Source organism: Pezoporus flaviventris, unplaced genomic scaffold (genome assembly GCF_033815535.1).
Source record: "Pezoporus flaviventris isolate CSIRO_AGI_PZ_B2104156 unplaced genomic scaffold, CSIRO_AGI_Pfla_v1 ptg000003l, whole genome shotgun sequence".
Lineage (NCBI taxonomy): Eukaryota > Metazoa > Chordata > Aves > Psittaciformes > Psittacidae > Pezoporus > Pezoporus flaviventris.
Window position 1 is genome coordinate 4620 of NW_026892551.1, and position 71524 is coordinate 76143.

The 71524-nt window shown below is 41.2% G+C and overlaps 2 protein-coding genes and 1 non-coding gene across 7 annotated transcripts; 2 read left to right on the forward strand and 1 right to left on the reverse strand.

Annotated features, from left to right (window-relative positions):
* Nucleotides 1-15237: 15237 nt before the first annotated feature.
* On the reverse strand, nt 15238-41425 carry GPR180 (G protein-coupled receptor 180). Of its 2 annotated transcripts, XM_061445205.1 has the most exons (9): nt 41250-41425; nt 38448-38606; nt 35026-35220; nt 31279-31459; nt 31026-31075; nt 27635-27792; nt 21389-21580; nt 20956-21033; nt 15238-19276 (listed from the first exon to the last, which is right to left on the reverse strand). In XM_061445205.1, the coding sequence occupies exons 1-9, from the start codon at nt 41386-41388 to the stop codon at nt 19118-19120; spliced, it is 1311 nt and encodes a 436-aa protein (XP_061301189.1). In that variant the 5' UTR covers nt 41389-41425; the 3' UTR covers nt 15238-19117. The 2 variants fall into 2 exon arrangements, with proteins under 2 accessions (XP_061301189.1, XP_061301190.1); XM_061445206.1 differs by lacking the exon at nt 35026-35220.
* Nucleotides 41426-41824: 399 nt separating this feature from the next.
* On the forward strand, nt 41825-58315 carry TGDS (TDP-glucose 4,6-dehydratase). 4 transcript variants are annotated; one of them, XM_061445207.1, is made up of 12 exons: nt 42060-42246; nt 43030-43096; nt 43498-43566; nt 45787-45877; nt 46881-47023; nt 48682-48780; nt 52795-52854; nt 54505-54548; nt 54801-54966; nt 55470-55528; nt 57295-57392; nt 57795-58315. In XM_061445207.1, exons 1-12 carry the CDS (start codon nt 42227-42229, stop codon nt 57893-57895), a joined length of 1017 nt encoding a protein of 338 aa, XP_061301191.1. In that variant the 5' UTR covers nt 42060-42226; the 3' UTR covers nt 57896-58315. The 4 variants fall into 4 exon arrangements, with proteins under 4 accessions (XP_061301194.1, XP_061301193.1, XP_061301192.1 ...); XM_061445209.1 differs by lacking the exons at nt 42060-42246; nt 57295-57392 and adding an exon at nt 41826-41963 and having other exon boundaries at nt 57795-57898; XM_061445208.1 differs by lacking the exon at nt 42060-42246 and adding an exon at nt 41826-41963 and having other exon boundaries at nt 57295-57892.
* Nucleotides 58316-63624: 5309 nt separating this feature from the next.
* TRNAF-GAA (transfer RNA phenylalanine (anticodon GAA)) lies at nt 63625-63697 on the forward strand. Its single transcript has one exon. It is a non-coding gene; the product is annotated as a tRNA-Phe (tRNA).
* Nucleotides 63698-71524: the final 7827 nt, after the last annotated feature.

The window sequence follows — 71524 nt, forward strand, 5'->3', positions numbered from 1 at the left end:
CCGGCTGAAAGCCTCCAGGCCGGGGTCCCGCCCGGACGGGGCTGGCAGCCGGTTCCCCCCCACCCCAGCATTCCCCGGTTCTGGAAGAGAGGCTTCCCTGGCTGCTGCGGCAGAAGAGCGTGTGTGTTCTTCCACGCCGCTGTACCCTCTCACGACGCCCCCGCCGGCGCAGCAGGCAGTAGCGCGGCCGGCCGTGCAGCACCCACCGACGGGGCGCGATGCTGTGCCAGCCCCCCGGTGCGACTCATGTGTCCGCAATGCTTCTCCGGGGCCTCCCGTTGCCTCCGCGCCGTACACGGCGCCTCCAAAACCACTCCGGGGACAGACCGTGCAGACACGGGAATTGAGGGGGACGTCGGGGAAAGCGGAGGACAGAGCTCTGTGGGTCTTTGCCTTGTTTCACCCGTCCCCAGAAGGGACGGATGGGGGTGTCTAGGGGATGCGTTCAGCATCGTGGGGTCCCGCCTTCGCAGTGCTGTGCCGTGCCGGGGTGCCTACCCCCGGGTACAGCGTTGCAGCCGATAAACCCCCTCTCCTTCGGGGGCTGCATCCAGGAACGGTTTGATTTATTTTCTTCTGGAAAAAAAAACAACAACCCCAAATAAAACCCCAGCTCTGGAAAGGAGGACACGCACCTGTGGGCTGGCTTCCCCTGAGGACCCGGTGACGATTTTAATAGCTGAAGTCATCGCGGCAGCCTAAAACTGGGGGAGTGGGTCAGGAAAACCCCTCTACGCAGCCTGGCTGCAGCTCCTCCGACCTGCTGGGGGTCCCCGCAGACTTGAGCCCTGAATCGCCAGCCTCTCGCTTGCCTACAGGCACCTGGGACCCCAAATCAGGCAACCCCGAGCTCACCCCATAGCCCGTGTGCTTCCTGCCTGGCAGGGAACCCTCGCCCAGTACATGGGTCTCCAGCTCCTGGGTGTGCCTCTCCAATGGGGGATTTCCAGCTCCTGCTTCCTGTCTGACCTACCTGGCCATGGGGATGTGGAGGTGAGGGATCTGCTCTCACCGGGGAACTTTGCCTGCTGGAGGCTGAGATAGCTAGAGACCCAAGACAGAAAAGCTTAAAGGCTAAGGAGATTTAAGGCATTCCTAAGGAGGGGTATCCCGTCCCGAGGTTCTGCTCATTCTGCTCCTGTGGGTGCTTTGCTTACCATATTTCATATTAAATACTTGTGGAATAAAATGCAGGCGTTTTTCAGCATGTAGAACTCCAGTGGGAACCTCAGATCTGGGTGAAACAAGTGATTTCAGGCTCTGACGCCCAGCTTCAAAAAGATGTCGAGGGACAACTACAGGAGATGGACATTAGACACATCTGGTTTTGGGGATTCAATTTCTTGAATGGTTGGTCTCGGGTGTCACTGGACAATGAGACTTCATTATAATCCTCCTTTAATTGCCCAAGTCCGGCTGGTGGCTGGGCTATGGTCCTTTCTTCACCAGCCTTTCTTGACCTTGTTACTGTAATTACCGAAGAATAAAGGTATGTTTGAAATTTGTTTTTATGGCCTGAATATTCTGCATACAGAATAAATACTAGTTGCTCTTGCATCTCATCAGCTAAATTTGACAATTAGCAAGCCAGCATTCAAATAGTCCAGGAACCGGTATTGCTGGCCACTATTTACCAAAACATGTTGTATAAACAGTCCATTCATACATATCCACACAAATCAAATTGTATTGTCACATCCAGATTATTTAATTTAAAATAGGTAAGATCAATACTGGTATTTTACTGTATTCAGAACGTAATCTCAGCAATTTCAATAGAAAATTTCCCAAATGTAAAAGTAGTCAGAAAGCAACTGCATCAGTTTTATATTGGTCACAGATGAAAGACACTGGGGAAAATCCAGACCACACTCAGGAGAATGACATCTCTACCATGTATTTCGCTACACCAGGACCAGGCTTTTACCCAAATGTGGTTTTTTGGTTGTTTTGTTTTTTTTTTTCACCTCGTTGATACTTTGCAATATATTAATTAGTTTCTGGGCTCCAAACTCTTCAGAGGGTCATAAATCCTGATGAAAAACATGCTCCCTCTTGAAGTTGCACCTGGATCACTTATATGAACATTTTTTTAAATGAATGCAAAAGTTCCTTTCTGCTTAATAAAGTGAAAAGTTGAAGAGGATAGAGAGTTACATGAAAATTCAGTCCTCCATTTATATCTCATAAATATTCCTGAGCTCTGTTTCTGGCATGAGCTAATGACTAACTTAGCTCCTAGATGACCAGCTAGGACACATTATTCAAGATTACTAACCAAAACAATTGCTGAAGACAGTTCACAGTTTGGGGTTGTTTTTTTTTGTTTGCTTGGTTGGCTTTTTTTTCTCATTTATTTGCTCTGAAATCCTCAATAACAATTTTTATTACATCAGATTAGATATATGCAAGGCAAGTTCCCTCTAAACAAGCAGCATATTTTACCTTTAGCTCGTAATGAAGAAAAAGATCTCTCACTTTTGAAGGATTCGGGTATAAGGTGTATAGGATAAGGGGAAATGTTTTTTAATTGAAAGGGAGTAGATTTAGATTAGACATGAGAAAAAAGTTCTTCCCTGTGAGGGTGGTGAGGCACTGGCACAGGTTGCCCAGAGAAGCTGTGGCTGCCCCATCCCTGGCAGTGTTCAAGGCCAGGCTGGATGGGGTTTTGAGCAACCTGGTCTAGTGGAAGGTGTCCCTGCCCATGGCAGGGGTTGGAACTGGATGATCTTTAATGTCCCTTCCAACCCAAACCATTCTGTGATTCTATGATTGTGAGGATTTAGGGAGAGTGTACCGCTTATGAGGCACTGGTTTTCTAAGTACTGCTTCCATATGACTTGAAGTTTCTGTCAGTCTCCAAAACCCACACACTTAAAAGAAAACATCAGTTCTCTCCTGTGGTATCTTTCTATAAACTGGGGGAAGGGGGAGCTAAGTCACCTACTAAAATACTTGTGCAGAAGTAATAATAACCTCAGAGCAAGTCCGCATTAGCCTATTACTACAATACTCCTGAAAAATACACCTGTCACCTGGGAGCACACCACAAAGCTCCAATAGAGCTGAATATCTAGCAACAAACTAGTATGACTTGCAGCTGCAAGATGTACCCATATCCCACCTCTCTTAACACCTCCTATTGATATTCCAGCCAACCTCATCCCTTGGACATGCCACCTGTGCTTGCTGTCTCATGGTTTTCCATCCAGCTTTTCCAAGTTCTGGCCTATGTTTGGTTCTCATCTTCAAACTCCCAGGCACCCTTGACACCTGCAGCCATGCTCTTCAGCCTTCATTTCTTTGGGACTTCTTTTTTTTGAGGCCATCTATATTGTCCAGCTCAGGGATGTGACAACTCCCTCATGCAGCTCACTTTTAGCTCAGTCCCAAAGACTTGCCTCTCTCACCCTTTTTTTCCCTTACCTCTCCCTTTGCTGGTGATTTTAAGAGAAGAAGATGGCTTCATCTATCACGTTCACTGTGACAGCACAGAGTATGCCTCTTTGTTCAGTGTCTGTTGCTTTCAAAATATCTTACCTTCATGTTTTTTAACATATCACCATCAATTCAGCATGACTCAGAGTAAATCCCTAATTTCTCAGGCTTTGAGTGTTTCTTCCACTCTCCTCTCTTGCTTAATATTCCTACCAACATCTCTGAGCCTTGACCTTCTCTTAGTGTTCTTCCCACCAGTCAAGTCTTACATAATTTAGATTAATGCAAATTCATTTGACAAACACAATTTGTCCATCTTCCCTCTACTCTTTTATATCATTGCATGGGTCTCCTGCTATGCTTTCCTCTTCTGCACCTCTTTTCTCCATGCAGTTGTTTCAACACAACTGTTAAGCTAGCACTGACAACTGCATGTCTTACCCCATCTTATTCCTGAACTATGGTGTTGCTGTATGTACTTCTGACTTTCATGTGCTTTTGATACCATCCTCATGGCCTATTGATTCAGCTTCTCTCCCAGGCATCTCCAGATTTGGCCAGTTCTGCGTGTAAGGTTAGGTGTGTAGTGTACTCCTCCTATTCTTACCTTAAAGTTGACGTCTGCAATCGCACCAGTGAAACTCTCAACAAAATCAAGGCAGTTGGTGGGCTGTATGGCTGCTTATTCTGATATGAGTGACGATTCTAGCTTTTCCTCATCCTGTTTCCATGTTGGATTATCAGTTTTCTGCTATCATATACTAGGCTTGTTCTCTCTCCAGTCCCAGAAAGGTATCTCAGGCTGCATGCACAGCAGAGATGGCTGAAAAGCAGTTTTAATTTGTCAGGACTTAAACATGCCCTCACACATGCACACAATTTATTTTACATATAACTTTCATTTCAGTAAAAATGTTTTTCACAGCCTGGACACTTTTAGAGAAAGAAATTCCTATTAGAACACCAAAATACAACATTTCCAAATAAAATGCATGCCTGTGTGCTGCAGTTGTCGAAGTAACCTTTGTTCTTTACTGTCATCAGGCGACTGTGGAAGCTCTCTGAACATGTAAGGCATTTCCAGCACCCAGGCTGGCCCAGGACTATGACATTGCCCTAAGACATCACCCTAGAGCTTGGGATCTGAATTCCAGCCTTGCAGCAGGCAGTGGGGAAGCTCATAAAGACCATTTTTAGGAAGGCTGGGTTCAGGGCAATGTTTGCAGGGCTTAATTAAAGGGAGAAATGTCTTCCAGGATTCCACACTGAGGACAAGTCTTTTCCAGGACATCACATAAGTTCTGTGCCACATCTGTGAGACAAATGTTCATTTTTGTATGAAGATACAATTTGAAACATGCTTGTATTGTATTTGGACAAGTGCACCACAAACGAGGTTCTGAGATGCAGTGTGGCCACAGACCATGAAATGTCCATTCCCATGTCCAAGGGTAAAAGGTGACAACTCCTTCCCAACTTAAGTCAAGATTATTTTGAGTGGTTTCAAGGAATTCTGACCATGGACCTAAGTGCCAGATCAAGTCCAAGATTATTCTGCATCCAACTGTTTGGATATAAAAGCTGGATCAAGCACAGGCATTAGGCAAACTCAAAAAAGCAGTGAGACAGAATCAGTAAGATTCTTCTGATGGACCAGTACAAGAGAGAAATAGATCCAGCTCTGATCTGAATGAGAGGCCGTGTAATCACACAACTGTGATCCTATCACAGTTTGGGAATATGTACAGTGTCGATGGATGCTGGAGGGGAAGGGAAGATAAAGCTCCCTTCAACCCTTTCAGAAATCCACACTGATATATGCAAATATTCCATTGCTTTGACCCTGCTGTTTTTTACTTGCTCCCCCTGATTTATCACAATTTACACTAGGTTGTTGCAGAATATACCCATTTTCTACCTGTAGATTTTTAAGAAATCCAAATGAAGACTTTCTCAATGGTAAAGGTGACAGTAGTGAGCTCTTATTGTCATGCCGTTACTCAAAAGAGCCACATTCTAGTGGAAGACAGAGACCTCCAAGGCAATACATGCACCATATATGAAATTTGGACATAAATATGTAAATAGTTACATATGCAAATTGTTTTCATTAATATGTTGGTGTAAATAACAATATCCAACTTGTATATTAATCTCATGGATATTTCTAGGTGATGTTTGAATATAACAGTGATACAAAACAAAATACAATGGCATTGACATCACCTAAATATTGTGTTTGAGGACTGAGCAAAATGTGCTATTTTTACTTTGTATTCTTTACTTGTATTCATTTACTTGTCATTACTTGTGTCCCCTTATTCATACTGCTATTATTTCTAGCAATCACAATCATAATTGGTATACAGGGAGGCTCAGGTTAGATATAAAGAAGTTCTTTACTGTGAGGGTGGTGAGGCCCTGGAGCAGGTTGCCCAGAGAAGTTGTGGCTGCGCCATTCCTGGCAGTGTTCAAGGCCAGGCTGGACAGGACTTCGAGCAAGCTGGTTTTGTGGAAGGCTTCCCTTCCTATGGCAAGGGGGTCGGAACTAGATGAGCTTAATGTTCTTTCCAACCTAAACCAGTCTATCATTCTATTATATGATTCTATTAACACAAACTTTAAAGGTATAAACAGTTGAAATGCACAGCGCTCCTCTTGGGACCCTGCACAAGTGACAGTGTCCATGTGCTGTAGCTCTCCAGGTAAAGCAAGCCTACATTTGCATGGAGTTGTGGTTTAGGGCTGGAAATAGTCCCAATTTTTTTAATTATATTCCAGATCTACCTGAAACCTTTCCTTGGGTTGGGGCACTCATCATCTCTATGTCTGATTCATCAGTTTGAGCTTGTGTTGGAGTCTGTCCCCCTGGAATCACCAGACTGGAGTTTCCTCCTATACCCAGCCGCTCATTTCCATAATAAAAGGCTGCCGGACCATCTTCCTTCAGCCGGATTTGACTGAATTTGGCCAAAGAGACAAGCAGTTTTCAGGAGGGGACCACCAGAGAGCCCTACTGCCTGGTAATGCAACCTTTTTGCCGTTAGGAAAACAGCCTGGAAATCACCGTGAAAGTCCATGGGATGAAAAATCTGCTAGGGATGGAAGAAGCAGTGCTCTGGCTATCAAGCGGTGATCTGGTTGAGCATGACATTCCTTTGTAGTGAATTGTTTCAGGACATTTTGCCAGAACTATGCTGGGGATGAGGTTTTCACGAGTTTCAGGAGGAAGCACATGGGGCTGTTGCCCCTGTGGGATGGCTGGTAGCATCAGGGCAGTGTGAGAGCAAGGCCTTACAGCCTGCACTACTAAACTGTGTCTGCTCGCACCCCAGACCCGGATGTCCTGATTTCACAGAAGTGCTACCAGGAGCACACTGGCTTCCCAGGAAGCAGGCTGTGCCTGGTAGAGCATGGGCAGAGACAGTGCTAGGGGCTCAGCCCCACGGGTGGAGGGCTCAGCCCCACTGCCCATGGCTCAGGCCTGTGGCTCAGAGATTCAGACCCCCGGCAGCTTGGGGAAGATGCTGGGACGGAGGAGACGTGTACTAGACACCCCGGGGACTCGCCCAGGAGCCACTGCCGACAGCCGCGGGTCCAGCCCGGCCCCAGGTGCCCATGGCAGGCAAGCAGGGGACTGCGGGGGCTCTCAGCCACCGGGTTTGTGCTTAAACATCGCACTGTCTCCGCGCTGGGGCAGAATACCGCACACGGCATCTTGGTGCGGATGGAGACGTGATTTGAGATTGTGCCTGTGTTTCCCCCCTCTTCCTCCGCCCCGAAGAACTAAAGCGGATCTGCCAAAAGGCTTTTTGATACACCACCTCTTTCCACCTCCCTCCCCCCCATGCCCTGCGTAGGAAGCGCAGCAGAGCAGCTGGCGATGGGCTGATAAGGCCCTGCGAGGCTGCTTGCGCGGGTGCTGCGCGAGTGGGTCGGGCCGGGGATGCTGCAGTCACCGCTGCCGGAGAGCGACTGACTTCCACGGGCAGGGAGAGAGGTTTGCAGCGTAATGAACAGGCTTATCGTCACTGGTATCTTTACAACTGCTTAGATGACTTTTTAATTGTGGCTTAATGCGTTTAATTATGACAACTCTTCCCCGTTTTCAAGTATGATGTATTAATATTACAGATCATTAACATGGCTAAATTACTGTAATGACACAGAGTCCTCAGTGTCCCAGTTAGAAGGGAAAAAAAGAAAAAAGACCCACTCTTCTTATTTGGCTTTTTTCTTGTTATTTGCCTTACAAGAACCTCAAGCAGGATTCCAGAGTCTTTAAAGCACGTAGGAGAGAGACGGCTGCTACTGCACCCTCCTTATTAAATTATTGATAGAGAAAATCTCCCCCCCCCCCCCCGTAAAACTTCCAGAGACGGCACATACTGTCTTCCTAATATCCACTTCACCGTTGTAGAAGTTAGCAAGCTTCGGCTCTTGAGCTGGTCCCCCCCCCCCTCCCCTCGCTGATAATTAGAGCAGACCGTATTTAACATCTGCAAAATAGTCATGCTTATAAGGGATGAGAAATGCGAGATGTTCCATTCTGTTTGCAATGGTTAGAGCGTTTTAATCTCTTAACTTCAATATATGTCCTCTAGCAGGCTATACTTCTTGGATTTCATTTTTAGATCCTTAAGGCTGCATATATCTGTCAAACAGACATAATGAATTTAAAGTGCTAATGCCTAGAAGACCAGGAAAAAAAAAAAAAAAAGAAACAACCAACATTGAAATATATCCTCGGTTGATTAAATTACCACCTCCAGCTACTTTACCTCCTTATGTCCAAACAGATTTCCCTTTTTACTTACCAAGTACCGGGGCTGGGAGATGTGGAAGATGTAATTTCATGGTTAAAATACAAATAAACCAAAACACAACAAACAAACGAACAAAAAGAACCCCAACCCAAAATAACCCACGGACGGGTCTTTAGACAAGTACGTTTTTGCTTTAAACACCTTTCTAGATGGGACTCGCCACTGGCTGGAGGTGTTTCCCAATCACACCCAACCCAGGGAACCCCCGGGGGGAGGGGGGGGGGGGGGGGGGGAGTGGAGATCGGGACCCTCCGGTTTTCCCCCTCACCGAAAGACTCGGGGATACCGGGGTGGGGGGGGGGACATGAAGCGAAGGCGAGTCCGACGGCAGCGGCGGGAGCGAAGAGTCTCGCTGCCCCCGACCCGCCCTTCCCCTGGGTCTCCCCCGCGGCCCCGGAGGGACGGCCCAGGGGGGTCGGCGGCACTTAGAGGGGGGCAGTTGGGGTGTGATCCCGGCCCCGAGGGTGCCGGGGATGTGCGAAGGACTGGGGAGAGCGGGGACGGAGGGAGGCGAGCAGATTTGTCGCGCTTTGAAATGAAACGTTATAATCCCTCCAACAATCCTGTTGACTGTGAGCTCCAGCGCCCGGAGTACAACACGGGGATGGGGGGGGGGGGGGGGGGAATGGGGAATAAAAAAGGAAAAAAAAAGGGGGAAAAAAAGATACATTGTTGGATAAACAGCTCCTTATAGGTAAAAACTGAATGGGGCAAATAGATGAATAAGGCGACACAATGGGAGGGGGGGTGGTGGTGAAAGGAAACGAGTCGGTGGCAGTGGAAGCAAAAGGTAAAAGTGAACAGAGGAGACAAAAGAAAAAAATGTAGATGAGTGAGACAAAAAAGCAAAGAGAAAAAGAAAAGAGAACAAGAGGGGGAAAGAAGTAATATTTTCCTTGATAAAAATGCACAAAAAGGAAGATGAACTTTGTTCTTTTTCTCTTTCTACTCTCCTCTCTCTTTCTGCTTTTCGCCTCGCAGCACGCCAGCCTAAGCTGAGAGCTGTAATGTCATTAAATTGCAAATGCTTTTTCATTTCCGACACACACTGTTTACTTATCTGGCAAAAACATATGTTGGAAGGAATCCGTTAAATTCTGCCCATTGCCTTGGGTAAAAGTGCAATGGAAACGGACCCACTGAGCTTCTTCTTTCTTCTTCTTTTAGCACTTCCCTTATCTACAAGACTGCTTCGCAGAAAACTGGCTAGTTCAATGAAAAATGAAGATACAGCAGGAGATTAGAGAAGAACACTGAGCAAAAAATTCCTGGAGAGAGGGTCACTCCATTGCAAATGATTTCACTCCTCTAGATCTGCATAAATTACTATTTTTAAGGCATCTCCAAAGTCTGTATATTTTTCTCACTCTGTCAAACATTTAATTTCACGCCCCGTGTTCTGAATATGCTAAAATGCATATCTCTGATGCACCTTTAAGCCAGAAAAACGAATGCAAAATTGAAGATAAAATGATGTGATTTGCACTACAAGCCTATTACTTGAGGTATTTACATATAGTTTACCTCTGCAGTTCTGAGAATGATTTATTAAAAAAAAAAAAAAAAGAAAAAATCTGGATTAAGCGCGTATAAATATGTATAAATCTTTGTTTAGAAAATAGATTTTGCAGCTGTTGTGTCAAAAAGTTCTTTAAGGTTCTGTGAAGAATTTTCCTTTTAGGCTGCTTTTAAAGAAGAGGGGAAAAAGGACAGTATTTGACATTCTGCTTTGGCAGGAAGGGAAACACGCGCGCACTTTCAGACATTCAGGGTTTTTCTAAAGACTCCTGTTTATTTACCAATTTATTTATTTATTTTATTTCACACTTTTTCTCCTAAACTTCGCCGGCTTCTTCTTCCTCCCTCCCCTCATCCGCTGCTGGGACTCGGTATCAGCCGCGCCATGGGTTTGCCCGAGCGTGTGAAATAGCGGGTCAGGTGTGTTAAAATAATCATGGGGGGGGGGGGGGGGGGGGAGTATAAAGGAGGGCGAAAGACCCCCCGAACTCCAAACTGGTCCCATTCACCAAGGAGAAGGAGCCCGGAGAGGCGGCCTTGCACCCAGCCCGGCCGTGCCCGGCTCCCTGCCCAACCGGTCCGGCTCGGGGAGCCGTGCGAGGCTCTCCCTTTCCTTGCGGGCTCATCCCCCGCCGACTGCCGCTGCCGGAGGAGCTGCCGAGGCGGCTGTGGCCCCTGCGGACCCTCTCCTTGTCGGCACACCGAGCAGTGCGAGGGAAAATGGACCCCCACCACCCGGCTCCCCGCCGGTGGGTAGGGAGGCCAGGAGGCGGCGGGACGCGGGCTCTGCCAAGGGCGGGGCGCACTCCCCTCTTGGCCTGCCTGCCCGCTTCGGCAGCCCCCGCTTGGGCAGGCGGGCACCGGGCAGAGCGCTGCCTCTGCGGCGGCTTCGCTGCGCGCCGAGCCGGGGCAGCACGCTCCGGTGCGGTCCGGTCCGCGGCTTCCCCCCTCAGGCTTTGCTCGCCGGAGCGCGGCCCCCTGTAGCCGCCAAGCCGGGGCGGCCTGGAGCGGCCCAAGGGCCCCCCCTGGCGGCGGCGCCCCGCTCCGCCCGCTCTTGGCAGCCTCCGGCGCCCCGGCCTCCTCGCCATGGGGAAGGGGAGCATCCCCCTCCATGAGGCTCGTCCCCGGCAGAGAAACTTCCAGCCCATGGAAAGAAAGAGTTGCTGCCGAAAGGGCCCGCACGGGCCTGGGCGCCGCGGTCCAGCACACATCTCTCCGCACAGCTATCACCCAACGATTGAGAGAGGTGCAGCTCCTCCGGAGCCCTGCACTGTCACAGTCGTACTTCATGGAATTAACTCGAATGAACGCCTGAACCACCTCTTAAGACACTGCTTGTGTTTCCTTTCTCTAGCACGTGTAACAGCCATGACCGTGGGGTGAGATGCGCAAGTGGTAAGGGCACTGGCTTGGGACAACCACATACACGATAGTGAAGATGAGACTTTTCAGATAACTTCAAGGTTAATTAAAGACTTGGCCGCAAAATCTAGACTTGAATAATACATGAATTGCAACGATTCCACCGGCATACAGTGCCTGGGAAGTGATTTCTCCCCATCCCAGTCCTATCATCCTATTTTCATCTCCAGAACAGAAGCCCTGGATTTGTTGCTTCCCCTGACAAAGAAACGTGTTGTTGCATGACGTGACAAAGTCACTTACAATGGCACCATCCCTATATACACACCGCTGCGTGTTCCAGTCTCTGGCAACAGACCTCAGAGATAAGAAATTAAAACTCACAGTCTGCACATCACAGACTCAGTGGCAGAAAACTCTCCTGTTTCCCCCCTTCCCTTTGAAGGTGGTCAACGATTCTGCTAAGTGCATGGCAATTTGCCCCCTTGCAGAAATACATCAGGCTGATGGCAGCTGTCAGCTCCTCTCCTGGCATTGAAAGGCTAATCCTAGAGTGACTCAGGCTGTTGACAGTGTCAGCACAGGTTTCTTCTTGCAGTGGTGAAGACTAGGGTCTAAGCTTGTCCCCTGTCCCCACAAAGGTAGGAAAGAAGGAAGTGAAGGAAGGGAATAACGTAAGGAAGAAAAGGAAGAATGTAGGGGATGAAGGCAGGAATATGCCCAGGAGTTGTTAGAAAATAATAAATGCCTTTTGAAACAGTGACATGGAATGGAGATGGCAGATGGGATTTCACTTGATTACTGAGCCTCTGGAGCTTCAGCAAACCATTCCTGTCTGAAGAAGGGTCACTGCCAAGATGTCCCTCACACAGTGCTTGCTGCGGAGAGGTGAGTGTTCTGCTGTTGCAGCAGGGAGATCCTACTCCTCAAACTGTCTTAAGAGTTATGTAGCACATGAGACTTGGTTGTATCTGCACCTCTTGGTTTCATCCTGCTGCTTCTAACAAGTATCTGGTTTTGGCTACTACACAACCGATACTTGGCAGATCTGGTTCTGAGAAGTCTGTGAGATGAACCTTTGCTGTCCAAAATAAAGCTCCTCTCAAGACCATCTTAATTTCTTTCATGTCTTCACTTTTCTCCTCTTCAAATGCAAAGTGATGGCCTTCAGAAATGTCCATATCCACGGACATGCCATTGCCACTGACAGCACAAGCACATGAGGATCATTGCTGCTTCTCCTCGAGAATTACTATGTTTAATTTTTATCATAGCATGTTTTAGGTGGGAAGGGACCTTGAAGATCATCCAGTTCCAACCCCCTGCCACTGGCAAGGACACCTTCCACTAGACCAGTTGCCAAAAGCCCCATTCAATCTGGCCTTGAACACTGCCAGGGATGGGGCAGCCACAGCCTCTCTTGGCAACCTGTGCCAGTGCCTCACCACCCTCACAGGGAAGAATTTCTTCCTAATATCAAATCTGTATCTACCCTCTTTACAGTTTAAGGCCATTATCCCTTGTCCTATCACGCAGTAAAATGTCACTCTCCAGATTTCTTGTAGTCACCCTTAGGTAGTGGAAGCCTGCTAGAAGGTCTCCCTGGAGCTTTCTCAAGGCTGAGCAAGCCCAACTCTCTCAGCCTGTCTTCATAGGAGAGGTGCTCCAGCCCTCTGAGCATCTTGATGGCTTCCTCTGGACTCTCTCAAGCAGGTCCACTTCCTTCCTATGTTGGGGGTCCCAGAGCTGAACACAATAGTCCAGGTGGGGTCTCATGAGGGCAAAGTAGAGGTATGCCTACATGGGAATCAAAGGTAATGAGGAAGGCACAGAGAAATATCCACAGTTCTAGATGTTGAAATACCTGTTGATGCTGCCCACCTTTATATCTTGCACAACATAAATCGCATATAAATTGTATCCCTTCCCCAAATCCTTCCTAACTTTTTGACCTGGCAGTAGTTCCAATGAATTTTAGTTCCTTTCTATGAAAAAGAAGCAATGCAGCCCTGTCACTCTGAACTTCCTGTGCTTTACACACCAAACTCATTACCATGCGTCGCTTCAATACAGGATTACCTGAAGATATACATTAAAATCCCTGACCTGACTGGATCCTGCACAGTCCATCGCAGTAATACAGATCTGAGCCCTGGGCAACATTGCCATCCGCAGTGTAGGGAAACTTCCATACGGTTTCTGAAAAGTGGTTATAGCACACGTGCACCAGGCACTTTTCAAAGTAAAACAGATCTGTTCATTTTTATTTTCAAAATACCAAAGCAGTAAAATCATGTAATTGAGTAATCACTTGCCAAATTTCCTTTTTTAATCTAATCTATTTTGAGTTACATCAGAGCCAAAATGCAAATTAAACTGGTAAGGTTCCAAGATTTTCTTTTCTTTCTCTTTTAGAAAGCACAGTTTAAGGAGCTCATAAGTAAGGAAATTTTAGAAACCATTTGTTTTGTATGCTCTAAACTTTGGAAAACACGTTTCAGCCTGAAGTGCATTTTCATAGGTAATAGGTTAAATAGAAGTCTTATGTAAATTGTAATCTCTTCTTCACAACTCCGATGTTCACTTCATAAAATTTGATTTGAAAACAATGCCATTGTTTTAGAAGAGGCTCAAAAGGCCAGAAATGAGGATAAAAAAAAGTTTCCACCTAACAAGGCACATGTATGGGTCTCTCAGCTTTAAGTACGGGATCACAAAAGGGGAGAATCCTGAGATTGCTCATTTGCAGTCTCCATGAATAAGTTTTTTTTGGATTTGTGTTGCAGCAGCACTGAACACCAAACACAGTCGCCAGCCTGGGCAAACTCATCAGGCCTTGACCACAAGGCCAGAAGGATCCTGACCATCCTACCACAGCCTCACCAAGTCAGATGTCTCGGCCCATTAACCAACTGGTAGGTATCAGCCTTACAGAGCACCCGCTGCTGGAAAACTCTGCTCTTTGTGTTGTGGTTGTTCAGATTAAGTCCCTCACTAGCCGCAAGCAGACCCCTGTGAGGAGCTGTGTGGCATTGCTGGTTGCCTTCCACCATTGTGATGACATTTGTCAAAAAAACTGGCACCCACTCTAGTCATGGAGCTTTTTATGGTGGTTGGCTTTTCTCCCCTCAAAACTCTTTCTCAAATAAGGCACTGCTTCTTACACCTCCGCTGCCCCTTCTGTAAGGCTGCAAAGGCACAACTGACCCTGTTAAATCTGAAATACTTTAAAGCAGCCAATCTTCCTCTTGCTGGAAACCCCCCCATCCCCAGTAAAGAGCTGTTCAGGGAAGGGACAGGCCAATCCTTAGCACTCAAAATGCAGCAGAAGACATACAGGAGAGTGAGATGGAGGAGTTTCAAGGCTGATAGTTTGAAGAGACTGACTGACCTTGCAGCTGCTCTCCTAAAGGGGATCTTGCCACTCTTTAATGTGCCCTTCCTACCCTGTCCCCAAGCAGCTGTACCGGTACTCACCAAATCCTGATGACCTGGTTAGGTGAGCTAAACTCACCAAGAACGTTTTTCTTCTTCTGCTGCTAATGGCTGAGTTTTCTACTCATTTAACTCCTCAGCTCTATCTCACTTAAACTGCTAGGTGACAGCCAGTGTCAGTTCAAGGGGAAGCCAGGGCAGTGTGTGGCCAGAGAAACAGGGATACTCTTTTTAGGCAGCTAGCAGCCCAAATTAGCTGCAATGTCAACCCACACACTCAGGTCTGATGGCTAGGGAGACTAAAGACATGATAGAGAGGGTGAAGGAGAGGCAGGAAAAGTGCGAAATCAAAACAGACCAAGGATAAAGAGAGTACGCATACTAGATGCAAAGTAGGGGCTGGACTGTGAGTGTTGATCGTGGGAACAGATGGAGAGATAGAGAGAGAAATGACACCCATTACACTCAAAGTCGTATGTATGAGAGAGGGGAGGGCAGAAACAGAGCTCAGTGGGAGAGATGGAATTCACACAACAGGAAAAAGATTTGCAGAAAATAATGGTTTAAGAAAAACTGGAATTAGGACTTACTGTTCACTGAAAAATCACAGCCTAGTTTATCAGCGCGCTTAGAAAAGAACCATTCTTTGAAAACCAGCTCAATACTTTCTCTTTTAATGTTTGACATTTGCAAGGATCACCTGCTCTTTGTACATTGCATAGTCACACAAGAAGAATTAAAAGGTACAGCATCACCTTTGGCCAGCCCAATAAACATCGGATTAACTAGAGACGTAACATTGCACGGAATAAACTAGAGCCAAATAAAATAAAATATTCTTCCAGTTCTGTAGAGGATCAAGATGCAAACAAAAAGATTTTGATACTTCCATGGCTCTCCACTGGCACATGAACCAGAGAGGAATATTCATCAGACCTGACTATAAATGTTTATCTTGTGTGGGAGGTCTTAGTATAGCAATATGTATTAGAAACTTGATATTTTTCCAATCAAACCTTCCCACTTCCATCTACATATATTTAAGTATTAATTTTCCTACCTGAAGCACTTTAAATAAATGTACAATAACCACATTCTACACAGAAGATGAGTGAATAGCTTAAGGAGACTTGCGATGAGCCCTAGAACTGCTCCATCCTCCACACAGCTGGTCCAGAGCAATGCAAGATGATCCCTCCTGCCAGCTTGTGGGGGGTCTCATAGACCAAGTCGATGATCTCACCCTCATTTCTCCTGAACTGGGATACTTCCCCCCAGACCAATCAATCACAGTTGACATAAACTGGCATCTATACCAGTGGAAAGGTGACGGCTGGTAAGAAGATGCCCTTTCACACACAGAAGTGGGTTTCTTCAGAACACAACCAACTTCAGTTTACGCTTTTCTGAGCACTGAAATATATGGGCAATAGAATTAATATAACTGCAGCTTCAGAACAGAACTGCAGAATGCACAGAAACTCTCAAGTGAGGTGTTGTCATCTGACCTCAACTGAACAGTGCTGTTCAGTGCTGCCTTAGGGGAGAACACACTTCAGTCCCTTGCAGTGGTGAGGTGGCAGGAGCCCAGAGCTGCCCTAGCCCTCTGTGAGAATTCCCTGAATACATGGCACCTTTCAGCAGGCACAAATCCACACCACTTATGCACTGCGGCTACGGGCATACTGCGGAAGTGTTTTTGACCACTGCTGTCACCTAACGCACAGTTGACACAGGGTGCATCACGAGGTCCTCAGATGTATGCGAAAGCCCCAGTTCATGACAGGAAACATACTTTTTTTCTTCATGACGAAAAGCACATTTTAGAAAAAGAGAAAGTTTTCCAGGCAAGATGCACTGATTGAAGACAACTGAAAAAAGGCTGGAAGCTATTCTTTCAAGATGAGGTTATGAAATCAAATTGATAAAATGGGTAACTGTGAATAAGCATGAAAAAAGCAATGTCTTATCAGCTGGTTTCACAGAAGGTGTAAGTTGGGAAGAAGAGACAGGCTTTCACATACTCAAACCCACTCTTCAGGCATGATCCAAAGGCAGTTAAGCTTCAAGCTAGAGACCAGGTGAGGATGAAGCTTTGTAAATTAGTCATACTTGAAGCCTCCCCCCAAGATATCCTGTACTGAATCAACTAACATCTTGAATACTATTGCAGTCATACTGACCCACTACTACGCATTAATGATTTAGTAACATAAAATTGAGGAGTGCTGGTATTGAAAGAACACTATCAGACCCTGGGCAGAAAAACCATGTCCTTTGTACTGCTTACCATGAGGAAGCCATATTTAATTGCTACAGTTACATTAATAGCAAAATTAAAATTTTATTTTCAATGTCAAAACTAAGAGGATAATGTCACCAGATGACTTATGAGGCAATCTGGAAAAGATTAAGAGACAACATCTTGTGCTTTGTACTTACAATCAGACTAACTATGAATTCATTTTATGAGTTGTTGTAGGGTGTATTTATAAGGTGAAATTAAGGTATCATTTACCGTAACACTGACCGACTGAAGTGAGGGACTACAGGAAGTAAAAAAAAAAAAAATACTTCTGGAGAATAAAACAAATAGAGCGTCTCTTCAGAAAGTTACATACTTTTTTTTTCCTGCATAGGTTAAAATTTTTATCATAACGGATCGTAAACTGTAAAGCAGTTCTTGTGTCTATCAGAAAATTCTATTTTATGTGTGAATTTCATGTCTTACACATAAGGACAGCTAGAACTCTTCTACTGCATTATTGGAGACTTATCAAAAAACAGGATGCTTTTTTCTTGCGAAGATGAAAAGTACAGAGATAAGCAGGGAAATAAAGACTGCAGTTTAACCAATAATATTTTTGTGTGGTTATCAGAGGAATGTAATAATTAATCTTTTAATCATTCTGAAGATTGTGTGAAATCATAATATCTCATCTTTTCCAGCCTCAACCTGCCATTCTTGATCTGAATTACAAACAATAAGAAAGGAGATGATTTAATGAGCAACTTTGTCATGTTGCCATTTTGCCTTAGTCAAAGGCAAATGTCTAGTTTTGCCTCTAAACTAAAATGGAATAGACTTGAACTATGCTTACAACTGAAGCAAACATGAACAGAAAAGTTAGGGCTATTTTAAATCTAGAAACCCCGTGTCTTCACGTTCTCATAGAGACATAACTAAATACACACTGTTAAGAAGAAACAAACATTCATTTACTAGAAAATAAAACCGATTTTGTGAAGAAACATATGTATGAAAAGAAGTCTAACATTTGACAAATACTAAAGTAAACTCATAAAGAAAGATTTCACTCACAGTGGTAACAGGTATGTTCTTATTACGAAGGAAATAAAATGTCAGCATGATTTAATCATAATAAATAGGCACTTCAATAAAGTATACATTTACACTGGCTTTCTGAATGCTAGGGCATCACAAAGTAGTATGGCTTTATTACAATGGATGGAAGATGGCAACTACTTAGAACCCAGTGCCAACATGGATTATAACAAATCCAGTGAGTATTTTGTTTTTCAATTATTCATAGAAAATTTAATCCTGATTAAGTATCCTTGGGCAGGAATTCATGGGTAGTTGATGACTGAAACCAACATTTATTTGAAATGCTTCTGTTAATTTAATCTGTGTATATGGCTTAATTATGATTGAATCCTCAATGTAACAGAAATGAATTATATCAGGATTAAAATTCTAGTACCACATCACCCATTCCATTTTCTTTGCATTTTTTTTTTATTTAAAAGATGCAAGCCTGCTGTTTTAACTACCTTCATGTTGCTATGTCTTCTAAGTGTCAAATACTGTTGAGACCTTCATTACTGGATTAAATTTGTAGTTACATTTATTAAAAAAAACACAACAAAATGCAGATAAACCCTATTTTCCTTCCCCTTAAAATTTTAACCAGTATGAACACTAGTTGCAAAATAGTCTTTTCTTTTACGCCGATAATAAAGCAAAGTTTCTCACAGGCAGTTTGGAACATTTTACATGTGTTTTCTAGAGGACTCCCCTTCTTTTGTTTGCCCTTCTTTTATACTTATACATAAACCACATTTTCTCTAAAGCATGAAAATAAAGGAACTTTTACTCATCGTTACACATCACACCAGTTTCACAACCGGCCAATTTCAGACTTGTTTGAGCCTGTACGTGTTTTAAGAACTGCATTTTGTAAGACCTTCAAACCTTGTATCGATACAAAACAAAGACATTTTTTTTGTGTCTGTGAATGGGAGAGAAAAGATTCATTGTTCTTCTCCGTGATACAGCTCAACACCACATGCTGCATATACTATTTATAAAATTATTCAAATTATGTTTTTTTTCTACTCCACAATACTTTTAACAGATCAATCTAGGGAACTTGTCAGACCAAAGGTCTGTGAAGTGCTCTTATATTATTACTCTTTTCCAGCGAAACCAATGTATGACACACCTGTGACAAAAATACCTGTATATTCAAGTCATTATTGCACATTTATTACAGAAGGTACTCTTCCTAAACATCTCAGAAGTGATGTCGATTTTTATGTCCAGAGGATACTGTTAGTGGCAATGTCACTGATGACAGTGAAGATACTTCCCAATATAGACTATGAGAGAGAAAAAGTCTGTAGAGGATAACCATGGAGATGCACTGACAGAGGATAATACCCATGGTAATAATCTAGACAAAAAAAAAAAAAAAAGTGAAAAAAAAAAACCCAAGCCAACCAAACCCCAACCCAACCTCCACCAAATAACCCACAATAAATTTCTACAGCATACTGTGTAAGTGCTTGAGGTCTAACTTTAAACCTTTTAATACTGCTGCAGTTACAAAAGATTTGAACATGAGTCTCAAGTCCAGGATTCAGACTCTCACACCTGGGTGTTTTTAACTTGGTAGGTAGCCCTTGGCAAGTCACATAACCCTTCTGGCAGTCTCTGTTCTGGGGAATTTCAGACTTGCAATTCACCACCCATGCAGTTTCACAAGCAGAGGTGATGTTTAGATATTCTATTCTTACAACAAACAGAGTTGGGGAGGGGGAGGGAGGAAAAGCCTGGAAACACTTTGCACTAACATAGTCATGGAGCTGCGAGGATAGTGATTTATAAGTCTCACTTAGCCAGACCTCTTTTCAGCGTGAACCTCTTCAGGTGTAGAAGATATCTAAGGTGGTATTTATCAAACATATAAAGGTAACTACTGTTTCTGAGACAGCAAAAGTCTAAGTTTATACATAAAGAGTCTTTTAAAACACGTTTTCCTTACGTAAACATGATATTTACTGATTGTGAATTTCTTTATTGTATTGAAGTGCATTTAAAGAAGGAAATACAGCTAAATTATCATAGTTCATGCAGGAACTGCAGCTGCACACAATGGTTAAACTCGCTTAAATGCATGAGCAGAGCAACTGCACTCTCTCTTCAGCAAGCTTAAAATCTCAAAACTGCAAAAGTCTCCTTTACTGATCTCTCAGGTTCTGTTGCCCTGATGATAATTTAATCAAACAACAACTAAAAGGCTTATTTGTAGCTTTAGAGGAGCCTTTTCCTCCTTCAATGTCTTTTTTTTTTTTTAAATCAAAGTATTTAATTTACTATATATTTTTAGTGGAACCTTTTTCTTTCCCTTACGTATCCTCTATACAAACAAAAGCTCAATTTCTGAACATATTTGCATACAAATGCACAGATGGTTATAACCATAAAGAAGCAAACTCTACCCTGGAATGAGGCAGTCAATCACCTGAGAATAGTAGTGCTTTTTATCTGAACGTGGCAGGCTCCACACTAGTTCTCTAGCTCCCAATATATTTAAGCAACCAAGAAACCCAGTGAGTCCACCTTTATTTTTAACTGTTTAGCGCTTAAAAAACAAACTACACAGTTGGACAGATTTCTTAAGCTAAAGAATACAGTTCAGCTACAGTTTCCCTGACCTATTTAGCCACATAAAGTTTTTAAAGGATGAAGACTAAAAAGCAAACAACAGAAAAAATCCACTGATTTATCTTTCTACTAGCTTTGTTAAAAGAAACCCCAAGGTGTTTTTAATTAAAAATAAACAAGCAAACAATAAAACAAAACACCCCTCCACATTTTCCTTTGACTTAACAATCTCCCCCCTCTCCCTCCCTTAACCTAGAAATTACTACTCTTAGATGATTCAAACCCTGCATGCCTTTGTAAAATATGACTCACATTAGCATCAATGAGAGCTGTGTGACTAAGACTTTTCAAGTTGCTTTGGGGTCATAAGATTAACCGCCTAAGAGCATGAGTTTGCTAACAAACACCGAACATGAAGAACAACTACTATTCAAATTCCATCTCTTTTATCTTGCCTGTACATACCTTTTCTCTTTGATATTCTCTGAATATTACAGCAATGGTTGCAAGACATGGGTGGCACAAAAACCAGAGAATGCAGGCCTGAAAGAGAAGATGAGTTTAAGTTATAAAATGACTACATGCCAGCTTAAGAAAGAAATGACAGTTAGAGGAACTGCATTTACATTTCTGTCTATTTTATGAACCCATTGTTTAATTTTCAATCAACAGAACAAAAACCACACAATGAAAGGTGGGATTTCTGTTTAAAAAAGCTCTATACTCCTTGTCAAATTAAAACGACTACTCAGAGTTTGATGACAGAGTGCAATTTAATCAAATCAGACACTTAAACATTAACTTTCTTATGGAAGAAAAGAGTTTAGTGCTTCCGTCAACTCCATGCCACAATTATATTTACAGCAGAAAGGATCAGTTTCCCTGATGCAACCCATACTTTGGCAAAGGTGATATAGAACTCCCTTTTCAGCGTGCTTCTCTCCACTGTGATGATCTGGTAAAGACCAGCAGCCAGTGATAAAGCTAGGCAAACTCTGAGGCAAATAAGCAGACTGCTTGCTAAGCCGTGGTGTGAATGGTAGCTGTGGTGATTCGTATCTTCAAACTGCTCCCAGATTAGTAAAAAGCTCTGGAAAAGAACAGCAGCAAAGCACATTTAGAGTAAACAACGTTACACTAAACCTCAATTAATCTTCCCATCACAGATTATTCGCACAACTGGTCCCTAGCCTAAACTGCTTTTAGTTTGCCACTTATCTATTATTACTCCAAGTGCAACTGGCAGGAACAGCCTCACTTCCTGAACTTTGTAACTTTCTAAAAGTTTGACAAGATAAAGTTTCCTTTAATTTGAACAGAAGGAATGTGGCATCTTAGCATAAGATACCAAATAATCTAGTTAAACATAACCTAGTTAAAAATAATCTAGTTAAGGAGTAGGCCTACTCAGCAGGAAGCCCACTGAAATGATTCCACAGGGCTACAGGGAGGTGCCTCCTTCCACTTCAGATCCACAACCTGTAAAGCTTGTTTCAAAGGCAGGCGACTACGCCTTTTCTTTCAAAATCCTAACAGGATTCACTTTTCTTTTCAAAGATGGGGAAGTAAGAGGGTGGTGCTGCTGCCCCTTTTATACAATAGCCTCAAGGCTCAAGCATTCACCCAGGTTGAACTTGGATCTCCCACAATTCCCTTCTTTGCCTAAAGGATATCCAGCTCACATCTCCCACCTTCTTGGAGAGTGCCGCAACTGCCAGGCTATAGGTTGTTCTTGGGTGGGCCACTCTCCACCCCTTCTATTGAAGCTGTGCCATTGTGGAGAAAAGAATTCAACATCAGCTAGGTCAGGAAGGCGAGTGAGCCTGACTCTGCAAGCCAGCAGCTCAGAAACCTCTGAGGGTCCAGGATAGGGAGCAGCACAGGTTCCAAATACTGTTCCAAAATCTGGACAAATGCTCTAGCCAACAGATAACTACACAAAAGAAAGTAATCCTTCTTAACTTTCAGCACTGTATCCATCTCCTGCAGAATCCAATTTTGTAGGAGCACTGTGAGAAAGAATATTATTGATAGATCCTCTAATGAAAACCAGACGAAGAAGTGCCTAAGCTTATGAATCTTACTTGGGTAGGAGGCAGGCGCCTACTTGTTGCATAAAAAATGGGTCTTGCTGAAGAATACCTTTTTAAGACTTTGGGAGTGTTAACATTATAAATTAGAATACCCATAAAGTTTAGACTCTCCCAGCATCATGTAGCAGCTGAATGGCATTTTACGACTTGAATATACACTGGAATCCAGTCTACCTACTACACACATCTAACCTGCACTTAGGTTTCAGGTGCCTAATGAAGCAGGCTTTCTGAAGAAAGGTAGGCAAATTTGATTTATGAGTGAGGTAGCTCTGAAGGCCTTCAGAAGCAGACACTGTGTGCCTCAATTTAGAAATCTAAATTAGTCAAATTCCTTTCTGAACACATTCAAAGGTGCTCTCACTATATTAACTACATAAAGACAAAAAGGTTACTGATATTAACTTAAAAAAAAAAAATATCCACCTGTGCCTTCCAAAGGTGGGTGGCCTTGGGTCTCATCAGTCAAAACAGGATCATTTTTGCTTACAATATCCTCAGAGAGTACTCACACTTTTCCCTTCCCTTACCTAGGCCATGACATGGGCAAGCATGACTGCTGTTATTTCAGTCATTCCTCAACCACCTGGATGGAAAATGAAAGGATGGGAAAAGGACAGACGTGAAGCATGCATGTCTTGAACATCACTGATCACTAGTAAACAATCTGACCAAGAGGCTTCAAATGTCCCCACCATAGCTCTCTATTTCTGAGGAACTCCAAGCAAACATCTTCAAATGATCACATTACTTGACTGAGAAATCTGTCAGGGGGTAAAACTGAAGTAAGACTAAATGGCTCCTGAAACCCTGAAATACAGTGAGTGTAGTGTTTGGTAAAATTGTGTCTGCAGCACAAAATTGATGTATTCCTGTCACAGAATTTATTTCAGTCTGGGTAGACCAGGCTTAGGCAACAAGAGTTCTACCAGTTACACAAAAGAACTTCGTAAGCTGTGTTACACTGCACTCTTGTACAGAGCATTTTCCCTTTTGATGTTTACACTTCCCTGGACTGGACACACATAGTCTGAGAAAATAAAGAACAGAGCTCACGAGGACTTGAATTTTCCTTAACCTACACCAACAGTAACAACAATGACGGAAGCCACTTTCATGAGAAGATGACAAAGAGCTGGAGTAAAGGAATCATGAGAACAAAGTCCAGATCCTCATGGGAAAATAGTGTCTGACAGCAGGGTATGCTCTGGACTAGCTGTTTAAAGACTGTAAGCTGTGTAAACAACACAGGAATCAGTTGATCAAAGACTGTGTGTAGTAACAGCAATGTAAGATCACAGAAATCCAGCTTCCTTCAGTTTCATTAGATTATTCCAAAATAAGCAGAAGGCAGAGACATTAGAGGCAGAGACAGAACCATCCATGCAAGACACTAGAAACTCAGACAAGGTGAACATGTGTCACTGCTGTTATTATGAGCTGGGATGGAAAAGGGGGATCCTATAAAAGAGGATTCTCTGCTACGAAGTGCTCCTAAATTACAATGGATTAAGCAATCTGTTCTCAATGAAGGAAGAACTTTCACAGCCAAGCATGACCTCTTTAATTTGCTATGCCTGAGAAACTAAGGTCAGTAAGTCCTGAAGTCTCTTATCTTGAGCACAGAAAGTCATGTATCACCTCACTTAGATGCAATATCAGGAACAAGCTTAAAAAACACCCACACAGCAACCTGCTGAAGTGGCTATCAGGGACATTTTATTTTGTTGGCAGTGAGCAGAACTATGTCTGAGCTCTGAGAAGAAATCAAGGGGGGAATTCTAATTGTTATCCCGAAGAACAACTCTGCTTAGGCTGTAGACAAAAGAACTGGATGCACTAGGTAGCTAAAGAGCTGACTCACATTAGCTACGTCCAACATTAAAGTCACAACTGCTTCTTTGTAAAGGAGAATGACCATCTCCTTATTTACATAACACACTGTTCAAAATGCCTGACTTCACCTGCACATACTTCTGACCTATGTTGGTTCCCAGTGGACACCAACCACTGGCCAGCATCGGTCTTCCTCTTCAAATGCTAGAAGAATGTTTGCCATGGACATCATCATGATGTTCCAGATATACAAGTTGAACCTCCACATTCATACACTGAAGAACCAGACACTCTTCCTTTTTTTCATGAGTAAACAATTATGGTAGAACTCCTTGCCTTCGCTATGCCGACACTGACTTTATGGCAAACCAAGATAACGTATCAATCTCCAGTAAGGGTGGGTTCTCATGGGACAGATCAGTTTTGAGACACAAGGGGAAGGGGGAAGCGAAAGGGAAATCAAAAGTAGCAGCAAGGCAAAGTGGATTAACTACCTGCTTCTAACCAAATCTAGTCCTTGGGTCTCTGATGTCATGCAATACCAGTACAGTAAATTGGTTGAGATGTATGGTCAGAGGTAGACCTCATTCTGAGCGCACCTTTGGTGCGTACCTAAGAACCCCTGTGAAGTGTGATGTCTAATGCAGCGAAAATCTATGTCAGGTACAAAGTGATCAGCCGTCTTCCCAGAATCACTGCCCCACTCCAATCGGCTCTGAAAACTGAAACTGCTCATCACACATCCCATTAGGTCTATGTGATGGGAAAGGACTGCCATCAAGAAAGTTTTGAACAAGATTTGTGTCTCAGCAGCAGAGGGTGGAATCTTCAATGAATATAAAGCAGCCAGGGAACCTTTTGTTTGAGGCTGAAATAAAGAACAAGTTAAGGCAAAGGGAGATGCTGAATGTCAGACTTGTCCTCTTTTGCAGCTGCAAAGACCACAAGAGATTTGCTGACACTACCTGTAGAAGTGGAATCCTCCACACTGTAGGCTGTGTCCACCCTGGACTGACGGTAACCTGTAAACACAGCTTGGGAAATTGCTGTTGTTTCTAAAAGAGCAAAAAGAAAGAATCCACAGCATTGGTACAAAGAGGACGAAAAAACCTTGAAAATTTGCTAATTGAATCTAGTAGCAAGCAAACAGGGTCAGATAGTTTGCCAGTCAAAATGCAGTAAAGCTGAAGAATAACATATTTTCCCAGACTGTCCACTTGCTTGAGATGAGGACAGGCAGTGAATGGCAATAAAACATGATTCAATCTTCATCTGCTGCATTAGGGTAATGTATGTGGTTTCCAGCACCCTCCACAAGAAGTCCTCAGAACATCTCTGATCATCCATGTAAGTCTGTCCAAGCTCTATCATTGGAGCAAACTGGCTCTCCCATAAAAATTTATAGGAAAGAGCAGGATAGAAAGGAGACTGTTGTAGGTTTTAGTCATTAGAAGTGCTATAGCAGATCCAACACCCACATCAACCTAGACAGACCAGTGAACAACAGAATAATCCAGAGAATGAAGTCATGAGCTCACAATCTTTGATAGGGGCAATGCAGTCTGGGACCTGCACCCCTGTGCTCAACAGCTGCAGCCTGTATTAAGGAGAAGAAATGCAGCAGAAGGTGTATTTTGTATGTACTGAACCATGAGATGAAGAATATCTTCTCCAGAAGGGGCAAGGATACTCTTGGTGCCAGTGAACTTCTGCTGCAGGCAGCAGACACTGAGATGGGTGTGCAAAACCACCCAGACAATGACATACTCCAATATCCATATTCTGTTCCGACAAGACTCCTTCCAAGCCTGGCATTCCCACCAGTACCAGGAGATGGGGTAGAACTGTGGCTTTGCGGAGAAAAGTAAAATAGCCAATGCTCCTGAAGTGCTCAAAAAGCCAACACAAACGTGTAATGGGTCAACATTGGAGGACGCAGCACAGACATATGATACCTTCCCCAATTTTTACAAGTAACAAAAATCAAGCTGATGATACCGTGTCCTTTCCATGTATAGTAAAAAGGAAACAACAACAAAAAACCTTTTCAGTCTCAAGCAACAAACTACTAACACACCCATGTATGTACATGGAGAGACATGAATAAAATGATACACTTTAGAAGTCTTCTTTACTACCAGCATGTAAAATTTCTGGTGCTAGATGGGTGTCAAAGTAAGGTGGAATGAACCTACCTTTAAAATTCAACAGTCCCATTCACCTTAATAGCCTTTGGTTTATATTCTTAATTAGCAAGAAACATCAGCTCCCAGCTACTCTTAATGTTTTAGCAGTCCACTTATTTAGTTTGGAAGCAGCACTAACTACAGATACTACTCAAATAGCATAAAATCTTCAGTATAATCTCTTCCTCATTACTGTCTCCAGCTTCTCCCTGCTCTTCTTTTTCTCAATGGCTTTCAGATTCTCTTGCCTTTATGCTGTGATTTAAAAAAATTTGTTTACAAAAGGCACCACGAGGGTTGCAAGATTTCCATTACAATTTACTTTTAAGTTGCTGGTTTACTTGACTTTCTAATTCATCCTAATGGAAAATATTTGAATGAAATTATGTGTCAGACCATTTGTATATTTGCAAGACCAATCATGCACATGAACCTTTCAAGAATTCCCTGATATTGACTGCAAAGACCATTAAACATCCTATTTGAGTGGTTCTAAGAGATGGGTGCTGAGGATTTCAGATTTTTTTGTGACAGGATTTCTGACAGCAGCTTTTTTCATCTTTCCTCTCATGCTGCTTGTTGTTACCCTGCACAATGTAGTTCACAACCCCTCAATTGCACTGATTACAACTCTTTATAGGATCATATTATAAATCAGATCAGCAAAATTACTGTGCTGAAATCATTCTCTCTCTTTTTTGTGTGTGTGCAAATCTAGATCATTCCACTGATCTGGTTTACAGCATAATGCTAAAAACAATTGGCACAACTAGGAGCTTGAAAAACTGTGGGAACTTCTTAAGTGGTTTTACTACTGAACAAAAACATACTGTGGAGCTACACCTTAAATTGGTCAAGTAAAGAAAGGTGTTGTTACCTATTAGACATACTGGGTGCACATTATGCTGTTTTTTTTTCCAGTCTTGATACTCTCTCCCTCATAAAATATTGAAGTTATTTGGTTCATGGTTCTGTCATACTTAATAGCAGCTGTGTATTTCAGTATAAGAATGAATATAAAACACAAACCTGTGTAATGACAACTACTACAGCAATGCCAGTAGATGTTGGAGTGGAATCCCACTGAAGAGGTCTGCCATGAGATTTCTTCATTCTGCCTATTGTCCAACCCATACACAGACTCAACAATAAATATAGCATTTGTATCTGTAAGACTATGTCACACACTATTGAAAACAAAAGAAAAATAGTCACAACAAAAATAAAGTTCTTTTCTAAAGCAAAAAGAATGTTTTATATAGCCACAAATGAAGGATGGACATTTATGTCTCTCTATCACCTTTAGTCATAATTTTTACAGTAGTTTGACTAGATGAGATTGTTTTGCCACAAAATATGGATATTTTGAGTAATTTCCAGTGACAAAACAGACCACTATCAGCTTTCCTCTAGTTATGCTGCAGTTCTGCAACAACACAGACACATCCTTCCAAGTCCCATTCTTGGGTCAAAGACGTCTGGGCTCAGGAGTCCATCTGCATAAATATACTTATAAATGCTAAAGAACTAAAATCATATGTATGCTAATCACACTGCAAATATAAACCATGATGAAATTAACTCCTTTTTTTTCTCTGAAAACCTTTTGTTCAAAAGTCAGATAGTTGCACTGTACTTTAAAGTAATTGCACTGTACCTTAAGGATACAGTAGCTTGCAATAGAAAGCACAAATATTTAGGACAAATTCCACTCTGAGATACTTAAAGAGGAAAATATAATGAATAGCCCTAACACAAACTTCATTTGGAGTGACATCTTGCCTGTATTTCATTTTATTAAATGCAAACTACCTTTGCCTCATTTTGCTATGTCCATTTTTTCCCTTTGTTTGGGAACAATTAACACATACACCATAAAGTTACATTATTAATCAGTGTCTCAAACCTGTGTTTGAAGCTCTATCTGAATACAGAAAACTTCAAGATAGAATATATTAAAAGTCTTTACTTGTTAGCCTTGCTGAAGTACTACTGATGGTAGAAAGAACTGAAGATTCTTCCTAGGTGGTTGTTAGCTTTAGACCTGATCAGCTGGGCTGTATTGTTAAAGATTAATGTACTTTGACATTTACTAAAAATACTGGAATAGAAAATATTGTCCCTGTACAGAGATTAATATGCACACAAGGGAAGTATGTTGAATGAAGATCAGCTACAGTATTTCCCTGACAGCAAACACTAGCAAAATATAACAGAATTCAATATGTTATTCCTGGGATATATCTGGTATTCTCACAGTCTGTATGCTTAAATGCTTCTTAATGTATTCCAACACCTTTGCTGTTTAAGAAATGTGAAGAGCTTTTAGTAAATACAAGCTTGTTCATTCTTTAGTAAAATACAGTGGCACTGATTTTGGACAAAATGATCTTGAAAGTATTTTACAATGCTAGCTATGGAGACACAGTACTTGCTAGAAAAAATTATTACGTGAACCAAAGGCATGCCAAACCAGTGTCCCAAATCCAAGCTAGAGAAATGACTGAGCAAATCAGGATGTTCTAGAGAGCATTTTATTTTCTATCACTCCTTAAGATAACTTGCTTTATAAGATATAGCCAGACATCATCTCTCAATCACATCTTGGATACAGATATCGCTCAGTTTCAGTGTGGCAACAATTCAAGTGGATTCCCAGACAAAATGGTGTAAGACAAAAATTCAGCACCAGCCTTAATCTTTGACATCTCATACACCTTGTCAGAAAGTGAGAAGGTTGAAAGAAATTTCTAAAGTTACAATAATCCTACGATATCCAGGGTCAGTGTAAAGTCACATGCTACTGAACTGACACCATAGTTATCTGGTTTCATCACAATTCATCTTTTTTTGCCTATTCAACAGGCATAATAATATTATTTGACTTTCACATTTCAATCTTACGAAAAAATAACACCATTATTTGTGATGCTTTTGAGTATCAGCATTACTTGTGTGATTTACACAATTAACTTGAGTGATAAATTAGACTGAGGGTTAGGTGTTTATATATGGTAAAGACTAACTGATGGTATGAAAAGAGTAATTGTTTAGGACAGTATCTGAACATGTTTCTAGAAAGCAATTCTGGTACCACTGCAGTGAACAGAAATTCTACCATTTATTTTTAACTTGGATTTCTGTTCTGATATAGGAAAAATGGTAGCACCTTCCACTTTCAAACTACACTTCTTCCTAACAGACAGAATTGTAATTGACACTGAAGCTTTCCACACTTCTATTACTTCACCTCTTCTACTTGTTTGGGAACCACAAACCTTAAAAACAGTAAGGATATCTGAATTTCAGCTTATTGATTGAAAAAATATTTTATTCTTAATAAACTTTGCCTTAAGCAAGTAAAAGTTGGCTGTTCACATTAACACTCACGGAGAAAATCTAACGTGCAGCTACTCTTTCTGAAGTTCTGGGTGGGTAGTTAATACTGGTCTTCCCACTGTGGAGGAGTTATGACTACCTCCATATTCTTGATTTAATTTCATTTCAGAAGAAGGAAAGGTTAATAACACAGTTGCTGGAAAGGCTGCAAGGAGCGCTAACTGAAAATGTTAAAACAAGAAAGAGGTAATTACTGTGGTGCCAAGTGCCATCAAGAGGCTGTTAATTCCAACTGCAAGCTTCTAAATGAACTCTAAGGGAAATATTTTTCTGTTTAGGCTGTTAATTCTCCAATGGTATCCCATCACCACAGTACTACTTTCTTGAGGTTTTTCAAGCCAATCAAAAGGCTTAGAAGGACCCCCCAGAGCTTCAAAGGTAAACTACAGAAAAAACCTCCCTGCCCCAACAGCACTTAACCCTGAAGAACACAGCAGGAGTAAATTAGTGCATTTGGGGAAGGGGTGTTATAGGAATTAAGTTCCAGTGATAACTCAGAATATTTATAGAGAGTGGAAAAAAATATTTTGTTAACATAATGCTTTACATAAGCATTTTTTGCATCACAGGAGTCATATCATTCGTGTTGCAAATGGCTGATGTTTTTTGTTATAACCAATGTTAAATTTGCTAGTGAAATGACACACCCCATAAAATGTGATTAGGTTTCCTAAAAAATTTGACTATTCTAGACCATGCAAACTCCACAAAACCCTTTAAGGTACCAAAACATTTGCTCATGTGATAGGCACCTATTTCAATGTTTGTAGGAAGGAATCTTCAGACAAGAAAATACTTTAAAAAATCCTAAACAATATCAGAATTGTATAACTTTAAATGCAGTTACTGTAAAGAGAATGAAATCTGTTTTTTCAGAAGACTTCAGTATTTCAAAATTAAATTTAAAAATTTAATTAAAAAAAATCCAGTGCTACTGTACAGTCCAACAATGGCATTTGCTAATGTATCATACAGATTAATGTGTAGAAGTATGTAAAAAACAGTAGACAACCATACTCACATTCTGACAAACTTCCCATAAAAGGTACTCCTATCCCATCTTTAGAATAACTGATGGAAGAATAAAAAGATTATATTTTTAGGTGAGTCTTACATGCATGCTGTCTCTTAAAAGTACATTTAGGCAACAATGTAGTTCTAAAAAGTCAGTCCTATGTTTTGTTACAATTGACACAAAAGAGATCATGTACTGATCTTTACAACACAATGCTCTGGAAGTCTCAAGACCTGAAAGTAAAAATAAACAAAGATACCTTGAGAAATGCAGGTAGTTGGCAAGAGCTGAACCAGCCTGCAACAGTAATGCAACTGTCAACACCCTTAGTACAGTATGCATAGGTCCACGCTTCTTAAGTGTTTGCCATAGGGACTGTGCATATATACAAGCAGTTACGAAGTATGCTAGGACAAGCAGGAAAAAGAACTCGTGCAACCCTGTGGGGAAAGGGAAAAAAGAAAAAAAGGAAAAAAAAAAAAAGAGGAAGAATAAATATGGGTTAGTTTTTGTAAAGAAACATTGCTGCCAGCAGTAAATAACTAAACTATGTTGGGTATTTTTATAAAATCACAGGGAAATACATAGTAACTGTCACCTAAAAGTGATAGTACAGCTAAAATAAGTAAATCCTAGCCTATTTTACCCAAGAAAGTCAATGAAAGAGCTATTATTTGATCTGATAAAGTATTTTCTATTCAACAAAAACTTTTTTTGAGTGTAGGAGAGATTCTGTTCAAATAGGAAGAGGTTTGCAGATATTACTAAAATAGTATGAAGTGGCATACAGCTTCTTGATAAACAGAAAATAATTGTAGCTCATATGATAAGTCAGAAACATATTTATTAAAGGACTCACTTTTAACCCTTTCCCCTGCCCCTCTTCAATTTTTAAAGGCATAATCTGAGATGAGAGAAACCCAGAAAAGACTGCGGTTGAATCTGTTCAACCACAGGGTGTCACTCTTCCTCCACAGAAAATAGTAAGTCCAAGTGGCACTGTTGACCAAGACGGAAAATTTTTAGATAAAGAAAAATGGGATGAAAAATAGCACACAGAGTAAGTTCACAGAATGGATTTTGTTTTTTTCAATTTGAAAAAATGCCCCAAGTTTTTGATTTTATGTATAAATCAGAAATCCTCAAATTTTTAGTCTAGAAGTAGTCCAGTAAAATGCTTCCCTGAAGACCTGCATCCTGACAATCTATTTTGTTGACTGGAAGCTTTGGAACCCACAATATGAGCTCTCAAAGGGTCAAAACGAGCAAGCTACAAGCAAATATGGGTAAACAGATGCTTCTCACAGAAAATTTGTTTTCCTTATCCAACCTTCCTTGAAGCCAAGTAGTGCCCATAAAAATCAGATTCCGAGCAGTGTTTTTCCTTCAGCAAGAAAATAACGGCGAATAACTTTTAACCAGCTCCACAAACAGATTAGAAACAGTGCAATCATACACATTTCAATATCTAAGTTGAAAAACATTAGAACTGGATGAGTTCTGAATAGTTGCTATAACTTCTATGGCTAAACTGAATTATCTTTGACATGCCTACAGTGAAATGAGAGAGGAAAAAAGCATAAGGTAATAAAGATTCCTAAAAAAAAACAACAAAAAAACCCCAAACTCTGCTTCTCTTGCATACCTACCCAAAAGCACAATTTATGAATGACAAAAATATGCATTTCAGATCAAATCTGTTATTCTTTCTTTTACTTTTTATCTTTCTGCTTCAAAAAACACCCACTGACGTTGGCAGGGATTCTGTAGATGAGTTATTTCTCACTGTGATGAATGGGTACACATGGAAAACTCTTTAAGAAAATGAACTAGCTTTTAATAAACATTTACAATAGAAAGCTCCTTCCAACCAAAGACAGATTGCGGATGATTGGCTTGAGACCAAAAGGATTTAAGAGAAAGTTGCACTGAAATACAACTATGAAGAACACAGAAAGGTAATTTTCAACCTGTCTTTAAGTTTCCTGACTTTCAAGTAACCTAGAGTTGACAGAGAAAATAAAACTTATCTACCTTAATCTGAAATACCTAACTTCATCTTCAAAATGTTACCTTGTCAACTTCCCTTAGAAATCCTAGCTTCCACTGTTATTATGTCTTATGTAAAAAACTCACTACCATGCAAAATGATAAAAGATTACTTGCCAGGCTTCCTCTCCCTTAAGGCAAACATTTCACTATGTTACAGTCTCAAACACTTTCCTTATAGTCCATTTAATTTTGAGATCTTCTGTGTCAGGCCACACATCTCCAGTGGAACATGACCTAACTAGAACCATCTGTAACTATGCATTTTTTAGTTGCCTGAATGAAAGAACCACAAAATGAAGCTAGATCTTCTCTCTGATACCCTAATGCTCTAAGCTGCACACCTCTCTGGAAAAATTACAATTATTATTCCCCAGAAATGCATTAAAGAAAACCAAAACCAAACTAAACCCCAAAACCAACCAAAAAAAAACCCAAAACAAACAAAAAACCAAAAACCAACCTGACAAAAAACCCACACAAAAAAGCCCCAAACCAAAAAGCCCTTAAAACAAACAAAACAACCCCCAAAGAAACAAAAAAAACACCCCCCCCGAAAAAAACCCAAACCAAAGCAAAAAACCCAAACAAACCAAACATGAAAAGAGAGAGCAAAGGAGACATGAAATTCTCTTCAGTTCTTTGTAAGTAGACACAAGCACATAACCTCAGGATTTATGGCCCCGATGCAAGTTTTAACTCTGACAGAGGTGTTCCTCTGCAACTGTGGAAGAAATGCCATGTACAGCTCATCCTGTTTCCTACTCGTTATATCTAAATATGTGCATCTAATGCATTTACTCAGCACGCAAGCTGTTCAGAGCTCAAAATCTGCCTACAAAATTAATACAGAGCTGAGATACCTCTCTAGGAGGTCTGTACACCACTTCTAGTAGCCACACAATGTCTTACAGCTGCTCTGCGTCTTGATGTAGCAAGAGAATGCTACTGCTGTTTTTTAAGAATTAGTAAATTAACCTTATCAGTTCTGGATATGGATTCACCAAATAAAACCTGCCAACTAAGTTTGTAGATTAAGAAGCACAGTTGAGAAATTAAAGAGACAGGTAAGTCAATTTATAAGCCTTGAAAAATGAATGATTAATAGTGCTAATTTCTTACAGATTCTGCTAAATGTTTCAGGGAATATTTTCTTCCCTCTAGAAAGGGAGCTGCCTTTGACCAAGAATAAGCGCAGGGCATATGATTTTGAGCATAGCAATCATGCTCATTCTGGGTATGTAGACTGAATCTGCATATGAAGGCAGACTAAACATATGGGACTCTTCCCTTACAACAGGCCTAGGTTAGTGACAGGCTGATGAGGCCTCCCAGAGCAGTGCAGCTAAGCACTGTAGTGAAGCAGATATTCGGTTGCTCCAGATTGTCCAAACCATACAATTTTATAGGTATTTCTCTCACTGCTGTCTTGAGCCACTTCTAAGAGGTTTTTCCTTGCATGCCTAAGGATTAAAAATTGCATTTTAAAAATAAAATAAAATCTGGACTAACAAATATTTAATCTGCAGTCTGTGACAAAGATACTTAAAGACCTAAACACTGAACTGGCAAAAATTTTTATTGTGCATGTGTTCATGTTGCACAGAATAAAACTTTACACAGCTAAGGCACTCAATGAGTTCAATAAAAATCAAGGATTAAATTCACATTCAAGTGGAAATTTACAATTTCAACATAGGAAAAATACCTGTCAACAAAGAGCTATCTTCACTAACTTCCCTTTTGCATCTGTACTTCCAGTTAGGCAAGTTTTGGAAAGTCAGTCTAAAGAGTTTTCTGTAATGCCAGAAAACAAAGTTTACTCTCCATGAGAAAGCAGAATATAAGAGCCTCTACCATCCATTCCCCATACTTCTGCAAGCACAGTTAAGTACTGATTTCTTTGGGTGATCAAATTCTTAACTTACAAATCTAATTTTAAGAAAAAAAATCTTACCAGATTCCCCTGCGCTAAAGTGATCTAATGGATTGCCTTCTGCATCTGGGTTTAGTAAGACCATTTCAAACTGAATATCCTCGGATTCAGAATAATTCTCCTCGCAGGTAAACTTGTCTACATAAAACACATACCATGTTTCCGGATAAGGAATCTGGGACACTGTCAGATTTTGCTCTGTGTGGTTCACAGTCACTTTGGAAGAAAAAACAAAAATAGGATTAAACATTTGATGAGTTTGTTTTTTTAGAAAAGTCATATTTGAACAAAGATAAAACTTAAATCCACATCATGATATACAGGTTATAAACAACAAACAGTACCAAACAGTCTTTGCTTTCAAAGCCAGCCGTAACACCAGAGATTAGATTTCCAATTTCATCTTTTGTTTCAGATGGGTAGAGACAAGAGTTGGTGAAGATACATGCTTCATTCCATCTCTCAGCTTTTAAGCTCACTGGCAGGGCTCCTTTCTGCCACAAGCCAGTAACTGCATACTGCGTCTCCTACACTTAGCACATTTCTGTCCCCTAGTACAGTACCAACAGGACTAGCTATTCCACAGATACTTCTGCAGTATGAAAAATACCTTTGTGAAATTTATTCTGTTCTGTTTTCAAAGACATTTAGAGCACCAAACAGGAACAGCCATGTATGATCTCAGTAAACAACAGCATGCACGCATTAAAGGTGCAAATTAGCATATTTTACAGCATCTTCCTAACAGACTGAATTTCAATTGACAGCTAAGGCCTGAGACCAGTGTCTAATAAAACTGCATGTTTCAAATCAGATTATATTTAAAATCAACTACGCAGGAGTCTGAAGTTTCATCTGCTCACCAATCTTACCACTGTTTCTCCTAAAAGCAACTATTAACCAAGCACGGTCTCTTCAAAATAAACGTTTGCTGCAACTGAAATCTGTAGCTATGTATGTCGGGGTGAAACTGCAAGAACTGCAAATACTATTACAATGATTACTGAACTCGAGTGCTGATCAGTTCAACTATAAATGAAAGCCATCTCTGTAGAAGAAACAACAATATAATGACTGGACTGTAATTATTTAAGCTTAATAGTTTGAAGATGACAATGGCCAAGCCTGAGGAAAAATTTTCATTTGAAATCTACAAAACAAGCTATTTCTTCCTTTTACGTAAAGGCCTTTCCAAATGAAAACATATTTAAAAAACAACCCTTAGCAAACTCATTATCCCTAAACATTTTGTAGGCAAAATTTAGAACTTATTCCTAACTTGAAGCCTACCTTGAAAAACATTTATGTGATTTAAATAAACTTGTTTCAACTTCATTATTTTCTGTTATCTAAAGGTGCAAACTGATCAACATTATGATCCAGTAAGAAACGTATAAATTTCTTTGTAGCAATTGTCATGAAGTACAAATTCAGACACAAGAATCACAATAAAAAAAAAAAAAATAGTGTTTTAACACAGGTGATTTTTCTTGTTCAGGTAATGATAAGAATGTATTCAATTCTGGAGCTACATACCTTATCAGATTATACAAAGTGAACCAGCTCTCTTCAAAACAACCAATATTTTTAAAAACACAGATTTTAGCTTTCATATGATGCTTAATTCAAATGAAAGGCAAACTGCAGCTGACAGGGTTAGCTTTACTCTCCACCTCAACCCTCAGCTGAGTTCTGACACACTGTTATTTGCATCAAGCCTAAAGATCACACAGAGTGTATTTTACCATTTCTCCATTAAATCTGCAAGCAAACACACAGGAAATGAAGATAAAATAAAAATGCAACTGATTTTGCCCAAGATCCACAAACAGATCCAACTCACCCTGTGGTCACATCATTCTTAAACACAGTAGAAAACAGCGATACACCACTGGGACAGACAGGAGTGACGGACCAACTGCTAGTCATTTCAGCAGCACTTCATGTTCAGCTCAGATCAAGAGTAAGGGAGCTACATCCTTAGAAGTGACATCTGTGTAAGATTTCACTGTGACAGCATTCCAGGAGATCAATTTGTTACTCTAGGGATTCTGGCCGCACAGAGGAAATGTATTTTTAAAAGAAGCTGTATTCATTTAAGATATATTTGAATGAAGTTTCTAATGTTAATTTAATTTCTTAGAGGAAAATTTATGTTTTAAGTGGGTTTCACAACATTACGATGAATAAATGGTAAAAAAATTATTTCAGTATGTTTGTCTTCCAGTTACGTAACTGGATGCTTCAGTTTTTTACTGTTCTTTTACATTTAGATGGATACTCAAGTTAAGCTTTATCTGATTAGCTCATCTTTGCTACTGTATTAAAAATTTTCTAACATGTTTTGTATCTCAAAGCATGACAGGTTTGTGCCTTCATGAAAATGAAAATACAATTTAATTTTTGCTTTCTCATCTTTGAAAAATGCCATTTCCATGGAACTGGGGAACAAGACCCTCCTGACAAATGAGAAATGTTCTTTCATAAACAACAGAGTAACAAGATAACCTACCTATTCTGTACTGGTATAATTCCCAGCTCAAATATTAAAAACATATGAATGTGAGATTCAGTGATGAATACCAAATTATAAAATTAAAGGGTGAAAGAACATTAAATGATAACACAGGCAACATCTAAAGTAATGCAGCAAAACCCAGATTAATTTTTGCAGATAACATTACAGACAGAAAAAAAAAAAAAAAAGAACCTCTGGAAAAGTAATGATTATAAAGTTGTAAAAGAAAATCTTCGCAGGTACAAAATTACACCTTTTTACTGTGTACTTGGGCTATACTCCCACCTTACAAGCATTCATGTCAGAATTTTAGAGGTAACTGCAGCAGGCTGCCTCTAATTTCTTTCATTCCACTGCAATAAAACGCAAACTGTACATTTGTAGCTGCAGCTCGAACTGTACATTTGACTGACCTAAGCATTAGATTCTCAAGTTCTTCAGTTTCATATTACAATAATATTCTTTGAAAATTCTTTCAACATTAGGTTTTTTATGGTAAAGTTGGAAGTAAAAAAACAAACAAACAAACTTTTATTTCAAGCTAAGTTAAAGAAAATCTCTGCACTGAATGAGGAATGAAACTTCAGCCAAACATGTACCCTTTCTGAGCTGTGCACAAGTGAGAGCATGAGGCTAGAACTGCTCATAAAGTTTGGCTGTTTGAACTGAAGCCATTACTAGTCAAGGATTGTTCATTTTGCAGCAGTGAAATAAATCATAACTTGCAAACAAAGTCTTCTGGAGTGATGCAAACAAAGTAATTTTACTTCCTTGTAATAATTCTTAATTACAGAAGGACGAAGTCATGCTTTTACTTCACTTGATGCGAAGTCCAAATTCACTGAAGTAAATGTGCATGGGTAACTTCACAGGGTTCTAAATACACAGAAAATTTAATTAGTAAGGGGAAAAACCAGCAACTCACTTGTCAGCTGAGCTTTGGAGAACTTCTCTGTACAGCTCTGATCTTCGATGCCATTCTGCAGCTTCTGCCACTCCTGTGCTTGAAACAGGTGAAGTCTAGCTGCTTTTGTCACAGCTACTGCTACGTTCTTGATTCTGACACACAGAACAGCATGGTCACCTTGATTTTTAAAAAATAAAATCAACTAATCTGCTTTGATGTCCATTACAGACAAAAAGCTAGTGTGGCACAGAGGTTTTTTTATCAGTAGCAGCACTAAAGCTTCACTTTATTTCTTAAACTTTTACCACTACTTCCCATAAAATTCTTCAAGCTCTTTCAGAAAATAATTTCTATATATCTCTAACACAATACTGCATGCACAGTTTCCTGTGATGATACTTAAACAAACCTTTGCCCTAACCCAAATGTCATTAGCCTTCTCTACTACAGCCTTCCCTACTCCCTCTTTTTTAATACAGAATTTCAGACATTTTATTTACTTCCACCCCAAATTTTATTTTCCCAAGTTAAGGCAGTGCCTCAACCAGTTTCAATAACTGGTTCAAAGTCTATTGTTTTATGACCTTAGTAGCATGATTATGAGCATCATAAAATAGCTCTTGAATCTAATACCAGAAGAAGTTACGTAAATTGGCCTTCATATTATGGAGTGATTAGAGCTAAAATACTTAATTGTAGATGACAGACATCAAATCGATACAAAGAAAATCAGACTTCAAAAGTGTTCTCTAATGTGTCGGTCTACCTATAGGCTGCATCTTGGCCTAGAGAAATACTTTAACCATTTTAGAATTAGCTTATTTGACACAATTATCTTGTCTGGGTAATTCCATAATCCTCAAACTTACTTTGATAAATTCTTTCATTATATGCTGCCATATAATTCTTTAATGTAACAGTGCCCTAAATTAGAAGAGGATTTAATGATGAAAAAACAATTAGTACTGCAAGAGCACAAACTTATTGAAATTTAAGCAAGCTTTGTATGTTTTTTAAACCGTCAGAGCAATCTTCTCTCCCACCTAAACTAGGCACCAGCTGGATGTGAGTCAATGGACTACTACCAGCTTCAAATAAGGCTTTGCCAGGAATATCTTCTTGTTCAGAACCAGCTGCAAGACAGCAGTCCTGAAATAAAATCTCAAAAAAGGTGATCTTCTGGGATCTGTAAAATGTTCTATGGACTATAGTTTATCTAAGCTGCTAATAAAAGATTTTGAAAACTTAACATACGGCTCTTAAAAAAAGACCTTGTGGCTTCACTAAGACCGCAAATACATGCAGTTGTAGAATAAATTACATTTGAACACCTAAACCACTCATCTTGAGCCTTAACATTCTTTTCTCAGATTTAAGCAATGCTCTTTTCTTTAGACCTATATAGAGCACTTCTACAAATATCTTCTAGGACAGCGATAATTAACTGTTTTCAAATCACTACCCAAGCTATGCCCACCTTATCTATCATTTCTCATTCAATGCTGGAAGGTCACATTCCAATTCTTAGGGCTTATGTCACGTTTTCCTTCATCCCACTAGATTTTGTTTCTTGCAAACATTTTTGTTTTCCTCTCACAGGCCTCCTCCAGTCTGGGAGGAAGCCTGAGTATGATCTTCATGGTTGTCTTTTGAAGCATTCCACAGACTTTTTGTAGAATCACAGGATCAATTAGGTTTGAAAAGACCTTTAAGATCAAGTCCAACCATTACCCCAGGACTGTCAATACCACCACTAAACCATGTCACTGAGGGCCTATCTACCTGTTTTTGAAAACACTTCCAGAGATGGCGATTCCACCACTGCCCTGGGCAGCCTGTTCCAATGCCTGACGCCCTCTCTCCAAAGACACTGTTCCTAACATCCAATCTAAACCTCCCCAGGCACAGCTTGAGGCCGTTACCTTTAGTACTGTCATTTATTATTTAGGAAAAGAGACCAACCCCTACGTCACTACAACCTCCTTTCAGGCTGCTGTAGAGAGCGATAAGGTCCCCACAGAGCCTTCTCTTCTCCAGACTAAACAACCCCAGCTCCTTCAGCTGTTCCTCATAGGACTTATTCTCGAGACTCTTCATCAGTTTCCTTTGCCATGAAGCTAACTCAGCCTAAGCTACTGAAATACTGAGCCTGTAGGAAAGGCATGCTGACTAGCACAGCCTCGTTGTATATGGCACTCACTAAGCTTGCATCTATTCTGCAAAGGAAAACGTCTGTGTAGTACAGCGTTAATTCCAACCTGTATTTGTGCACAGGCTATTTTAACAGGATTCTAGCCCACTGCTAGGCCTCTCAGAACTAACAGTCAAGAATTATTACTAACGAGGAGTTAATAACACAGGGAAGAAAACCCATCTGGAAGGGATCAGGCAAGAATTTACGTCCTGGTGCACGGTGACACTAGAAACGCCCAGTGACGTGAAACAGCCACGTGCAGGGTCCAGCACAGCTCTCGCTTGGTGGAGTTCCAGGGGGGAAGAATCAGAGATTCATATCAAAGTTGAAACACCCGAGCGCTCCCAGCTACTCCCGCCACGTCAGGCCGCGGCACACGAAAGGCGGCGCGCCGCCCAGCGCCCACAGCGGCATTTTTCCCTTCTCTAGTGAATAGCGGCGCTGCCGGGTTCCTACCAGCTCCTCTTCCGTTGCTTCGGAACGCGGGATCCCGCTCCTGACACAGCTGCCCCTCCGCTGCCCGCAAACGGCGCGTATCAGACTTGTTGCACACTCCGCCCGAGGCATCCCACTCTAATGGCTCACACCAACAGCTCCCCTCCCCCGCTCCTCCCTCGAGCACCCACCGTGGAACTGGAACCGCGCCACCGGCCGCCACGGGTCCCGCCGTGCGGCGGCGCTGACGAACCCGCCCCGCAGCGTTTTGCCGCCGGCGCCCCACCAGCGGGAGGCGGCGCAGAGGAGCCACAGCAACCGCCACCGCATCCTCGGGACCTGCCGCCGGCGACCGTCCCCACCGCCGGCTGGCACCGACGCGTCACGTGACAGCCTACCTCCCGCCCGGGTTACAAGCTGCCGCGGGACAGCCGAGCGGGAGGGCGGGAGCCGAACGAGAGCCAATGGGAGCCGCGCGAGAGGGATCCGTTAGTGGGGAGCAGTCCACTCTAGGCCCCTCCCCGACTATGACGTATCCATTGCTGGGTTCAGCCGTAAGTTGAGACCCAGCGTCGTAAAATACGACAGTCGCCATTAAAGGCGGAAGTAAAGCCTTGGTCTTTTTGTGCCGCTGCCGCTCGGTTCAGAGCAGCAAGTTCTGCTGTTCGGACGCGTGGGGAGAGATGAAAGGCGTATTTACATGGAGGCTCTTGCTGCGGCTCTGCCTGTGAAATCTGCGGGGGAGCGGCGGCTTCGGTCCTCTTGGCTCATGCGCAGTCGAGAGACCGTGACGCAAGGCAGTGTGTGTGTGTGTGGGATGAAGACTGTTGCCGTAAAGCGCGGACGATGTCGGAGCCGTCTGTCTTCGAGAAGCGGTTGCTGGTGACGGGTGGCGCGGGGTTCATGTGAGTGGCAACCGCGGTGCCTTGAGTTCCGCCTCGGGTGGGGATTGCTGGCTCTCTTTCTCGTGGTTTGGATGAGACCAGGCCGGGGTGGGAGGGGTTCCGCTGTGCTGCCTCCTTTGGGCCTGTCCCGGGCCGATTTCGCGGCGTCGCTGGCTCGGGCTGCGTTCGCTCAGACTCGGACTCGGGGGGAGCGCATCGGTTTCTGCGCTGCCGGGTTTGCCTTAGAGGCTGTCTCGCCGGTGTCGTGTATCAGTTGTCTGGGGATGTCCTGCGCCTCCTGGCGGTGGGAGCCGGTGCTCGGCCTCAGCCGCGGTGGGGTAGCGGGTGGTACGACTTTCAGTGAGCTCTGCTCACTCTCTAGTGCTGTGGGTCGTGCTGGAGAAAAAGAAAATTCAAATCCGTATTAAGCTTGAGCCCGTCAGCGTGCTCAGAGCCTGAAACTGCGAAAGGACTAGATCTCTGTGTACCCCCCCCCCCCCCCAGCTTGGGAGGCTGGAGACGATGTGAATAAGCCCTGCTAAACCTGAACGCGCAGGGTGAGCTTCTTATGTACACGACTGTACCAGAGAAAAATGCCACCTGGTAGCCAGGAAATCGTTGCTTCTTACGCCTAGCAGTTGTGACAGAGGGTTGCATGTTGAGAGTAAATATTGTGGGTTAGGAGATTAGAGTGTTTAGTTCTCCGTAATTTATAAAATTAATGGTGTAAAGGTATTTTAGACTGGCAGTTGAATGTAGCATGGATGCGCCTGGTTGGAATTGGTTTTGGTTGAATTTTTTTTTTGTGGGGGTGGGGGAGTGGGTGCTGTGAGCACTGCTGCTTTCTTTTGTTATAGCATGGACTTTTACACTCTTCTTTTAGTTCAACAGTATGCAGTTGTGGACATTCTCAATAGAATAATGTTGATATATCTTGAAATACATTTGTGAATTTCTGTTGTTTGTCTTGAGTACGTTCCCCTCTAAACCCAAAGCTCTTTGACATTGTTAAACTTATAATTTATCATGTGTCTGTTACCTTAATGCTGCCTATATAATTGTAAAATGTTTTTCTTCTATTCCACAGTGCTTCGCATGTAGTTGTCTCTCTTGTGAAAAACTATCCAAACTATCTGATTATAAATCTAGATAAGGTAATATCTTGTTTTCTTTCTTGATATGGAAAACCGTTTTAAATTACTTTTAATGCAGTCTATAACATGTTGAAATTTATGTGGGTTATAATTCTTCATTGTTTTTGTTTGACTATTTGTTCCTATTAAAAAAATCAGCTACTGTTCATGTGCCCATCACAAAGAATTAGTTAAAAAATTGAGGCTTTTTTTGAGTTCTAGACTTCAGTTTAATTTTTTTTCTTTTTCAGTTAAGGTATATTTCAGAGTCTTGTGTTTTTAAAACTTCATCATGTCTACTTGCAAAATAGCCTTTTCTGTTGTAAATTTTGTTCTCAAACTTACTTGTGGTTAGGTGGGATTTGTGTTAGCTTATTTTCATGAAGGTCACTTAGTGAGATTGTGTGTGTATTTCTCTTTAGCTCAACTACTGTGCAAGCTTGAAGAACCTTGAAACTGTCTCTGAGAAGGAAAACTACAAATTTATCCAGGTAATAAAGGCTTCTTTTCCAGTGAATTTATATTGAGTTTTAGGCCTTTGTATCAGGATAATGTCTCCAGGTCTCCCCAGACTAGAAGCCACTGTTTCTATTTATGGTTGAGTTGAAATTACTTCTACTAATTCTGTCTCTTACATAAAGCAGTCTTTTGGAAATGGTCTTTTGGACAAGATGGACTCATATTAATCTCCTCCATGACCCTCTGATGCTGTCTTAGATTTTGCACCTTCAAACGCTGCCACTTGTCATATTCCATCATGTGCAACGTACTCTTTCTTGTTCTGCTAGTATTAGACATCAGGCTAATTATTTTTGCTGCTGTAGATGCTGTGTAGTTCATAGTTGTCTTGGAACAGGGTCTCATGGGACCATTCAAGGTATGCTTTCTCTTTTAAAAATTTTGTCAGTTAGTTTACTGTTTCCACAGTTTTATCTTCAGACATGGGATAGATTTTTATTTGTTGTTCAGACAAGTGTTCTGATGGGTGGGTTTGTATGTTGAAGTTCTTCCCCTCTATGAAAGTTGGTACTAATGCTGATCTCTCTATCTAGCTGGGCTGCCTGAGGTTGCAAAATGGGAAAAATCTATATAATTTAATTTTCTGAAACAGCAACTTTGTGACAACTTTGTTGGACATAGTAAATATAAGTTAAGTGTACTTCTTGGATTCAGGCAGGGTGGGGAATTGAATTTGTCCTCGCCTATTTGGTGACTCCCATGGCTGTTTCCATGTTTGTAAATCACCTCTTTATCTCTAAGCTGTTGAGATAAAAGTTTCATGAGAAGAAAGGGGATGTCTACTAAGCAAATGTAGTTTCAGCATGCCTAAACTGGCTTTCTGGTTATTTTTTCCTAATGTTTTTGATGGTTTCCAGTATGTGATATCAAATGTATGAATGCTTTAGAAAGGCCCTGTTACCTGGTTATATATTAACATTTAATTGCTGGGGATAGCATGGACTTCTAGAAGGCACCCTATAAATAGATCCCTGTGTGAAATGGGGAATAGCAACAAGGAATGATACAGCTGTACTGCTTCTGAACTTGGGTAGGAATATATTCTCACAAAAATTACATCAGTATAATTATAATAGTATAAACTGTTTTTTAACGAAGGTCAGAGCTTAATATTGCAGCTGTGATGCAGCCTTGCAGCCAAAGAGTTTACACTGATAAGAAAAAATGTTCTGGAAAAATAATCTCTGATGGGCATGCCCTGCAGTTAGAACTGTAACACTATTGCTGGCTTTAGAAGAGAGCAAGAAGGATAAATGCTGTAGTAGTGCAGTAGAAAAGAGGCCTGTTATGGAAGATAGAGAAGTAAAAGCTTACAAAACTTGCTTAAGGGACTGTATGTAAGATTCGGTTTTATCAGTTTCTGTGGTTGCTCAGCACAGATGTATGGAGTTTGAATTTCAATTAAAAAAAGAAATTCAATGTATGAGCCTGAAATGTATTTATTGGAGTGTTTCAGATCTGTTCGGGGATGAGAAACAGGAAAATCAGTTCATCTTCCTCCCATGTCTGACATCTGAGGCTGTTGTTCAGAATTGTTGCTTGAGAACTTCTTAAAACATACCTTCATTTGAACTGTTAATTGCCTTGTTATTGAAAACACACGTCTTTGTCCCCAAGACATCTGTGCTCAGGTACTCTCTTGTTTAAACAAGTTGAGTCAACAGATAAATACAAAAAACTGTTTCCTAGCTTGTGTTTACCTTTAAGAGCTGCTGTTTTTTCTGTGTCAAACTAAAGAATGGTTTGTGTGTTGATGTCTGACTCTTTTCTAACTATATCTGTTAAAAAAAAAATAATTACCAGAACAAAAAACAAAATGCAAAATCCTTTCAAGACATCCAAGCATGTATTTTGACTGAAGTGGAAATCCTTTCATAATGCCACTAGATGTCACTCTCCGTTCGCCAGTCTCCTACTTGGTGAGGGAACTTGTCATTTCCATCTCAGCACTCAAACTAAGCACTATACTTAGGTTGTGTATGTTTCTAATGTTTAATAGCAATAAAAGTCCTGAAATAAATTTAATTGAAGCTGTTGCTTAAAATGTGTGACATTTATCCAAGACAAATTGGCCAAAACTCAGTTGGTAGTAAGCTGTGCTTTCTTTGTAATGGTTTTTTATGTGGTGCTTGATACAAATGAGAGCTTACCATTTTCTATCAAAAGTAACTTGTTTTTTTTGTCCTGTTTAGGGAGATATTTGTGAACCTGATTTTATAAAACAGCTCTTCAAAACTGAGAAGATAGATATCGTCCTTCATTTTGCAGCCCAAACACATGTAGGTGAGCATTGTTGCATGTTTTGATATTATTTTGCATAAGTATGTTTGTTTGAAATGCATACTGGTGTCTTTTCCCTTACAGAAAACAAGGATTCACTTTGTAGAGACAAACTACATGATTCCGTGTCTGGTAGCCTTTCTAACTTCAAGGGATTTACAGCCTTGATTTAAAAGTGCTTCATCTGACTGTTGTCTAATTTCATTGTGCATAAATTGTGGTACCCTTTTTTTGCATTACATTTTTAAATTCCATCTAAACATACACATAACTGGCAGTGTAGCCATAAAGACAATGAGAAAAGAGTTTGTATGCATTCTTGAGTTTTTACTTGATTGGCTTCAACCTTGTGGGAAAAAAACACAGCAGAAGATGAAGGATTAGGCATAGCTCCCTTCAGAGTCCTGCCTGGATTCTAAAAAGCAGAGCACGAATTACACTTAAAATGCCTTTCACCATGAGCAGAAATACTTGAAAAATTCTCCAGGAAAATGCTTCTGAAAATTGTCAGATTGATATGCACAAAGTCATTAGGTCAGTGGGACAATTCTAGGAATTAAAACAGTTGTTAGTTAATTACTAGTAATAGGTGTATATATACCTATTACTGGTGTGTATATATATATATATAATTAATTATATATATATGTTGGTATATATACCTATTACTGCATCTTGCTGATGTCTTTGAATTTCTTTCTGAGCTTGGCCCTTCCTAGTGCTGAGGGGAAGTAGTTATGTTTCCACTAAAAGTTAGATAATGCTATTTCAAATCTAACTGTCCACAGTCAGTGAGCTTTTGCTCCCAATTCCAGCGTCTTGTTGAGAGCAAGGATTTTGTCTTTAAGTGTAGAGAGTATCTTTAATAATGACCTTGCTATCTGACAGTCAAAGAAAGCCCTAGTGGTAAAATCCCAGTCTGCATTGCAACCTCTAATATTATGGTTCAGTAGGAAGCCATATCTTGCCTAAATTTAATCAGAATTGTCTGATATTTTTAATGTAGATCTTTCATTTTGGCATGCCCTGGAATTCGCCTACGTGAATGTTTATGGCACTAATGTGCTGGTTGCTGCTGCACATGAAGCCAATGTGGAGAAGTTTGTCTATGTTAGTACAGATGAAGTATACGGAGGTAGCACTGATGAGGTGAGTTTGGAAGTGAGGGTTTTTCTGCTTTACTTGCTTTAAATAGTGAAAACAAAGTTGTCTTAACTTTCTTTGGCCTCTGTCAATGTATGACTTTTGAACTATTCCTGGTAACACTGGAACTTGTAAACAAGCATTGGTTGTTTCTAGAAAGCCAAGTATCAGAACTGTCCTGAATTCTTTTGTAGCATGTTCTGTATTGAATGTGTGTTACCTAAAGCAGTGAGTTTGGGGTCATTAATGGCATGTTAATACTCCTCAGAGATACTATCAAATGAATGTATTGCTCAAATTTTGCCTTGAAGTCATGAGACTTCAAGCAATGTGCACAGTATATTTTGGTTTTGGTTTTACTTTTATTTTTTTCCTGCTCTGCTTTGACTGTGAGCTGGACAGGCAGGGAACTGGTTTTGTATGCTAGCTAAAATACTAACAGAACTGTAGGTGCTGACAGTTTGAACAGGAAATGGTTCCTGTATTACTGGAAGAGATATGCAGATATTTCTTGTCCATAGCGCAACATCTTTTTGTTACTTGGCAGTTTATGCCTGATGTTAACTCAGGAAATACAATATAGCTCAATAAAGACAATTATACATAGTTGTCTTTCTAAAGGTGTAAGTAACAGCCAAGGGGTCTTGTGCCATAGTCTGTGAAAATATTAATGTATTTCAGAAAAGCTCTGTGCACTTTCTTACTGTTGAAATGTCTTCATCAATTCCTACAACACAAATTCAGTCTATAGACACTTACGATACCCGTGGCTGTTGTTTTCCTGCATGCAAACCAGTGGTTTGGCTGAGAACGTCAAGTGAACTTTTTCTGCCCCTGGGCCTTGAATGCTTCCGTTTATTCTGGGTTTTGTTCTATTTGTAGGTCATCGTAGAAGTTCTTGAAGATTTTTTTTTTTTTTTTTTTTTCCTAGGGGGGAAGGGAGGTCAGAAAATAAATTGGGGTCAATTCACTGTTCTTGTCTGGCCTTTGCCTCCAAAATGAGGCTTAGTCACATGTTAAGGCAATTGTTATGAATTGAACTTTGGACAGTGTAGCATCCATACTTCCTTTGGTTCATTATTATATCTGGGTTTAGTTTGTTTCTTTGTCCCTCTCCCTTCTTTCACCTCCGACCTGCATGAGAAACAGATAGAAGTGGCAGGATAGCTGTGAAGCTACCTGTTCTGGAATAGGTCTGAATTGTTAATGCCTTGCTTTGGAGGGCTTTGGGTTGCAATTCTATTTTTCTTATAGAAATAAAGTTTATAGAAAAGGGAGAATGGACCTCTCTTATTTAGGACTGAAAGGTCAGTTAGGTAGTGCTAGTACAACTGCACTCTGAAGCAATATGAGCCTGAAAAGGAGTCAACCTACCTGTGTCAACAGTGATTATTTTACAAGATAAAGGTTGGAAGACCTGCTACTGTGAGGTACTCTGCTATAAGAACATTACTGCTAGTATGCTGGCTGCCTCCTGTATTTGATAAATAGACTATCTTTTGTTATTGGTCTTATGCTGTAAGTGGAAGGGTGACTTTCTCAGACTCGGTGTGCTTGGTTATTTAGGGATTTTTATTTCAGTTGCAACTGCAGCTTTTGTAATGTTTTAAGATTTATCTGGGTGAAAGAAATGAAGTAATGCAAATTTTCCTTTTTCATTTTAGGAATTTGATGAATCCTCACCAAAACGTCCAACAAATCCCTATGCCTCCTCTAAAGCAGCTGCAGAATGTTTTGTTCAGTCTTACTGGGAAAGGTACCAAGTAAGTTGATGTAACCTTCAAAAACTTTAATACCTGTCCTTAATATCCATGTCTTTCCTGATTCATAGAATCATAGAATGGTTAGGGTTGGAAAAGACCTTAACATCATCTAGTTCCAACCCCCCTGCCGTGGGCAGGGACACCACACGCTAAATCATATCACCCAAGGCCTCCTCCAACCTGGTCTTGAACACTGCCAGAGATGGAGCATTCACAACCTCCCTGGGCAACCTATTCCAGTGCCTCACCACCCTAACAGGAAAGAATTTCCTCCTTATATCCAACCTAAACTTCCCCTGTTTAAGTTTTAACCCGTTACCGCTTGTCCTGTCACTACAGTCTCTAATGAAGAGTCCCTCTCCAGCATCCCTATAGGCCCCCTTCAGATACTGGAAGGCTGCTATGAGGTCTCCACGCAGCCTTCTCTTCTCCAGGCTGAACAGCCCCAACTTCCTCAGCCTGTCTTCAGACAGGAGGTGCTCCAGTCTCCTGATCATCCTCATGGCCCTTCTCTGGACTCTTTCCAACAGTTCCATGTCCTTTTTATGTTGAGGACACCAGAATTGCACACAATACTCCAGGTGAGGTCTCACAAGAGCAGAGTAGAGGGGCAGGATCACCTCCTTCGACCTGCTGGTCACACTCCTTTTGATGCAGCCCAGGATACGGTTGGCTTTCTGGGCTGTGAGCCCACACTGAAGCTGGCTCATGTTCATTTTTTCATCAACCAGTACCCCCAAGTCCTCCGCAGGGCTGCTCTGAATCTCTTCTCTGCCCAGCCTGTAGCTGTGCCTGGGATTGCTCCGACCCAGGTGTAGGACCTTGCACTTGGCATGGTTAAACTTCATGAGGTTGGCATCAGCCCACCTCACAAGTGTGTCAAGGTCCCTCTGGATGGCATTCCTTCCCTCCAGTGTATCAACCGAACCACACAGCTTGGTGTCATCGGCAAACTTGCTGAGGGCACACTCAATCCCACTGTCCATGTCAGCGACGGAGATACTGAACAAGACTGGTCCCATCATTCATCCCTGGGGGACACCACTCGTTACTGGTCTCCAGCTGGACATTGAGCCATGGACCACAACTCTTTGCGTGTGGCCATCCAGCCAGTTCTTTATCCACTTAGTGGTCCACCTGTCAAACTGATGTCTCTCCAATTTAGAGACAAGGATGTCGTGTGGGACAGTGTCGAACGCTTTACACAAGTCCAGGTAGATGACATCAACTGCTCTATCCCTGTCCATCAGTTCTGTAGCCCCATCGTAGAAGGCCACCAAATCGGTCAGGCAGGATTTCCCCTTAGTGAAGCCATGCTGGCTGTCACCAAGCACCTTGTTTTTCATGTGCCTTAGCATGCCTTCCAGGAGAATCTGCTTCAAGATTTTGCCAGGCACAGAGGTGAGACTGGCTGCTCTGTAATTACCTGGATCATCCATTTTCCCCTTCTTGAAAATGGGGGCTATATTTCCCTTTTTCCAGTCTTTGGGAACTTCCCCTGACTGCCACGATTTCTCAAATACGATGGCCAGTGGCTTCGCAACTCATTCACCATATCCTTCAGGACCCGCGGATGGATTTCATCAGGACCCATGGACTTGTGCACGTTCAGATTTTTAAGATGGTCTCGCACCAGATCCTCTCCTACAGTGGGCACAGGGTCTTCATTCTCACAGTCCCTGTATCTGCCTTTCAAGACTTGAGTGGTGTGGTCAGAGCCTTTGCCAGTGAAGACCGAGGCAAAGAAGTCATTCAGAACCTCAGCCTTCTCCAAATCCTGTGTAGCCAGTTCTCCCGAGAGCTTCCTGAGGGGATCTGCTTTTTTCCTAGTCTGTTTTTTATTTGCTGTGTACCTGTAGAATCCCTTCCTCTTATCCTTAATACCCCTAGCCAAGTTTAATTCTAACTGGGCCTTAGCTTTCCTAACCTGGTCCCTAGCTTCCCAGACAACATACCTGTACTCTTCCCAGGCTGCCTGTCCTTGCTTCCACTTATTATAAGCCTCTTTTTTCATTTGAATTTTCCTCAGCAGCTCCTTATCCATCCAAGGAGGTCTCCTGGCCCTCCTGCTGCACTTCCTTCTAGTTGGGATGCAACACTCCTGAGCTTGTAGCAGGTGATCCTTGAATATCAACCAACAGTCTTGGGCCCCCCTGCCCTCTAGGGCTGTATCCCATGGAACCTTACTTAGCAGGTTCCTGAAGAGGCCAAAGTCCTCTCTTTTGAAGTCCAGGGCAGCGAGCTTGCTGCACGCTCTTCTCACTGTCCCGAGGATCTCAAATTCGACCATCTCATGATCGCTGCATCCAAGGCTGTCCTGGAGCGTCACATTTCTGACGAGCCCTTCCCTGTTGGTGAGCACGAGGTCAAGCATGGCACCTCTCCTTGTCGGCTCCTCTATTACTTGCAGAAGGAAGTTGCCTTCCACACAATCAAGGATCCTCCTGGATTGCTTGTGCCGGGCCATACCATCCTTCCAACAGATGTCAGGGTGGTTGAAGTCACCCATGAGAACAAGGGCCTGTGAGCGTGAGGCTTTTCCTATCTGTCTATGGAGTGCTTCATCCGCAGGTTCTCCTTGATCAGGCGGTCTGTAACAGATCCCCACAGTAATGTCTCCCATAGCTATATTCCCATTAACCCTGACCCACAAACTCTCTGTTAACTGCTCACCTGTCCCCAGACAGAGTTCCATACTCTCCAGCCTATCCCTAACATAAAGGGCAACTCCCCCTCCCCACCTGCCAGGCCTGTCTTTCCTAAAGAGCCTGTAACTTTCCATTCCAACACTCCAGCCATAGGAGCCATCTCACCATGTTTCTGTGATGCCTATTATATCATACCCCCGTAGACATGCACACATCTCTAATTCCTCTTGTTTGTTCCCCATGCTACGGGCATTTGTATAGAGGCATCTGAGCCGAGCTCCAAATGAAGCCGGCTCATTGGCTGGAGCGGCTGGGATATCTCTACATTGTTCTGAGCATTTATTATAGGTGCCGGCAACTGACTGGGTGTGTTGGAATGGAATGATGCCCCCGTCCCCCGACACATCTAGTTTAAAGCCTCCTTGACCAGTCTGGCAAGCCTCCTACCAAAACTGCTCTTTCCGTTCTTTAGACCAGCTCCACCAGCTCCCAGTGGACCTGGCCTATAAACTTGGGTCCTGTGTTCAAGACACCCAAACCCCTGACTATGACACCACCCTTTTAACCATTTATTAACCTGTCTAATCCTCCTAGCTTTTTTTAGGTCCTCTCCTGTATCCTGGAGAATTGACGAAAAGACTATCTGAGCTCCAGAGCCCCTAACCACCTGCCCCAGGGCTGATTGTTATTCTTCTTGTTTGGATGTGTTTGGGGATGGCCACCACTTACTGCTTGAGATTCATTGCAAGACAGTGGGGAGGGGTCAAATATTTTTATATTTTTACAAATCTGAACTCTAATGTCTGAAAATTTTCCTGGATAAAATGGTAAACAAAGCAAACATTAACAATTGAAGAAACAGTGTTAAGATTGAAGAAAAGTTTATAGAGAAGTAGAGTATGTAATATTCAAGTTGTTTTAAGACTGGTCTCATAGTGAAAGCAGAAAGAAAACGGGGGGAGAAGGGAACAAAAAACCCCTAGTATACAGACTCATTTAAGCAAAAATATTTAACGTTTTTAATACTTTAGTCTTCTGTTCTTGACATGTCCTTTTGCAAAGCTTTTTGACATAGTTTTCTTGAATGAGATGTTAGTGACTGAAACGTTTTCTTGGAATGAGTAGTAAGCCAGTCTCCAGTGGACTATGTATATCTGTAGCAGGACTGAGATTGCAAATATCTGTCACCTGTGATGCTTCAACTGAGAAGTCTGGAGGCCCTTGCCTATTTGGTGGATAGCTTAATTCATTAATGTTAGTAAGGCCTTGTGGATGTGTCAGTTTATTACTGATCAGCAAGAAGCCTACAGATTTTTACTGGTGTATATTTTCTTATGTAATCGTATGCACGTTTCATGCTCTTCAGTTCCCAGTTGTTATCACACGGAGCAGTAATGTCTATGGACCACATCAGTATCCAGAAAAAGTAAGTTACATCTATGCTTTTCTCTGAGCTTCAGTATACTGTAATTCAGGGTTACAGTATTGCTACTTTTTTCTTATGAGAATGGATTGATTTTTTTTTTTTTTTTTTTTTTTAAAAAGGATTGTCTTGCAAGTATATATGTCCACACTTAGCTGTGATTATGTATTTTGGTCTCACACTGATGTGTCTTAACTATCAACATAATAATACACATTGCTTTGCTTGTCAGTAAAGCATCAGAGGTTTTAGTTATTGACATGAGTTTTACTACAATGACTTTGTTTTGTAACTGTTACTTTTCAAAGGATATTTAAATGCCCTATGTCTGTCAGGGTTCCCCTACAAATTACAGTTAACTCACGTGTTGTGCTGTAACAATGTTTAACTGAGTTAAGCACTTCGAAATGAATCGTAAGCAGTATGCCTGACATAGTGATGTTCCAGCCTGTACAGAAAATTGGTAAGATGAAGCTATGGCAATCAGCTGTGAGGTGAGCGGCTTTGCAAAGTGACTTGTTCTTTGCATGTACCTTGCAGTGTATCTATTTAAAATGGTTATTGGTGAGAGGAAGTTGCCTTTGTATGCAATACTGCTATGCTAGTGAATGGAAGTACACTGACAAAATGATAACCCTGTGTACTCTTTGGAGTTCAGAGCTTGTGTGAAATGTAGCTGTATTTTGAGTTCTAGTGAGTTATTTCTTAAATTTTGAAATCCGTTTTGTGTGTTGGGTTGGGTGTTTGCTTTTTTTTTTTTTTTGGTATATTTGCATATTCACTTTTCCCTCAGTTATTGCAGGAGGGTAAGCAATGGTTTTAAGAATGTTTTTCACTGATGTGTGACTTGGGCAGTGTCTGTTTATAGGTTGCATGATGTTGGAAGTGTATTCAGGGGACGCATCATTGCTTTTGGCCTATATAATTTCTTCCTCAAATATCCACTTGTAGTTACTGCTAAGAAGTTACTAGGCTGGATGGATCTTTAGTTTTACTGAGTATGTCAGCTCCTGTGTTTAGGGTAGTAAGTTAACAAAATTAAAATAATTGGAATAGCTTTCTAATGGCTTCAGTCTAATAACTTTAATAGCAGGACCAACTGTTCTGAATGGATCTAAACTTGTAGCTGAGCATAATACTGTAAATCTTTATGCTCACCTAGTGGCTATTGCTTGAACTGTGTTTACTTATCTTGAAATTCTCTTCCAAATTTAACTGTTTGAATGACTAACTTTTTTTACTATAGACTTAATGCAATTTGCTGGATGTTTAAATCATGTTCTAAACAGTTTCCAGTAGTTATCACTAATGAGACTCTAGTGCAGTTCTGTGTGTGAAAAGTAATTCATAAAAATGTTAAGTTTGTAGCAACTGATCTGTAATTGTTGACCAGAAAGATAAGCTTCACAACAGGCATATTCTGTTAACCACCCTCCCCCCCTCCTTCCACCCCGGAAAATCGTTACAGTTCCTAGGCTTGATGCACTTTTTGATTAGACTTAAGAAAACTTAGAAGTATTTAAAGGGTCTTGTTAAGATACTTCATGATACTTACTGGTGAAGCACAATGTTCTTTGTAGAGTAACAGCTTCTAAAATAGTGATTATTTATTTATCTATTTATTTATTTTTCCCCCCATCTTCTGTTCCTTAGGTCATTCCAAAGTTTATATCTTTGTTGCAGCAGAACAGAAAATGGTATGTAATTTGCTCTTTTGTTTGTGGCATTTGTCCTTACAAACTATACCACCTACTATATTTCACAGCTAAGTTATGAATTGCTTATTTTGATAATACCATTTCCTTAAACTAGAGGATTGCTTGCATGTCAGCTACTTAAGATACCTTCAGGTAACAGCTAAGGACAAAATGGCTTAAAATGCACACTAATGAATTGAATAATTCTGTTTAAGGATTAACAAAAATTTTTTATCTCTTCTTGGTTTTAAGCTGTATCCATGGTTCTGGACTTCAAAGAAGGAATTTCCTTTATGCAGCTGATGTGGTAGAAGCATTCCTCACTGTCTTGAAGGAAGGAAAGCCAGGTGAAATTTATAACATTGGAACGAACTTTGAGATGTCCATTTCGCAGCTTGCTAAGGAGTTAATCCATTTAGTGAGTAAACAGTTATGATGCTTTCCTTTACCAGTCACTGCACATATAAACAATTCTACTATGAACCATTCATACCTGTGAGAGAAATCAAGCTTGTGGTGGGTCTTAGAAGGTAATTGTAGCAGAACAATGTGTTACCTTTTCTGTGGCAGCTGTACTATGTAAGTTTTCAGTACAAGCTATCATGTGTTGCACTACTGCATCAGTTATCTGATCTGGGACATTAATGGTTAAATACCAATTGTTTGGGTTTTTTCATGCTAGCTGCTTCAGTTCTGATTTGAGAGTGTGGCACTCAGATGAAGAAGTAACACTGAAATTGTTCTGGATGGTTTTAATAATTTCAGTACTTTAAAAACCTCTGTTTAGACAAAGACCATTTCCATTTTGTATGTGTGGATTCTTTTTAAAGAGACTTAAATCTTGCTAAAAAGTCTATTTTAAAATTTATGTTAAGATAGTGCAGAATGTATGGGGGTGACTTCTGTTTCTCTTCTTGACAGATAAAGAAGACCAGTTCAGAATCTGAAATGGAGCACTGGATGGATTATGTCAAAGATAGGTAAGGAAATTGTGAAGGATATGCAGAATTTCTCTATCCTGAGGAATTCTGGGACTCTTGCCAAATAGTTATTTTGTGGAGTGAGAGCAGTTTAGAAAAAGCATAGAAAATATTTCCATTTATTATTTGGATCTTTAGGTCAGAGTAGATATCTGGCACATACATAGGAGAGCGTGTATTGCTAATCTGTCTTAATTTTACTCAGACTTCTCACTATTGAAGTGTGCTTTGGGAAAAGGGCTGGTTTTACACAGTAACTAACTATTAAGCATAGTTTAGATAATTTATTCAGTACTTTCTCTACTTTCTCTTCAACCTCACTTGAGTGAGGTGAATTCCATCATCTCTCATATAGCATTAGTATTTTGACAATAAGGTAATTAGTTCAGACTTAAATTTGCTTTATAGATAAGACCTGCTCTCTACAGGCAGAAATACGCACCTGTGGAGTGTAGTTGGTTTTAGATTCCCAGCTGCCAAACTTAGGGTGGTGGCAGAAATTGATAACTTTTATAAATATGCTTTTGCTCTGTGTTTTTGTCCTTAATTTCAGGCTTGGTTTGGCTCTGTTCTTTTATCTCCATTTTTTTTTTTTTTTTTTTCCTGCCACAATGAGTCTGCTTACTCCAGATATTGCACTCTCACTAGTGATTAGAAATGACATGCCTGCTGATAGCAGTTAAGTATTATGTCTGTTAAATCTCTCACTTTCTGTTTACATTTGGATTATTACCCAAGTGTGTGTCAGTTGTTACCAAACTGAAGTGTCTTTAAATATATTAATTTTTGTTTTTAAAAGGAAGCGTTTTTCAGAAATCTGGGTGTATTGCAGGACTTTGAACAAATAGTCTTTGGCTCATGTGATTTGGGTGTTCAGTAGGTCTCAGCATAATTCAGATTGAGATGTTTCTTCGTGTGTACTAGGTCCTGTCCACTGATGCTTAAACATGAATGGGATTGAGAAAACTAACCCTATACATCTTTCAAAGAATGTTGAGGTCTTACAAAAGATTTTTAAGATACCTAACTAGCAGTTATTTAATTCTAGAACGAGCAATTTAAGGGTCATGGGGGTTATTTGCCATGGAAAAATTATTTCTGCTTCTGCTTGAGATCAGCATGTTTTAATAAGTAGTTGGTTTCTCTCTGCACATTGAGATTCAGTATGCTAATGCAGGAGTGCTAGATGAGATTGCCTAACTGCCAGACTGTGAAAGGGAAAATTTGTGTCATGCTTAAATGTAGGAAATCTCTTTCTGTGTTGAATCTTGCGGCCTGGGATTCTATGTATTGAGTATTACTAAGTTTGCGTAGCTACTGAAGGACTGTAATGACAGTGCTTTGGAAGTGTATGTATTTCAAATCTGAAGTAGGTGAAAAATTTTGGTCTTTCAGGATGAAAAATGTGAATGCAGATACTAGAAAACACTGGCTTGGATAGTGACTGCCTAAAGCAGTGCAAAGGCACTGATTTGCACAATTGCACTGGCAGTAATTTAAGTTTTGCATTCATTTCTGTACCAATACGATAATAATTCATATTTATACTACTCAATTCCAAGAAGTTAACTGTACAAACTGAATTGTGGTGTAGAAGCTGTACTCAGTGCCACATAGTTTTTGAAGGCAATATAATCTGTTCATGTTGATGGGAACTTTCAGAATTGAAGCATGCGTAATGTTGAAGACAGTGTGAGGTACTGCATCTCTAATTAATGAAGTAATCTAATCCAGTTGTTTTCCATCTGCATTGTATACTTCATCAGACCTACCAATGACCTGAGATACCCCATGAATTCAGAAAAAATGCACAGCTTAGGATGGAGACCTAAAGTGCCTTGGAAAGAAGGAATAAAGAAAACAAGTAGGACTGATGGCTTTTACACTAATTGATTTAGAAGTGATGGGAGGAGGGAATGGGTGGAAAACAGGCATATAGGTTTGTTAATGAGAAGCTAAAGAGAATGAATTTAGCATTTTAATTTTCCATAAATGGGCTGTTCTTAAAGTAGGGAATTTACCTGATTAAAAATAAAAAAAAGGTTAATCACAATAAAGCATGAGCTACTAGAATTACTTCTTAATGCTAGATTAAGTCTTGCATGAAGACTTTACAAAACCTATGCTAGATTTCTTTAAATATTGTGGGTTAAATGTTTGCATAATAAACTGTTAACATGTTGGTAGTCCTATGATATGTGTAGAATATTTTAATTTACCTGTTATTGCTGGTCAACTTGACTCATTAACATTCTCTTCATACTAGTTGAATGGTACAAAGAAAACTTTCACAACTGGAAGAACTCGGAGAAAGCTTTGGAGCCCTTTCCTGTGGCAGAGCCATTTGCACAGCTCAGTGGTCCCTAGGGTAGCAGAGAACCTGAAGGAGTTTATTCTACCTCATACAGTCTTTCCTTCAAAGCCTGCAATCAAGTGGTCTCACTGAACTCTTAATGTATTCAAGATACAGGAACCAAGATAAATACAGAAGTACAGTATGGCACAAATTTGGAAGGGTTGCAGCACTTTATAAATAGAATCTGTTAATTTCAGCTTTTGGTGCAATAGGTGTTGATTGTTTAAAATCACTAGGTATTGATTTTAAAGACGTTTGCAGGGTGAAGAATATTTATAATGCTATAAATTAGTGTAACTGAAGTCGAATCTGCCTTAGTAATTTGTGGTTACAGCTTTTGGTACATTCAGTGAAAATTCTTTTAGTTCTGGAATCATTGATCTGTATTAATTTGTTTTTACACTGTAATATATTATTTTTGTCACTTTAAAGAGTTGCATTTTGGTTTTAATCAGGGGGAAGAATGCTATATTTTTCTGGAGAGTATAAATCAGTCAACAAAAGCTAGATATAGCACCCATATGGTTCAGTGCTTTTCTCTGTTGTTGTGGTATTCCCTTCTGACTGATTAAACTGTTACCTACTCCATCACTTTAAATGCCCTTTTTAAAGAGAGGCAGGGAAGAAACAGTATCAGGACATAGCAGGTGTTCTCACTGAGATTTCCAGAAGCATTTTCTTAAACTGCTCTGTTTTAGATGTTGGTTTTGTTTTATTTGTTTGTTTTTTACCTGTATTACTGTCTTTTACATGTTAATTTCCCTTTCTTAACTAATTGTAACCAACTTGAAATACTGTAACACGGTTAACATTCCAGTGATGTTGTTATTTCCTGTGATATGAAGGATATTTATGGAGAAAAATTTTCAACACTTCCTTGTAGGTTGGAAGACCTTAAATGTCATATTTCAGAATTTTTTATTTTTTTTCTGGTGACAAACATTTTAAAGATCTGAGTTTTAATGTAAAGTTTGGGAGGAAAATTCAATTCTAGGAATATGTTGATGAATATTTTTCAAAGTTGATTTGAGTAATAAGAGTTACAGTGTAACTGTTTTCTCGTAATTAAGTAAACATTGAAAAAGCAAATGGTGGGTGTTGTGGTGGTTTTTTTTTTTTGGTATTTCTTACTTTTTTCAGCATATGGGAAGAACTATCTTCACTTTTTTGGCTTTTATGTGGAAGGTACAGAAGGGATGTCTCTTCCTGCTCTTAACCACTTTAGCTTCTGTACTTGGCACAGTCACAGACCCTTTTGCTCCTGGGTAGAGCTGGAGAAGCATAGGACTAAGATGCTATGGTGTACTTGGAAATTACTGAAACTTTTGAAGACTCTCAGCAACTGGGAGTTAACTCTCAAAACAGAAGTATGTGCAGTTCTTCCCTCATCACCTGAAGTGCAGGAAGGACAGAACTTGGGACATTTGCCTTAGCAAATACCTGCTAGAGTTTCAGTAGTTACTGAACATAGAACTTAATAGTACTGATCCAGGTAATCTACAAATAGTGCTGCCTCTGGGCCCATGCTGCTCCCAGCTTCGTAACACCTCTTATGTGTTGGGGATTGGAACTAGGTGGTCTTCAGGTCCTTTCCAACCCAAAGTGTTCTATGATTCTAGGTATTGTATGGTGCTGTTGATAAAATGCCACTTGCTTGTCAAGAGTCATCTTAAGGCTGAACAGTAAATTTTGCAGGCTTACTTTGACACCAGTTAGACATTCTAAAGTCCAGGACTGTATTACTGGAGGTGAGTTTTCTAGGACAAAGTAGGATAATAATACTATACTAGAATTACATTGCACTTGTATTTTTGGGGAGGTTCTGATACTTGGTTTGGTAGCTGAAACCTCCGTTTGGGAAGGATGAAAGTTACAGGACTTGGTATGTCTGAGATTATTAGAATACTTAGTTTACCAGATAGTTAAGTTTAAGCTGAATCACTTAAATTTCATTGTCAAACATGCACTGCTGGTAGCATTCAAATATTTTCTTAATTTTCATATTCTCTTAAGCTCATAGAATGATAGAATAGTTAGGGTTGGAAAGGACCTTAAGGTCATAGAGTTCCAATCCCCCTGCTGATGGGCAGGGACACCTCACCCTAGACTGTGTCACCCAAGGCTCTGTCCAGCCTGGCCGTGAACGCTGCCAGGGATGGGGCATTTACCACTTCTTTGGGCAGCCTGTTTCAGTGCCTCACCACCCTCACAGTAAAGAACTTCTTCCTTATGTCCAATCTAAACTTCCCCTGTTTAAGTTTTAACCCGTTACCCCCTGTCCTGTCACTACAGTCTCTCATGAAGAGTCCCTCCCCAGCATCCCTATAGGCCCCATTCAGATACTGGAAGGCTGCTATGAGGTCTCCATGCAGCCTTCTCTTCAGGCTGACCAGCCCCAACTTTCTTGGCCTATCTTCATATACACCTTCCTTGAAAAATGCAGAAAGTTACTTATCCATCTTACTGTTTTGTATTTTACAAAAGTCAATACCAGAAATAGCTGAAATGGCAGCTGCTTTGGGTGGACTGCATGAAAGTATGTTTATTTTACACTTGCTTATGATGGAATACTGGTTGTGTGATTTGCCTTTAATTTTAAAGTATAGATTATTAAATTATTTAAACCTTGAAGGCAGGTACAGTGTCTTTGGAACATTACAAATCAATTAACTTGTGATATTGTTATCAGATTAGAACTACATAGAAGAAAACAATAGTGTGTGTTTGGTTTACTAAATAGATCTTTTGAAAGTTTTGAATGTTTAGATGCTGAAAATGCAAGTGTTGACATTTGTGGGGCTATCCAAACAAGTAATATTACTAGGAGCAGTAGAAGGATCAAATAATTTAATTTTTAGCAGAGGCTGTTCTAGCATATTTAAATGTTTTTGAAGATTTAATCCTTCAAAGTGTTTGAGATTTTTTGCTTGGTGCTCAAACTTAAATTTATATGAGTATATAAAAAAAATAAAAAAATGAGGCTTTTGCTTTGAGCTACTGCTCTCAGTAGTGTACTGTAGATCAGATTGCATTAGCAGGTGAGTGCTCTGGTAGGAGTGTTTCTTTCACAGGGAAAAGTCTTTTAACTGTTAAAGAAAATAGCATTTTTTTTGCCATTAAAGTTCTGGCTTTTATAGGAAGAAGAGGACAGAGGATCAACTAGTGAACTGTTCATGTGGAGGAGTTTAATGCTTTTAGTTTTTTCTCACTCTTTTCACTTGGAAGATAGGAAGAAGCAGTTCTGCAGAAAGTGAAGGTAGTGATTACAACAACATTGTGAATACAGGAATCTTTCAGTCCACTTTTCTCAAGGTTTGTCTTGCAGAACAATGTGAGGCTGCACCGATAAGAAAAATAAATGGAGTAAGCATATATATCACTTAACTTGCTAAAACTGTAACGGAGGAGGACTGGTCTTTGCTGGAGGGTTTCTGTCCAGGTTCTGTCATGCACAAGTGGCTCACATACGGGAAATTATTTGGGGATAGCTGTCATGTCTTTTTGGAGTTACTGTTGTTTGGATCAGAGCTTCAGAAAGCAACTCCTGAAATCCCTTCTGCACTGGGGAAAACCAGCATTGCTACCCCGTTATTTTGGCGTACTACTCCTACTGAAGCAGCAATTGAAGGGATTGGGAAGATGGTGAAGCCTATAGCTGATGAAGGGCTGCCTGGGGCCCACCTGTCCTGGAGTTCATGGCCTGTTCGTCCTGTATGTCTGTATCTCTTCCTGTTTTCATGATGGGCATAACCCTTGCTGGCCCTAAGGCTTTCTCTGGTCTGACCTTGCCAGTTCCTTGCTTATATTTGTATGCTGCTTGGCATGAAGGGGTGCCAGCTGTGGTTGAGGCTGCTGTATGTTGTTGTAACAGGGTGGACTAGAAAACAGGTGTTTTTTTTGTCCAGCCTGCCCGTTACCAGATACAGGAGAGAGGTTGTGGGTGAAAAAAGTGGTGGTGTTGGTGGCTTTTTGGTATTTATTTTGTTCCCTACTCCAGTGCCTATTCTGGAAGGGTACGAAATAGTACAAATCTGGTTTCCCATTAGGAGAAAGTTCTGAATAGCTTTGTCTGGAGTCAGGATGCTCCATTTTGCTAAAACTCTGTTTTTGTGCTCTTCAAATGGCCATGAAATGCTGCTATGTTGCTACTTTTCAGTTAAGAGGAACTTTCATGCAAACCCCCAACTTTTGTTTGGGAAAGTGTTTTATTAAATAGGTAATATCTGAGGATGAATTCCTTTTGTTTGTTTGTTTTGCTTTGTTTTGTATTACCTTTAGTTTTTAGCTCAAATTTTTGTGGTAACGTATGAAGATGCTAAAGTGAATAGTGGTTTTTTGACTTCTATGCCTGTCATCACACATCTGGGGTTTATCTGCACCAGAGATCACAAGATTATGTTAACTGCATCAGTAGGAGACATGCTCATTAAGTGATTACATTCATCATTTCTGAGTGAAACAATCGCTGCCAGTGGCAATGGAAAATCATGAGAATATAAGATTTTGTAGCTGTATGTTGTTAGCACACCTCTTTAGTACAATGGTGTGAGGTTTGGTTTTTTTTTTTAACCTCTTCCTAACTGAATTTTTTTTGTTATAGAGGTTTTGGTCCCAGACACTGAACTGCTGGCCTAGGCCTCAGCATTTTGACTTCTGAAAATGTCAGCTCATGAAGAACAGTGGTTGTTCACAAAAGACTTTCCAAAAATGGGGTAACTTGAGGAAAAATACACTCTGAAAGCAGAATGAAATTGTGTGTGTGTGTGTGTGTGTGTGTGTGTGTGTGTCTCCAGATAGTCACGGGGGTAGGTTGGGAGAAGGCTGTTTCCACACTAGAAAAGGAGAGATTTGTTAAACTCTTCTATTGCTGCGGAAGAGGCAGAGTTTTGTTTGGCTTTGTTTTTTGACTGACACGAGGGAGCAGCAGTGGACAAGCTTGCAAAGAGCGTTTCTCCACACACAGCTTGCAGGGAGCATGGGTAGGGGATGTTCTCATAGGGAGCTTTGTCTAGACCCATGGGATGTGCAAATCTGCACAAACTTGAGATGTGAGTCTCCAGCACCAGCACCACATGTGTCAATGTGCACACTTGGGTGCATCCTTTGCATTTGACCTGTAGCCATACATATCACATTGTAGGAGTGTGATTAACAGTTGCCTGTTGCAACACATGCCTGTCTGGCAGTGTGAGGATGAACTGTTTTTCCTTGCAGTTATGCTTAGTCAGGATTTGTGAGTTGTGCAGACACACAGATCTTCTTCTGTACATCTCTCAGCAAGACCATGGAAAAATGAGGCTAGAGATGTCCTTGCTGTTCGTGTCTGTGGTACATCATCTCTCTGTAGTTTGTCAGACTTCAAAATAAAGTCCCTGAAAACTGAAGCAAAGCCACTGCCGATTTAACACTCCTGAATACCACAGAATATTCTAGTTCCTGTTGCTCCCCAAATAATCCAGGGAGCCGCAGCTGAAAAACCTTTATAAACCTGACACCAAATGCATGTAGGTCTTGTATTGTGCATAGATGTATTGATGTAGTTTAGTGCTATTGTTATGTTTGTCTTTGCTTTCAGACGTTTTATTTACAAAGGCTCGTCATCAATTAGTTCGCAGTATTCATGGATCGGCAATATGGGACGAGTGACGGCTGTCGTTGAACCCATCATACACAGATACGTACCAGAAGTGGGTAGAGAAGAAGGGGTTAGTGATATCGCTTCGAGCCGCTTTTCGTCGGAGCCGAAATAGCTCAGTTGGGAGAGCGTTAGACTGAAGATCTAAAGGTCCCTGGTTCGATCCCGGGTTTCGGCACTCAGCTTTTCTTTCTTTTCCTGCGGCTGCGAGGAAGGCGGCGGGCGGCTGCCGCCCTCCCGCGGGCTCTGACCGATCCCCACGGCACGGCCGGTTCCTGCCCGGCACGGCCGCTGGCTTGGCGCCAGGCTCCGGGGCCGCTTGGTAGAGGTGATAGCGAGCGTGCCGCTTGTGAGCGCACCGCACCGTACGTGTTGTCTATTTCCCGGGAGCCGGTGGCAGCATTGGATTCAATGGCCCCCGCGGGGCGCTTCACCCGGGCCTGGAATTTCCCGTGGCCTTCCTCAGGTGGCTCGTTTTAAACCAATAAAAAGCGGTGGAGGCATTCCCAGTGGTGAGACTGAGGGAACGCTTTGAGTTCCTCATTTTAAAACACTTTCTCCTGCTTTCAGGTGATTTTTTGTAACCTTTGTAATATACTGACACCAGAGCAGTAGACAGAAAAGAGTCTTTCACTACTGGCATCACCACTGCAAAACACAGCAGTAAATCAGATCCTTACCCTTATTTAGCATCTTTCATCTAGTCATGAAAAGGTATTGCTGGTCCTTTTTAATCACAGCATCCCATCAAACACTGCTGTTGAATTGCTTGTCTGATATAAGGAGCTCTCACTGCTGATGAATGTCCTATTAGCACAGACAGAAGTGTTACTGAGACTCCTACTAGTAAGACAGATAAGGCATAGTACAACTGCTTATATTACTACTTTTCCTAAAAATTTCTTGAGCCTTTGAGAGAATATTGAGACTGCACAAATGAGTACTCAGTGACAGATGGGAATGTTAAAATGAAGGTTACTTGTGATTTCTCATCTGTACTTTTGCGCATGTGATATTAGAAATAAACACTTTTTTTTTTCTGCAAAAAGTGTTAATTATTCATCAAAGATTTTAACTTTGGGAGTTAATTAGGAAGGTATTGATTTCTTGCAGATGTGTAATCAAAGAGGCAAATGAGAGAATGGCCGTTTACTTTTTGACCCTTTCCATACTGCTGAATAAAAGAGCAAGCTTGAACATTACACCTCTCTCTGCTTGGCTTTTGCACCAGAACCCTGGTAGCCAGCTCTTTCCAAGGTACATTTGGTATGGAGGGACCTGCCCCATGTAGGGCAGACACCAGCTGGCTGGTGCCACTCACCTGGGGGGCAGGGTGTGGCCCCAAGTTGTCTAGGCATGCCCCATCAGTGCTGCACCAGAGGTTGGGTCCCATCTGCCACTGAGTTCCCTGAGGGCCAGGAACAGTGTGGGTCACTCTTGCCTTTTCAAAGGGTCTGATTTTCAGCAGGAATACCCAGACACATGGATATACGACAGTGGTGTGGTAGTGTCTGAAAAGTCTACTTTTAAGCTGTATCACCTGTAATAGCAATTCCATTCCCAGAGGTTTTGTGATGTTAAACAGAAATTTTGTGGAGCACTGAAATAATGATGGTGATAGCCATGGGGACGCTGAGAAGAAAATCTCATTTTTGTTTCGTATAGAATTTGGATAGCATGTGCTGAATAAGGCTTCAGGTCTTATGTGGAAGAAGATAAAATTAAGAGATAACTGTAATTCTGGTATTTAATAACTTCTGTCTGTTTGGTTTTGCAGGCTTGATGCAGGTTTCTAATGTGATTTGGCAGGTTCTGGGAAAATAACCCCAAGTGTTGTTGCTTTGTTGCTTTTATGTCACAAAATATTCAGGCATATTTCATTCAACTGCATCTTCTTTACACCATCTTTTTGCTAGCAGTGCTGCTTTCTAGGTTTCTTCTTGCCACCAATAATTTCTATTTGCATTTTTTCTTCTATTTGTCATGGTTTAAACCCAGCCAGCAACCCAGAACCATACAGCTGCTGGCTCACTTCTCCCCCTTCTCCCTCCCCCTGCTCCCAAAGGGATGAGGAAGAGAATGGAAAGAATGTAACTCCCACGGGTTGAGAAGGAACAGTCCAGTAACTAAGGTATAACACGAATCACTACTGCTACCACCAATAATAATAATGATAAGGGAAATAACAAGGGAACAGAATACAAGCACTCACCACCCGCTGACCGATACCCAGACCGACCCGAGCAGTGATCTAGCCCTTCTGAGTAACTGAACCCAGTTTATACACTGGGCATGACATGCTGTGGTATGGAATACCTCTTTGGTTAGTTTGGGTCAGGTGTTCTGTCTCTGCTTCCTCCTGGCTTCTTGTGCTCCTCCTCATTGGCAGAGTGTAGGAAACTGAAAAGTCCTTGGTCAGGGCAAGTACTACGTAGCAACACCTAAACCAGCAGAGTGTTAGCAGCACTGTTCTCAGATTAAAGTCAAAGCACAGCACTGCACCAGCTACTAAGAAGGAGAAAAATGACTGCTACAGCTGAACCCAGAGCACTATTAGATTGTTCCCTCAAGATGAACCTCCTGCTAGGAAGCAAATCCAGACTGTTGTCATGTCTGTCTGTGTTTTAGTCACAAGATTCTTTCTCTGCAGCTAGGAAACTTCCCTGCCACTACAGATACGGTTGCGTATGCTTTTTTAAATGACTCTCACAAACTGAAGTTGATACCTCACAGGAACTCAGGGGAAAAATCACATTTTAAAATGTTGTTTCAGCCTCCCTCAAATATTCAGAATCTGGTGGAAGTTGTTCACATTTTTTTTTCTTCCATGACCATCCTTGGTTACCATTTTAAGCGAATGAAACCTGGGGCGGAGGGAGCAGCTCAGCAAGAAGTGTACTCCACATCTTAGCTCTGCTGCAAGCTACAACCACTTGCAGCCACAGAACATGACAAGCAAGGAAGAAGCTTAAAGCTTTACTTTGAAATACCTCTATCTGGTATTTCTGACAGTGGTGGGACTAACTTGGAGTGCCTGTCATTTTCTATGGGCTTTCTGAAGGTTCATGTTGAGGTGTTCCTCAGATGAGATGCTCCTCCTCCACCTCTATGTCCCCAGACTTGCGCATCTACCTGATTGAAAAATTCCCCTCCTTGTCCCTGCAGGCAATTTCTGCACCTGATATTTGTTACTGTCTTGCCTGCTTCTCAGCAGTGAATAAATGTTACTCTTACATGTAGTAAAATTTCCTTCTCTCTGGATGGAAAACTGGGTTCATCTGATAGAAAACATTTGTTTGTGTCTCTTGACTAAAAGATCTCTGACTTTGTCTCCCGTACTGTTTACACACATCTGTTAAATCTCATTTAGTCAAGCAGTATGATTGATGCAGGGGATTTAGAAAACATGGGTCAGGACTCTCATTTAGTTTTTATGATTTTTGTGTATTTTTAATAACAAGTCTTAGTTATTTCTATCCAGTTTCTGTAGAAGAGCTAGAACTGTGGTTTTTAACTTTCTCAGAAAGTGTTTAAAAAGAGAAACAAAATTTTCAGCTGATGATGCAGTTAAAGAATCTAGCACTCTATAGTCAAGTCTTTTTATTTTGTTCCCTATGAGTGACCAAGTTAGGAGAACTTTATTCTGTTTGAGTTCAGCTCAGGAACCCCATGTAAGGAGGCTCTTTTCTGATCCAGTTCCTTGGGAGTTTGGGGGCTTTCCTCCCCCTTCAGGGTTCTTGGTTTGGCTTTTGTAGGAGCATAGAACTCATATTCCATAGTAGAATAAGACAGATTTGGGGCAGTTAAGTGAAATCTTTACTTCCAATCCTGCTCTGGTTGTCAATGCTATCTTTATCCTCAGTGAACCTCAGGGGAAACATTATAGTTTTTTTGATGTACATACATCTACTTGCTTAAAGCAAGGGAGCATTCATTACTTTGCCCAACAATGTTCTTGGGATTTAGCCCACATGACATGAGAGATGAATATCTTTTTGTTCCATTTTATATTTTCCTTTGGGATAAGTAGTAGAGTTAGTTTTTCAAATAAAAATTGTGAGAGAAGAGTATCTTCTGGAATTGGGCCTTGAAAGATTAATCTAAGGTCAAGGCTTTAGAGAATTTATAATGTTATTTTAAATATTTTTTTTGTACAGTCTTTCAGATTATTTTTTTTTTTAATGTGGTACAGAGCCAGATCTGTATTTCCTTCATATTCCTTGCCCTGTGACTGGGACAATTTGTTGCATTGCTGAATTGTACAGATGTGACCCTCTGTCCTACTCTTTCATGCTGAACATAAGGTCTTAGGCTCATGCCTTCTTGACCATGTCCTGAATGATGAGCCTCAAAGGCAGTCTGTGTGCAGCGGGGCTGCAGGCTCACTGCAGCTTTTGCACAATATCTGCAGAGCTCCACATTTGCCGAAAACAGGATATTAAACCAGCTGACATTTTATTTGTCTTCTTTGTCAACCATCATAATTCTACTCTGTGTAAATCAGGTCCTCTCCTGCCATAGCCATTTAGAGTGACATTCGTCTCACTTCACTTTAGACATTTAATAGTTCAGTGTCGAAGTTCAGACTGGTCACCCTCACCTCCTTTTAAGGTCTAGGCAGAGAAATGAGGGCAGAGAGAGGTCATATGACCTTGCTGTGATGCCTGTCTGAGAATGGGATAAGTTGTTCCATGGAGGTTCTACTTTTCCTTCACAGACTATTGGGGAACCACAGGCTAACTGAGATTTAGCTCTTACATTCTAGATGCCTGGGTTACTTAGGTGAATCATACTTTACATTCTGTGACTACCTTTATAGTTAACCCAAGCTAAAAGCTGATGAAATAACACTGCAGATGAAGTTGTCTTTGGACAGCCTTTGAGCAGGTGGTGCAGAAGCAGATACAGAGAGGGTGTCAAGTGGCAGATATCTTTGACATTATTTACACATCTCTTGCCAGCTGAAGATGCTGAGATAAGTGGTGTTGCTTACTCAGGATGGTTTCATCTACCAGTCAGCGTTGTATTTGTCTGAACTATAAATAGGTTAAGGTTTCATCCATGTTCCTGCATACTACAGACACTGGAAAAAATGTGCTTGTTTAGGTAGAAAGTGACATGGAACTGAGTCTCATTAGCCAAATCATGGTACTGCTTCATGATCTCTGAAGAGGTTTCTCAGACAGGTTAAGTGAGGGAATAGGATATAACAATATAGCATATATAACAATATAACAATATTAACATATATAACAATATAACAATACAACAATAATAATAACAATAGGTTGAATTCCTGGCTGCAATCTTGTGTTTTTTTCTCTAAGACCTGACCAGATTACTCTTCTCTGAGTCACTCTTCTGTTCTAACAATATGTTGTAGCATATAAACTGGTTTTCAGGAAAGGTCCATAAATTAGAAACAGACTGGACAGACAACTTAAATATGAGAAAGCAGGACCTGATGAGACTGTTCATATGCAGAAGGATTTTTTGCAAGGGCAGGATCATGAGATCTCCAGAGCTGCTTTGAATGCACAGATTTTGGCCTCATTCTCCTGGTGTCCTGGGTTCAGCAGTAGCAGTCATTTTTCTCCTTTTTAGTAGCTGGTGCTGTGGTTTTGACTTTCAGCCTGGGAACAACGCTGATAACACCGATGTTTTTAGTTGTTTCTTAGTAATGGTTACTCTGACCAAGGACTTTGTGAGTCTCACACTCTGCCAGGGAGGAGGGGAAGCTGGGAGGAAGCAGAGACAGGACACCTGACCCAACCTAGCCAAAGAGGTATTCCGTACCACGGCATGTCATGCCCAGTATATAAACTGGGAGCAGTTACCTGGAAGGGCTAGATCACTGCTTGGGTCGGACTGGGTATCGATTGGTGGGTGGTGAGCAGCTGTAGTCTCTTCCTTTGTTATTTTCCTTATCATTATTATTATTGGTGGTAGCAGTAGTGATTTGTGTTATACCTTAGTTACTGGACCGTTCTTATCTCAGCCCATGGGAGTTACATTCTTTTGATTCTCCTCTGCATCCCTCCAGGAGCAGGGGGAGGAAGGAGGGGGGAGTGTGTGAGTGGGTGCATGGTTCTGGGTTGCCGGCTGGGTTAAACCACAACAGCTGGCTACAGGACAGGGAGACAAAGGATAAGGTGGTGAAAGAAAAAGTGAAGACATGAATGAATAAAAGGCTGTGTAAAGAAAGAAAGACTAGAATGTAGGGGAGGAGAAAGCAAATTTGAGAGAAAAGATACACGGGCATCTGCCCTTCAGGTAGATGGTAAAGAACAGGGATGAGCAGTTAAGTTGCAAAATGAAAAGGAGAAACATTTCCAGTGCAGAGATAGGAATAATCAAAGGCATAAGTATGACAATATAAAAGTTTGAAGAAGCATCATCAGACTTACTAGAAATGAATGATAATCTTGCAAATATATAGAAAACTGCATAGGTAGTGGCTCAACATAGAAGGGAGTGGGAGCTACTCTTTTCTTAGGTCATCCATTATTGCAGTTTTGAAGGATTTGAAAATGTTGAAATATTAGAGAAGCTGTGTTGCAGAATGACTCTAAGAGCAGGACCATAGAGTTCTGGAGGACTGTGCAAGCAAGGCAGGGGGTGGCCCCCACAGGTAACCGGAGACCGGACCTGGGAGGAGAATGTGGAGGAAGCTGTGGGGGGCTAACCAATACTGTTGTGCCAAGAAGGAGTGGCTGAATACCACTCCTATATATGTGTGAACTGCGTCACAAATAAAGTAGAAGTTGCTTATCACCCATATTGGGTTGGCCTGTCTGCTTCTCCTCGCTGCTTACAAAGCTGTTTTTCTGAGATGTACTGCTTTGAGATGTAAGCCTAAGAGAGCAAAGGTTGTTTCTGCAAGTGTTGGGCCATTTTTTTCCGAGTGTAATGGCTTAGTAGGTTTTGTGTAGAATCTGGTTGCACTTGGATAACTCAGAGAATCAAACAAGAGCAAGATGAGGAGATGCAGAGAAGCCTTTCTTCCCACGTATTTCTGTTTGATGGCTGTTTTTAGTATTAGGAGCAGCTTTTCTTTTCAGGTGCAAGCTTTTTCTTTTGTCAGGGTGTCGTGGTTTAAACCCAGTCAGGCAACTCATTCTCTCACTTCCCCCTTCTTTCCCTCCCCCTACTCCCGGAGGGATGGAGAGGAGAATCTAAAAGAATGCAACTCCCACGGGTTGAGATAAGAACAGTTTAGTAACTAAGGTACAACAGAAATCACTACTGCTGCCACCAGTAATAACAATGATAAAGGAAATAACAAGGGAAGAGAATACAACACCTCACCACCAGCCGACCAATAACTTGTCCCCCCCCCCCAGCCCAACCAAGCACCGACTGATGCCTCCTCCAGCCCCACAGTCCCAGCCCTTCCGGGTCCCTCTCCGTTACATCCTGGGCATGACGTGCTGTGGTATGGAATACCTCTTTGGTCAGTTTGGGTCAGGTGTCCTGTCTCTGCTTCCTCCTGGCCTCCCCTCCACCCTGGCAGAGCATGAGGCTCACAAAGTCCTTGGCCAAACCAAAACATCCTTGTTATCAGCTCTGTTCCCAGGCCGAAAGTCAAAACACAGCACTGCACCAGCTACCAAGAAGGAGAAAAATGACTGCTACTACTGAACCCAGGACACAGGGCATTTAAAATGACTCACTTATGGAGTCCCTAGTGTCCGGTGATGCTGAATCTCACTGAAGTGACTGCTACTGCTAAACTCAGGGCAAGTCTCTACCTCTGATGGGGCACTTAACAGCTCTCTCTTCTAGTGCCAGGTTTCCTGAATCTCATAGGAAATATATGTCTTTGAGATCTCTCTCTTCCAGGTGAATTACTTTTTAGGGTCCACCAACTATAATGATTAAGGTGTCTATTGTCTGTAATGGGAACTTAAAGACATGAAGCTTCTAGATAAAAGTGTAATAAAGGTACCTTAGTCTTGAATTGTCTTTCAACTTGTATGATAGCTTTGCTTCACACATTTTTCAG

Bases quoted from the DNA above. Each gene is read 5' to 3' on its own strand.
- GPR180 (XM_061445205.1), bottom strand. From the start codon at position 41,388: ATGCGGTGGCGGTTGCTGTGGCTCCTCTGCGCCGCCTCCCGCTGGTGG. The intron at 35,221-38,447 runs GTGAGTTGCTGG...TTTCTTCCAAAG, and splicing joins CTCCAAAGCTCAGCTGACAA to TGACTGTGAACCACACAGAG. The intron at 31,076-31,278 runs GTATCTTTGTTT...TTCTTCCATCAG, and splicing joins AACTACCTGCATTTCTCAAG to TTATTCTAAAGATGGGATAG.
- TGDS (XM_061445207.1), top strand. From the start codon at position 42,227: ATGTCCTGCGCCTCCTGGCG. The intron at 43,097-43,497 runs GTAATATCTTGT...ATTTCTCTTTAG, and splicing joins TGATTATAAATCTAGATAAG to CTCAACTACTGTGCAAGCTT. The intron at 57,393-57,794 runs GTAGGACTGATG...TCTTCATACTAG, and splicing joins AGAAGGAATAAAGAAAACAA to TTGAATGGTACAAAGAAAAC.